At 37.9% G+C, this 72089-nt stretch overlaps 3 protein-coding genes across 5 annotated transcripts; 1 reads left to right on the top strand and 2 right to left on the bottom strand.

Moving 5' to 3' along the window:
- Window positions 1-19136: 19136 nt before the first annotated feature.
- On the top strand, window positions 19137-19991 carry LOC104907211 (uncharacterized). The gene has a single exon (XM_010696106.1). It carries the CDS (start codon window positions 19137-19139, stop codon window positions 19989-19991), a length of 855 nt encoding a protein of 284 aa, XP_010694408.1.
- A 5403-nt stretch (window positions 19992-25394) lies between these two features.
- LOC104907193 (hypothetical protein) lies at window positions 25395-49675 on the bottom strand. 3 transcript variants are annotated; one of them, XR_007273379.2, is made up of 9 exons: window positions 49353-49671; window positions 43377-43450; window positions 38488-38529; window positions 36514-36555; window positions 36135-36218; window positions 28893-28980; window positions 28493-28590; window positions 28230-28361; window positions 25395-27212 (listed from the first exon to the last, which is right to left on the bottom strand). XR_007273379.2 is itself a non-coding variant. In XM_010696086.4 (8 exons), the coding sequence occupies exons 1-8, from the start codon at window positions 49531-49533 to the stop codon at window positions 28335-28337; spliced, it is 636 nt and encodes a 211-aa protein (XP_010694388.1). In that variant the 5' UTR covers window positions 49534-49671; the 3' UTR covers window positions 28036-28334. The 3 variants fall into 3 exon arrangements, 2 of the variants coding, with proteins under 2 accessions (XP_010694388.1, XP_057250248.1); XM_010696086.4 differs by lacking the exon at window positions 25395-27212 and having other exon boundaries at window positions 28036-28361; XM_057394265.1 differs by lacking the exons at window positions 25395-27212; window positions 36135-36218 and having other exon boundaries at window positions 28036-28361; window positions 49353-49675.
- Window positions 49676-59312: 9637 nt separating this feature from the next.
- LOC104907195 (sec-independent protein translocase protein TATC, chloroplastic) lies at window positions 59313-70505 on the bottom strand. Its single transcript, XM_010696089.4, has 4 exons — window positions 70152-70505; window positions 66661-66944; window positions 61154-61444; window positions 59313-59762 (listed from the first exon to the last, which is right to left on the bottom strand). The coding sequence occupies exons 1-4, from the start codon at window positions 70387-70389 to the stop codon at window positions 59553-59555; spliced, it is 1023 nt and encodes a 340-aa protein (XP_010694391.1). The 5' UTR covers window positions 70390-70505; the 3' UTR covers window positions 59313-59552.
- Between the last annotated feature and the right edge of the window lie 1584 nt (window positions 70506-72089).

Genomic DNA, 72089 nt, shown 5'->3' with positions numbered 1-72089 from the left:
TAGCCTCCTTGGCCGCTTCAACTGTGGCCGTGACCTCGGCTCAGAGAGCTTGGTTTTTAACCTTAAGGATAAGGTTCTCTCGGTAAAACTCGGCGGCCATAGTCATGACCGAGTTTCTCTCGTCCGTAAGGAAGTGTTCCAAAGATGCTCTCTCGTCCAGCATTTCGGTCAGCCAAAGGAGATAAGTCTTATTTTGAGATTCAAGGTCGGCTGACCGTTTTTCCCAAGCTAGCTTGGATTGCTGGTGCAGCACCTCCTGCTCGGCCATTGAGAACTGAGCATGGTCGGCAGCCGCGGTCACGTCCTGGACGAGCTTCTTATTTTCTTTTCGAAGCGCTCTCGCCCAGTCCTCGGTTAACATGCTGCGAGCAAAGAGCTGAAAATAAAAAAGATGAAGGTATGTCAGGATGTCAGGACGGTTGTAAAAAAAAAATCAAGTAAAAAATACAAGCGTCTAAAGAAAGAAAGGTGTACCTCGGCAGCAAGTTGAGACTAGCCCACATGTCCTGAGGAAGCTCCCCTCAACCCCTTAATGTAGGGTTCAGGGAAGCACTTGAAAAGCTCCTGCTTGAGCTTCTCACGTTCAGCCGATGACATCCTCCCAAAAGCAGCGGAAGGCTCATCGTCTGAAAGGATGGGAGAGCCGTCAGTTGCTGGACCCTTCCCTTTATCTGAAAGATGAGACTCGTCAGTATTTCTGATCGGAATAACCACAACCTGTTTGTTGGACGGATTCATTGGACGCCCGCCAACCCGTAGTGTTCTAACTACGTTTGAATAATAAGACTCACCAGAGGAGCGGGAGGCCGTCCTATATGCCGGAGGCATCTGGCCTACCAGCTTAGCCACTGGTCCAGAGAAAGCGGACCCGTCCACAGCCGCGTCCGGCTGCGAAGTCTGACCTGCCTCGTCCAAATCCACAACCTCGTCATGTTGGGTTGTTGCGATTTCTTTTTCTTGGCCGTGAAGCCGTTTGCTTTTTTAGGGGGAGGAGCTTCACTAGTTCCAGCTGGCCGCTTCTTGGCTGCCGCTTTCTCAGCCAAGGCCCTGGACGTTGGGGCATTTTTCTAGAAAAATGGAAAAGATGTTAGAAAAAAAAAAAAAAAAAGAGAAAAGGCAAAAACCAGTAAGAAGTCCTATCCTTTGAAGGAGGAGGGCGTCTTGAGCCAGGCGAACTGCTCTTTAAAGAAGCAGCCCGTCCAGCTAAATCCGGACGTACTGTTCTTCCAAGAAGCAAGTCGTCCAGGAGGGACTCAAGACGGTTTCCTCTTTGAAGAGGCAAGGCGTCCAGGATCCAGTCAGGACGGTTTGCTCTTCGAAGAAACAAAACGTACAGGATGGATTCAGGACGATTTGCTCTTCGAAGAGGCAAAACATCCAGGATGGATTCAGGATGATTTGCACTTCGAAGAAGCAAGACGTCCAGGACCCAGTCAGGACGGTTTGCTCTTCGAAGAGGCAAAGCGTCCAGAATTGGTTAAGGACGGTTTCCGCTTCGTAGAAGCAAGACGTCCAGAAGAATCTAATGATGCTTTGCTCCAAAAGGAGTGAACTCGTGAAAAAAAAAGGGGTTTAAGTATACCAGGGTATCCGTTCTTTTTTCAGCACCAGACTTGCTCAATTCTTTCCAGAGAGTATCGGCGAATCTGGACGAGCTCATGTCTCCTATCCAAGATCTTCTCAGTTTACTTCTGGCCGAGTCTAGAAAATAAGAAAGAAAAGGAAACAAATATTAGACGAATAATGTTTAGGACGGAAGTTCTATTTAGATGGAACTTTTGCAACAAGTATACCTCTATCCTCGCCCTGCCGCAACCCGGCAGCGACTAGGAAATTGTCATGATAAAACATTTCCTTAAAAGGGATCCAATTGGACGGGCCCTTAAAAGAGACGTCGTCCATGGAATAATCTGAGATCCTGAAGTACTCCACCATCTCTTCAGCAGAGTTACTCTCTAACTCTAAGTAAGAGGCCATCCGTCTAGTATTGGTGTTACTTCGGCTAAAATAGCGAAGCCGTCTAGCCACTGCTTCATTGGTTGCCTGGACGAATAGGAACTCAGCTTTCCAAGAGTGCATCTTGGACGTCTTATCCCAAGCCGTCAAAAAACCCTGACGATTGCATACGCTTAGCCAACTCCCTTCAACAGTTCAGGGAGCTTTGGAAACGTAATGAATTTGCGAGAAAGCGGCCAAGGAGGGGTCTACGCCCTTTAAATTGCAAACGGCCAGGAAAGTAAGGATGTTTTGCCAGGAGTTTGGGGCAAGTTGATTGTGCCCAATGTTATAGTAATGAAGAAGTTGACTAATGAAGGGGTGAAGAGGAAAGCGCAAACCGGCATCTAAGGCTAGCCGGTAGACAGCAAAGTGGCCTAAGGGGGCACTAAGTATGGTATCCTCTCGGCCAGGGAGGACGAATCGGTAACCCGACATGGGCATGACAGAAAAGGGTCTAAGATCAGAGCCTACTCGTCCTAGTCAAGAATTATCGGCCAGAATGAATCTAGGGTCAGAAAGAGGACCTAGCCGCCGTCTTACTTCAAAAGAGGTCGTTGACGGTTCCTCCGAATCACTGGCCAGATTGGAAGAACTAGCAGCCTCTGAATCATCAGAAACCGTCCTGCGCTTGGACGGGCTGGCATTTGGAAAGCTTCGAACTTCTGATTCCCCTTGGACGAGTTCAGGGGAAGGGCTCGGATTTGCTGGACGAGCACTTTGGACTTCGCGCTCTCCTTCAGCGGGAATCCGTCCAATAGATGCCTCCATTTCCGACCTGGAGGCCGGCAGGTTAACTCCTCGTCTGATACGAGCTGTTTGCTTGACGCGCGCCAGATTACCTTGCACAGGTAAAGACTGGGTCGTCTGACTTTGCCAGCCATGAGAAAAGAAAAAGAATGCATGTCCGGCCAAGATGGGTCCAACTCAAGAAGATGCCGAGGAAGACAGGCCCTCCGTTCTAGGGCTAGTATCAACCCTTGAGCGGCCGGGTTTGTTCGATGAAGAAGATGAACTCATTTTCTTAAAATATGCGTGAAAAAGCAAGAAAAAGAGTTAAGAAAATACCTGTAGAGGAAAGCTCGGATGAATGTCAAAGACGATTGAAATCTCGGACAAGTGGAGTAACAGTTCGCAAGAGCTTGGACGGGAGTAATTTCTCTCTCTAAAACTCAGTAAAAATCGCAGAGCTTCTCTCTCTAGAAAATTTCTCAACAATGTGAAAATGATTCCAGGAGCGACAAAGTCACATATTTATAGAGGGGTGAAAATGACCCCTTCATCCGGTAAAAGTAACCGTTGCCCTTAGGGATTGACCTGCGGAGACCGGCAAAATGGCGCTTCTTTTTTGAAAAAGAAGTTGGTAGTTTCTAGTCGGTTAAAAGAGGAAGAGCAACCGTCTTGGCGCCTAAAAGGTAACTCCCTCTTTTAAGGGGCAAATGTTGTAGCCTAAAAAACAAAGGCTACCCTGGTGACACGTGGCGCTACCTCAGCCCTACATGTGGCATCTGTTTAGGCCAAGGAAAGTACAAAGGCCTGCAAGTTCTGTGGGCTAAAGTACACCTTCCTGAGGAAATGGTGTACTGAAAAGCTCCCTAATGGCCCTAAAATTGTACTTAGGCCCACTGAAGTAAAGCCTGTTATTCCTAAAAGGTAAAATGTACTAACCAATCAGCGCTTGCCACGTGTCCTGATATTATTGCTTAGCCAATCAGATGCTCCCAAATGAGGGTGACATCAAGGTACAACAGTCATTTCAAACAGTATAAATAGTCCTTGATTTCAGGGTGAAAGGTACGTTTTTCAGAGCATAGTACTGTTACTCTATCATAAATTCTTCTCTCTCTCTACTTTCTCTCTCTAAAAGTTCCTTTACATCCCTGATATCTAACTTAAGCATCGGAGGGGGAAATGCCACCCAAACCTCCAGGGTGGGTCCCTTTTTTGCAGGTTGCTGGTCAGAAGTTTGCACCGGGATTCGAGCCAATCATTGTTGCACAAGTCTCCAGTTTTAGAACCTATCTTTGGGAGTTGTGATATTTAATTACTAGTTTCGTACTACGTAACAGGTGTCATGTTAGCATTTGTGAAAAGGATTTTCTACAAATGGCTCAAGAAGAAATGTTGATTCAGTTTAGAAAGTGGTTTAATTGCCATGCCTTTGGTGATTTTGTTGAACTAACAGATTTGGTCGTAAGGTATGAAAGAAGCCTACAAGCTAAAAGTGCAGCAAGGCACTAGAGTTTCTTTGCTTAGAATGAGGAGTCTATCCACTCTGAAACTACACAAGAAGTGGACGTAGCAGAAATCATTCATAGAGTACCCTATAAATGTTCTCCTCTAAAGAAAAAAGAGTTTTTAGCTCCAAAGGATATGAAATCTGGAAAAAAGAGGACATAAAATTTTGATTCCAAAAAAGTTAACGCTATTTTGGACTGGTTGTTATCTAACAAAAATATAAAATTAGTAGGGAGACATAGAGTAAGAACTGTTGAAGAAGTTAAAGACAAAAAATACTTTAAATGGCATGATGCAGTAACTCATGATACTTCTGAGTGCATTATTTTTAGAAATAAACTCGAGGATAAGAAAATATCATGTTTCCTGATGATGAAGTTGTGAATGTAGTTAGAATGGATGAACCATTTGAACTTTTCTATGGTGTAGTAGAAGCTAATAGTGCCTTTATAGCACCTTCCAGGCATCTTAAGCTACTGAAATAGGTAACCAAATCTTCACCAGATTGCTCGATGAAGGAGTCTTAGTTAGGCTAAAAATAGCAAATGAAGAAGGGTTGGAAGATATGTGCAAATGGCACATGAATGCATGGTGAAAAATCGGACTGAATTTACCTTCGAAAATGGTACAACCCTAAAGCGGGAAATCAATTAAACCTGTTCACAATCTGAATAAAATAAAATATTCTCAATTTCAACATCCAAACGCTTTGGCGGAGCAATACCAAGAGACAATGAAGCCCATTAACGCCTCTTAAATATAAAAATTGAAAACACTAATTATTGAGTAACCATTACATGGTTGAGCTATCTCATCACTTCGAAATACAAGCTAATACCACTATCTATACTTCTAGTAATCCAAAACCTTCAACTTTAGAGGGTTCCAACTTTTGAACCTTCAACAAATAGGACACTGCCACCCACCAAGGATAGGCCTCGGAAATGACAAAATAAAACGTACACACATCAGCGAAGATGAGTACTAGCCCATCAAATAGATTTAAAACATGCTTTGGTGCTCCTTTACTTGAAAACCATTCGAATAAAATTATAACATCAAAGCAAAAATAATAACAATAACAATAACAACTGCTACACATACTTTAAACTTGTCATCCAATACCCTTGATGACTTAACCGTTCCTTACAGAGCAATCTTTACAACAAACATGCTTTATACTTGTCATCCAATACCCTTTGAGAATTCACAATTCCTAATAATACAATTACAATAGCATCACATGCTTTAAACTTTTCATCCAATACCCTTGGAGACTTCACGGCTCCATATGGAACAATCTTTATTCCTTTCAATCAATTATTTTATAGACATTCATATACTTTATGTTATTTTAACACAGTAATTTGGCAATAGGTAAGGGAACGACGCGAAGGTAGCAACACCAGATTGTAGACAGATTGCTTATCGGGGAACATCTTCCCAAGGTCTATCGTAGTCGTTAATGTATACACCCCTTGAAGACACCCACCATAGGTAATACTTCCAAGGTGACTCTCATAATATCCTACCAGAGGGTTTTTCATTAAGACACTCCACCACAGAGTAATCTTTAAGGTCATTAGGATCGACCACCAGAAAAGCCCTAAGCCTTTTGTGATGTGGTCATAACCTATGAGGGGCCCACCAGAATCCTCATCAGCTCCTTCTAACCTTTGCCATTCTTTCAATTTACATGATTAGTTCTTTAATCACTCAATTCAATTCCATGTCGACTTAATCAATGAAACCATGAACCAGAAGACAAGCACACAATCCATATTCAATAAAATAAAGTTCATGCTATAACATAACTTGACTTCCAAATTAATAACATCAATAACAAACTATTAACCTCACATACTCATAATTACGTGGAGTGACTCTTGTTGTAGCCTGAAGATCAATGACTATAAAAAAAGGACACGTGGATTCATCCTGCCCCTACACATGTCCCTTCACTGCTGTAGAAAGTACAAGGTCTAAAAAGGTGTATGGCCTAAAGTACACTCTTATAAATAAAGCAGTTGTACTAGCCCACCTTTTTGGCCCAATTTGTACTTAGGCCCAGCATCCATAAAAAGCATTAGTGTAAAGTGGATGATGTGTACTCTCCAATCAATGCTTGCCACGTGTCATAAAACTATTGCTCAACCAATCAGGTGCTCCCAAATTAGGGCGACCTCAGGGTACATCAATTACTGTAGACACTATAAATAGTCCTTAAAATCAGGGGAAAGGTACGTTTTTTCAGAGTAGTATGCTGTTATTATGCCATAGATTCTCTCTCTCTGCTTGCCCTCTCTAAAAGTTTCCTTTTCTTCTCCTGATACCTGACTTAAGTTTCGAAGGGGGAAATACCACCCAAACCTCCAGGGTGGGTCCCTTTTTGCAGGTCCGGAAGCGGAGCTCAGGTTCGGGTTTGGGTCCAGGTGTTGTTGCACAAGTCTCCTATGAAAGAACTTATTGTTGGGGATAATAGTACTGTTTTACGAGTTTAGCACTATGTAACATTTGGCACCGTCTATGGGGAGACGCAACAATAACTGATTGTAACTCATCCAATGTAGCTAGAAACAAGAGTTTTCAAATTTGAGGGGAAGATATGGCGGACGATGAAAGGCCACCAAGAGGAAGAGATAGGTCCCCTGTTGTTGTCAACCTCTCTGGACAAAGCAGGGAGCCTGTCATTCAGGAAAATCTTAAGCGTCTGATGACAACAACCCATCTGGAAAACGTCTTGAATGATTTTCAGACTAGGATGATTGCTGTCGTTGAAGAGCAAATTAAGAGTAACATGTTGTTTTTCCAGGTCAATCCAGACTCAGCTGCTGTAATTCCACCTAAGGGACAATCCCATGAGGGGCAGCTAGGGGCAAGCAGGCTTCCTTGGGAGGAAGTGTCTAGACGGGTATCAAAGGGAAAGCAGCCAGCGGTTAATGAGCAGCGGAGGAAAATGGATTGGAAGTTTGTAGTTCGTTCAGGGGACAATTTACCTCCTAGTGGTCATAAAATGGAGATGGACGCTAGGGAGTATCTAGAGGCAAAGAAGGCAGTAGCTCTACATCGCTCAGCATCAGGGTCCACACCCTACATGAGAGATCCTCCATTAAGGCTGCCATCCAGAACTGCAGGAAGAAGTGAAAGACCCTATACTGTCCAGCCAAGGCAAGAATAAACTGTATTGCAACCTATGGTGTATAGGCGTCCAGGCCTAGCTAACACCTCTTCCAATCCTGTGCTATGGGAATATCGTCGTGAGCACATACCCATCAAGGGACCTTTTGGGGGAACTCAAGATTAACTGGCCGACTCCATTTTCCGCTAGAATCATGGAGTCTTCTCCGTTCCCAAAGGTTAAGCTACCCACGATAGAACCCTTTGACGGAACTACTGATCCAGACGATCACCTATCGGCATACAAGCATCAAATGTATGTTCAGGCAGTCGATGATGCTACTTCGTGTAAGAATTTTCTAGCTACTTTGAACGGGATAACGCAAAAGTGGTTCAATAATCTTCCTCCACTAGGGGAAAAAAAAGGAAGGGCTTCGCAGGAAGGGCTGCGCTTTTGATAAAAGCGCAGCCCTATTAGTGAAGGGCTATGCTTTTCTAAAAAAAGCACAGCCCTACATAAAAAGCGCAGCCCTTCAGTTAGTAGGGCTGCGCTTTTTTAAAAGCGCAGCCCTTCTCATGAAAAAGCGCAGCCCTTCTCACATTAGAAGGGCTGCGCTTTTAAAAAAGCGCAACCCTTCACTTTGAGAAGGGCTGCGCTTTTTGAAAAAGCGCAACCCTACTTTGTGAAGGGTTGCGCTTTAGAGTCAAGGGCTGCGCTTTTTTAAAAAGGCGAAGCCCTTCGTTCAATTTTTTTTTGATTATTGAAGCGCGCATGTACAGTAACCCATATACTCCAACTCTATTTTTCCCACTTTCCTCTTAGAGAATTACGAGCGAAAAAATCGAGTGCACCACTACCACCTTGCGAGCCCTAATTCGAGTGCACCACTACCACCCACATTGCTCCACCACTTTGCGCGAACACCACTGCTGCCGACGCTAGTGCTGCCCACGCCATTGCTGCCCACGCCACTGCTGCGCGCCACCCACATTGCTCCACACTTTGCGCGACCTAACTCTGCTGCTCCACCACCTTGCGCGCCACCCACCACTACCCTTCTCTTCTCTTCTCTTCTCTTCTCCACCATTTGAGTGGTTAATTAGGTATGAATTAATTTGTTTTTTAAGTTACTTTTTTTTTTATTAATTGAATTAATAATGTGCAATGTGGGTTTTGTCAATTGTAGGAAGAAGAGGCTAAGGAAGTTTTCTCTTCATTGCTCGTCATTGGTGTTAAGAGGTAACTACTTTAACATGTAACAAAGTTGATAATTTATTGATGTATATATGTATTTTTATAATGATATATATATTTGTTGATATGAGATTGTATGAAAACGCAATGTGATTTAGCTATATATGAAATTACAAGTTGTTTGAATCATCATCATATATGCCTAGATACCCGTTCAAGACTTACTCATTAGGAGTAAGTCTTGAATAGTCCCCGGTTTGGGACTGTTCTTGGACGTTTGATCTCACTTAGGTGGTGAATGTGTGTCTTCTTTTCAATTCTAAGGAAAATCTTGGCTTATCGTTTCTCTACATTGTTCTCTGGGTACATATGTAGATAAGCAATTATCTACATTGTGTACTTGGAGAACTGTAGGGAAATGCTGCCGGATTTTCCTTAGAATTGAAAAGTTGGCATATATTCACTAGTGAGATTAGACGTCCAAGGATGGGTTAGGTTGGAGTGATAAGGACCTTTGACTGCATGCATACAATTGAACATGTACTATCTTAGCTTGTGTATACGTGTGTGATTTGAATATGTGAGTGTGTGTACTTTAATAATGATTGATGCATTATAATGAATGTTGTGTTTAATTATTAGAGGTGGTCTTCTTGAATGAGATGGATCGTACTTGGATGTATGGTAGTCGTGAATCGATTGAGTTTGTGAATGGGGTCTCGGAATTCTGTAGAAGTGCATTAGAATATCAAACATCCTCTGGAGCAGTCGACTTTTATTGTCCTTGTTTGGATTGTAGAAATGTGAGCAAGGTTAGTAGTATACATGTGGTTAGGGAGCATGTCTTTTCGCCGTGGGTTTAGGCCTCAATACCACGTATGGGTTTGGCATGGTGAGCAGGGGAGGTATATGGGAAGCTCTGGAGTAAAGAATGATGTATGTGAAGAAAAAAAGAAGGATGATGATGAGTTAGGGGATGAGAATTTGGATGATGAATTTGGAGATGGATAGGGATCGGGTAGACGAGATGATACACGAGGTTGAAGATCAGTCGTGTAGACGACCTCGTATTTTTGAGTCTATGTCTCAGGCTGCTGAAAAGCCGTTGTATCCAGGTTGTACAAAGTACACCAAACTTTCCGCGGTGGTAACACTGTTCAACATTAAGTCGAACGCTGGTTGGACGGACTCTAGTTTCACATCGTTGTTGGAAGTTTTAGCTGAGATGCTCCCTGATGGAAATGAACTGCCAAAGTCGTACTATTATGCGAAGAAGCTGATGTGTCCTTTGGGTTTAGAGTACGAGCGGATACATGCTTGTCCTAACGATTGTGTGCTTTATCGTAATGAGTATGAGCATTTACATGAGTGTCCACGTTGTGGATTGTCGAGGTACAAGCGTGAAGGAGCTGGAGGTAGTGAAGGACCACCAGCCAAGGTGTTGTGGTATCTACCCATAATACCTAGATTTAAGCGCATGTTCTCAATTAAAGGAGATGCGAAGAATTTGAGGTGGCATGCAGATCGTAGGAAGAAAGACGGTCTGCTCAAGCATCCGGCTGATTCGCCTGAGTGGAAAACTATCACAGGGTGCATAAGTCATTTGGTAATGAGGATAGGAATCTGAGGCTTGGATTATGTACGGATGGCATGAACCCTTTTGGCAATCTCAGCTCGCAGCATAGTACATGGCCAGTAGTTTTAGTGGTTTACAACTTGCCTCCTTGGTTGTGCATGAAACGCAAGTACATGATGTGTCGCTTCTTATATCGGGGCCCAAACAACCTGGAAATGACATAGATGTATACCTTCAGCCGCTTGTTGAAGATTTACAGAAGATGTGGAACGAAGGAGTGTTAGTATTTGATGCGTATGCTAATGAGATGTTCACTCTCGTTGCGTGGCATGCTTTTTTGTACTATGAACGATTATCCAGCTTATGGGAACTTATCTGGGTATAAGACTAAAGGAAAACAACCTTGCCCGATTTGTTTAGATGACATGAAATCTACACACCTTAAGGGCTGCAAACATGTGTATATGCGCACACGAAGGCTCCTCAGCCGCGACCATCCCTATCGGTTTAAGAAGAAGGCATTCGATGGGACGGTTGAAGAAGAAGTTGCTCATAGACCATTAACTGGTACTGAAGTTTATAATCAGGTGAAGGGCATTGAAACAGTCTTTGGTAAACCTGCTAGTGAGGTTGATGGACCTACAGGATTATGGAAAAAACAGTCCATTTTTTGGAAACTCCCATATTGGAAAGATCTAAAGGTCAGACATTGTTTGGATGTCATGCACATAGAGAAGAATGTTTGTGAAGCTATTATCGCGACACTTATGAATATTCCGGGCAAGACAAAAGATGTTAAGGCGTCACGACTTTACTTGGAAAAAGAGGGGATTCGACCAGAGTTGTGGGCTCAGAAAAGGGACGGAAGGAAGAAGAAAAGAGGGAGGAAAGGGTTGATGATGAAACTCAGAAAAGTAAAAAGGTGGAGGATTCGAGAAGAATTATTTGCCACCAGCTTGCTACACGATGTCGCGTGCAGAGAAACGGATTTTTTGCGAGTCATTGTATGGCATTAAGGTCCCTACTGGCTACTCATCGAATATGAAGCGCTTTGTTACCTTAAATGGTGAGTTGAAGTTATCGAGTATGAAATCGCACGATTGTCATGTCATGATGCAAGTATTCTTACCGATTGCAATTCGTGGGATACTTCCAAAGCATGTGAGGCACACCATTACAGAACTGTGTTCATTTTTTCATTCAATCTGCAGCAAAGTCCTAGACCCGTCGACCCTCGATTCCTTGCAGCCAGAGTAGTTGAAACTCTATGCAAATTTGAGATGTATTTCCCCCCCCGCATTCTTTGACATTATGGTCCATCTCATTGTCCATCTAGTTCGAGAAATTAAGGCTGTGTGGTCCAGTGTTTTTGAGGTGGTGCTATCCTTTTGAGAGATATATGGGAACTTTGAAGGATAAAGTTCGAATCCTGCACAACCAGAAGGTAGTATAATTCAAGGGATTGTGGGTGAAGAGATCAGTAATTTTGTGGCTGAGTATTTTGCTAGTGTTGATCCTGTTGGACTTCCGACATCCCGACACGAGGGCAGACTTGAGGGCAAGGGTACAATTGGTTCAAAATTGATCACACCTTCCGTAGAAAAGCGTAAACAAGCTCACTTATTTGTATTGCATCACGTACCAGATGTCCATCCTTATTTAAGTGAACATATGGAGGAATTACGTGTTAGCAATCCTGGAAAAGGAGTGAGGGCATTGACGCAAATGCATAACAAGACTTTCATTGATTGGTTTCATAAACGAGTACTCAATGATTTGGATGAAAGTGTTCCTGAAACAGTCAAGTGGTTAGCATTTGGTCCTCGTGAAACTGTACGCTCTTATGAGGGTTATGATATTAATGGGTATATGTTTTGGACTGAACGTCAAGATCGCAACAAAATGGTGGTGTTTCACTTGTCGCGTTGTCTACACAATATGCAAGCTCGAAAGATAAGTCGCCTGTTAATGCTGAAAGCAACTATTATGGCGAATACAAAAATATGGGAGCTGGACTACTGTACTTTTAATATTTGCCTCTTGTGTTGCAGTGGGTTGACATAATCGACGTTGTGTAAGAAACGATGATCCTTGCGGTTTCACTCTTTTGACCTTAGTCGTCTACGTGAAACTGAGGAGCCATTTGTAATTGCATCACAAGTAAGCAAGTATTTTTTGTAACTGATCCTGCTGATCATAAGTGGTCAATTGTTGTACCTGGTAAAAGGAGTATCCTCGGTATTGGTGATGTTGATAATGAGGAAGAATATGATGCATTTGAGGACCTCCCCCCTTTTACCTATCCTCAAATTAGTGTGGAAGATGATGTGAATATGTCGGAGAACTATATGCGTGTAGATCACACGGAAGGGATACATGTACTTGAGGATCCTAAGAAACAGCGGAAGCTCAATAAATCATGACATAAAACTCAGGTCTGTGTAATTTCTCCAATTTGTAAATTTTGGCCTTTTTACTCCCAATCGCTATCGAGTCATTTAACCACAAATTGTCTTTGAACATGATTATATAATATAACTAGTGTGTAGATTCTTAGGCTTTAATTTGTTGTTGGTTGCATTTCGGGAACGAAAGCCATTTTATTTTGGCCTTTTCGCTCCCAAAATGTACTTATCGAGTGATTTAACCCAAATTTTCTTTGAACATGATTATATGAGGTATAATATAACTAGTATGAGTTGTTAGCTAATTTGTTGTTGGTTGCATTTCGGGAACGAAAAGGCCATTTCCGGCCTATTTTGGCCTTTTCGCCCCTAAATGGTACTTATCGAGTGATTTAACCCCAAATTTTCTTTGAACATGATTATATGAGGCATAATATAACTAGTGTTTACCCCTCAAAAAAAAAAAAAAAAAAAAATAACTAGTGTTTAGATTCTTAGGCTTTAATTTGTTGTTGGTTGCATTTCGGGAACGAAAAGGCCATTTCCGGCCTATTCGCGCCTTTTCGCTCCAAAATGTACTTATCAAGTGATTTGACCCCAAATTTCTTTTGAACATGATTATATGAGGTATATAGAACTAGTAGTAGTTGTTAGGCTTTAATTTGTGTTGTTTATCGGGAACGCAAAGGCCATTTCCGGCCTTATTTGGCCTTTTCGCTCCAAATCGTACTTATCGAGTGATTAACCCCAAATTTTTTTGAACATGATTATATGAGGGTTAATATAAACTAGTATGTAGATTGTTAGGCTTTAATTTGTTGTTGTTGGATTATTCGGGAACGAAAAGGCCATTTCCGGCTATTTTGGCCTATTCGCTCCCAAAATGTACTTATCAAGTGATTTAACCCCAAATTTTCTTTGAACATGATTATATGAGGTATAATATAACTAGTATGTAGATTTTTAGGCTTTAATTTGTTGTTGGTTGCATTTCAGGAACGAAAAGGCCATTTCCGGACTATTTTGGCCTTTTCGCTCCCAAATCGTACTTATCGAGTGATTTAACCCCAAATTTTCTTTGAACATGATTATATGAGGTATAATATAACTAGTATGTAGATTGTTAGGCTTTAATTTTTTGTTGGTTGCATTTCGGGAACGAAAAGGCCATTTCCGGCCTATTTTGGCCTTATCGCTTCCATTGCACCCCTCCCCGCCCTCCCACTTCCCCCTCCCCCTCCCCATGCTGGCCCCATCCCCCTGTTGCACCCCTCCTCCTGCTGTCCCCTCCCCCTGCTGCACTGCACCCCTCACCCTCCCCCTGCTGCGCTGCACCCCTCACCCTTCCCCTGCTGGCTGCTGCCCCCCTCCCCCTGCTGCACCCCCTCCCCCTCCCCTGCTGCCCCCTCCCTTGCACCCCCTCCCACTGCTAGCCTCTTCTCATGCAGCATATGTATACGAGTGTGGAACAAACTACCGAGGATGAGTGTTTCGATTACGAAAAGTAACGGCGGCAATTGGTTAAGGCTCGCCGTGAAGAAAAAGGTTTACAAAGGCCAAGTAAGAACTTGGAGACGAAAAAGAGGAAAGGAAGGGGACCTACAAAGTCACTAGGGAAACCCACCCTAATGACTTTGGAGTACGATCATTTGGGGCAACCTTGTGGAAAATGGCGTCAAAAGTATGCCATGCAAGTTGGGATTTGCATGCATAAGCTCTCCATTCTCCACTCATGGAAAGAGGTGCCCGAGTCTTTGAAAAGATGATTTGGGAAGATACTATGGTAAGTTCGCGTACAATAACGTTTAGAATCTTAACACTTTAGTTAAATATACTATGTAATATTTACTAATTTGTGAAATGCGTTTTTGTAGAATCAATTCCATATTCCAAATGATGAAGCAAGAAGAATGTGTTTCTATCCGCGGTTGCCCAGAGGTTCCGAGACTTCAAGGCCAAGCTAGTGTCGGGGTGGATCACGAAGCGGAGAAAAGTCGGGGGACAAAGAAGAAGAAATCTACGGGGGAGCAACCATTCTTCTTCTGAGGCTTCACCAGACACATCATTTGAGGCGCCCTCCAAGTTTCCATATCAGATATGGAGGCATATCACACCTGAGGAGTGGCATGCATTTGTTGCACAAAAAACAACCCCGGAAGCTGTTGTAAGAATATTTTTACTAGCTAAGATTTAATACTTTTAGATCCAATATTATTGTATAACACCATATCTAACCTTTGTTTATATTTGTGTGTTTCAGGCATCTCGTGAGAAAAATAGCGCGAATGCAAAAGCTAGGAAGTACTATCACCATCTGGGTTTTCAGTCGTATGGTCAGGCGAGAGAATCGTGGATGTATGCCATTACCCCACGATTGCGTCGACCACGACATCGGGCACTAGCTCTACGACGACAGTTGCACAGCGCGCGCAACCAGATAGAGTGCTCGATTGGTGGTGTTCCATGCATGGGGTTGATGCAAAGGGACAGAGAGTCATACCTGATCCCGGAACAAAACAGATAGTCTAATGCCATTGTAAGTACATATTATAAGTTTTTGATAAGGTATACATAATAATATAACTTGTGCGCTCACGAGTATTTCTCTCTATCCTTATGCAGATTGGCTTGAAGGAAAAGGAGGCAACTGGTGAGTTCACTCCTAGAGGACAAGTTGATGCCTTACACGAGACTCTAGGACGGGACCAATATGGACGTGTGAGGGGCGTAGGAGGTGTCCGCCTCGGGGTGAGAAAGGTGTATGGTGATCAATACACCTCTACGTCAAAATCCAGTGCCTCAGTGTCAATTCAGCAGCTTCCATAGATGTGGAGGCTATGAAAGCCCAGATTCGGGAGGAGCTCAGAGCGGAGATGACTCAGAATTTCAACGCCATTTTGGCGCAGATGGGCTTACCGACTTTTGGTGCTTTCTCGCAGGGCAGTGTTCCTACGCAGCCTCATCCAGATCCGGAGTTCACGGTAATCATTTAATATCACAACTATTGTTCTTAAATATGTTGTTTCATAGACTAACTATGAATAGAGTTTTTTTTAAAGGAAGAGACACCATGTGAGCTATTAGTCAAGGAGATGGTCATGGAGTTTCATTCGTTGCTTATGGCTGCACAGCCCCCTAGGGACCGGGTACGATTGCACAACCAGCCAGTCGCTGATATTCACTATGTGGTCAGCGTTTCAGACATTGTGCCCGGTTTCGAAGTTTCCTCTTCCGCTGCCGAATGCAGAAGTTGGTGTACACTAAGTGACTGATGCCCTTGGCAGTTATGTTTGATGGCCGCGTGCATTGGTGCGGTTATTACATCAGGTACAATGATTAACATAAGTTATATACATAATTTTCTTTTATAGTTCCTATATATGATTGTCAGTATATCTTTTAATTTAACTAATTACTAGGGTTCGGGGAAGGCCGACAGGAAGGGAAAGAAGGTAGCTTCACCTCAGGAGGCCGACGTGCCCAAGTGGAGAAAGTAAATGTTTCTACGGCAAAGTCTCCACTCATTACGGATATGAGGTGGTGCAAGGCCTTACTCAACCGTGCTTTGGCTACATGAGTGCGTAGCGATGTAGACGATGAAGCAATGATTGAGATTAAGTTGTCGCACCAATTCCACTACTTTGAGGATCATCGACCTTCATTTCTAAGGTTGATATTAAAGAATTCTTACTTGAGGAAGAGTTGAATGTTTCCATGATACAAACATTCATGAGGTAATACTTTATTAGTATATAAATTAATAAATATACATATATGCCTTAATTAATTAGTATTCAATCCAACTAATAACTTCTATAATAAGTAAGTTTTATTTTAATCAATATGATTTCTCAGGCTATTATACAATGATTTGAGGCATCTAGTGAGCCAATGTTTGGTTGGTTATGTCCAAGCTTGTACGAGATACAGTTGCGTACAAAACAAAAGGAGGTGAAAGCATATCTCAAGGATTCTTTGAAGCATGTTCTCGTCTTGGATATAAGATCATTCTCTTCCTTACATTGAATCGTATGCTTCTTAAACTCACTTTTACTTTAATTAAATTGACCTATTAGTTGTTCTACGATAATAATAACATTTTTATTGTTGTAGGAACCATTGGACACTGATTGCAATATGTTTGTCACGTAACGAAGTCTACCACTTTGATTCTTTGCGTAAAGAAACAATACGGTCCTTACTAGTCAGATCATTGTTAAATAGGTAGCCTAATTGAAACTCAATATATGCACACTTATTAAATATTAAATGTACATCTAATCTTATAATAATGTATTTGATGTAGTGTGATGAAAGGGGTTATGCATCTGGACTTCGACAACAAAACCTCCTGTTTGGCATTTAGTCGAGGTAACATGAGTAATTTTTTGCATCCTTTTATAGAAACACATAATACACATCTAACATGTCATTTATTGCATCTTTGGTGAATTTTAGTGTCCGGTACAAGTAGGTGGACGTGCGTGTGGGTATTACGTCATGAGGTTCATGCTCGATATCGTCAACCATTGCAAAGATGTTGGTGATCTTCGAAAGGTATGTAACTTTTAGGTTTCCAATTGTTGTTTGTTGCATTTTCCGGCCTATTTTGGCCTTTTCGCTCCCAAAATGTAGTTATGAAGTGATTTAACCCAAATTCTCTTTGAACATGTATATGAGGCATAATTAACTAGTATGTAGATTCTTAGGCTTGCATATGTTGTTGGTTGCATTTCGGGAACGAAAAGGCCATTTCCGGCCTATTTTGGCCTATTTTGGCCTTTTCGCTCCCAAAATGTACTTATGAAGTGATTTAACCCCAAATTTCTTTGAACATGATTATATGAGGCATAATATAACTAGTATGTAGATTCTTAGGCTTGCATTTGTTGTTGGTTGCATTTCGGGAACGAAAAGGCCATTTCCGGCCTATTTTGGCCTTTTCGCTCCCAAAATGTACTTATCTAGTCATTTAACCCCAAATTTTCTTTGAACATGATTATATGAGATATATTATAACTAGTGTGTAGACTTTTAGGCTTGCATTTGATTTTTATTGAATTTCGGGAAGGTATATGTCATTTTTAGAAGTACTAACTACGGTAAAATGATTGAATTCTTATATATGTGTTTATTCCTTGGTTGTTTTGCAAGGTTTATGCGAATTCCACACCACGTTTGAGGAATTTCACCAAAGAAGAAATAGATGAAGTTCGAGATAAGTTGGCGTCCCACATTACCGATGATTGCATAGGATGACATTTAGCTCGAATGTACTAGTTTCTATCAATCCTATGTACACTTTTTACGTTATTAAATATATTTGAAGTTAATTATTACCTTTCTCCACTTGTCATATATTATTGTATTGCAATTTAAAATTTTTTTTTTGTCCAAGGGAGGTTTTGGGTGGGGTGGGGTGGTGGGGCTGCTGGGGTGTGGCATGGGTGTGACTGGGTGCAGTGGGGGTGGGTGCAGTGGGGCAGTGGGGGTGGGTGCTGGGAAGGGGGGCAGTGGGGGTGGGCTGGGAGGGTATGAGGGTGGGCAGTGGAGGGTGTGAGGGTGGCAGGGGTGGGCAGTGGGGGTGTGAGGGTGGGCAGGGGTGGGTGTGAGGGTGGGAGGGGTGGGCAGTGGAGGGTGGGCTGCTGTGTGCAGGAGCAGGGTCAAAACAAAAAAAAAATTTAGTGAAGGGTTGCGTTAGTTTCAACTAGCACAACACTTCTTCTTAGAAGGGTTGCGCTAGTTTCAACTAGCGCAACCCTTCTTGCTTAGAAGGACTGCGTTAGTTTCAACTAGCGCAACCCTTCTTGCTTAGAAGGGTTGCGCCAGTTCAAACTAGCGCAACCCTTCATAGTAGCATGGCTCCTGGAGCTAGCAGCCCTTCAAGCTTAGAAGGGCTGCGCTAGTTTGAACTGGCGCAGTCTTTCAAGCTTAGAAGGGCTGCGCTAGTTAAGAAGGCGCAACCCTTCTAAGCTTGAAGGGCTGCGCTTTACTAGCGCAGCTCTACTTGAAAAGTGAAGGGCTGCTATTGAAAGGGCTGTTGTCAAAAAGCGCAGCTCTATAGGTCATTTTCAGCGCAGCCCTTCTTCATTTTTCCACTAGTGCTCCTAACTCAAGTGAATAATTTCACGGAGCTTAGTATTCTGTTCACTAGCCATTTTATAGCAAATCGGCAGGAGCAGTATACTAGCATGCATTTGGTGAAGGTTATCCAAGGACCAAAGGAGGCCTTAAGAAGTTTTGTCAAGATATTTAATCTAGAGGCATTGCAGATTTAGGATTTGAATGCAGGAGTGGCCTTCGACGCCTTTATGAGGGGTTTGAGGCCAGTAAGTTTCAAGTTTGATCTAGTAAAGAAAAAGATCATCACTCTAGCTGAAACCCTCCGGGAGGCTGAAGCGTTCATTCACGCAACAGAGGTATGTGCAAAGGCAAAACACCCAGAAGCAAAAAAGACTGAAGAGGCAGTTCAACCAAAGAAGAATAATCCCAAGAAAGCTGAAACTTGGACATTAACTTCTGTGACGACTTCATCCAATAGAAGTAAAAGAAGTGAACTCGCAACATCGGCGGAACCTTATAATTCAGTAAAGATCAATACTTCATTCTTATGGAGATAAAAGATCAACATGAATTAAAGGCGCCAGCTCTGAAAACTCCCTATAGGAATAGGGTTAAGAGCAAATATTGTCATTTCCATAAAGATTGTGGCGATGAAACAAATGAATGCAAACATCTGAAGAGAGCTCAGGAAGATTTAGCTCGCAAAGGGAAGATGAATTCATACCTGCCCCGAGAGGGAAGAAAGTTTCAGAAAAGATATGACCGTCAGAACAAGAGAAAAGAAAGTGAAAGTACTGACGAAGATGTGGTGCTTGTCATATCTGGAGGTTTTGCAGCTGGAGGTCCAACCAGCCGAAGACCTAAAAATTACCTAAGGGAACTCGGCCAGATCGTGCTCACCAATCAAGCAGAGTCTGACCCCTTTCCAAAGGTAGTCGTCAGTGAGCTGTATCGTGGGAAATTCAGAACCCCTCATGACGATCCCTTGGTTGTGGAGATGAAGATTATCAATTTGAGAGTAAGAAGGATTTTGATTGATACCGAGAGTTCGACGGATATCATAAGCCCAGATTGTTTGTCAAGGTTGAAGTTCAATGAGAATGATTTGGTCCCAGTTCATCACCCCATAATTAGGTTTGGAGGAGTAATCCACCCTATGGGAACTGTTACCTTACCCGTCATGGTAGGAGAAAAGGAAGCATCCAGAACGTTGTTTGTTAAGTTCTTGGTGGTACGAGATTTGACGGCCTACAATGTCATTCGTGGACGACCCACCTTGAACCACATCAAAACAGTGATTGTTACTCATCTGATGCTAATGAAATTCGAGCGTGATGGGGGGAGAATCGGATCTCTATATGGAGATCAGCAAGCAGCAAGAAATGCTATCTCACTACTTTAAAACCTTCATCATGGAAGGGAGAAAAATCAGAACAGCCAAAGGCAGTAGATAACAAGGTGGCCGAGATTGTGAAACGCCAGGTAGATGATCTGAAGACTATGGTGGATAGATCTCAGGCGAAGGTCCCTCAAGTGATCAAACCGTCCATTCTCTTGCCGAGAAAGAAGAGGAAGTGCATGGCCATCAAAGAAGAAAAAGCTTCGTCATAAGAAGTGATAGCCATCATGGGAATTAAACTAGAGTGGCCAAAGCCGGTAGACGTGCCAATGGAGATTTTCTTGGATGAAAGACGTCCGAAGAGGACGCTGAAAGTTGGGTCTGTTCTAGATCCAAAGATAAAGGACGAGTTGGTCAAGCAATTGAAAGAATTTGAAGATGTTTTTTGCATATACTGTAGAGAAAATGTCGGGAATTGATCCCGAAGTTGCTGTTCACAAATTGAACATAGATCCTATTCAAAAGCCAATTCGGCAGAAGAAAAGACACTTGGGTCCGGCGAGAAATCAAGCCATCGACCAAGAGGTGCAGAAGTTGTTGAAATCCAAATTCATCCGGGAGACTTATTATCCGGAGTGGATAGCAAATGTGGTTATGGTCCCTAAGCCGAATGGTACTTGGAGGATGTGTGTAGACTATACTGATCTAAATAAGGCTTGTCCCAAGGACAACTTCTCCTTGCCAAAAATAGATTGGTTAGTCGATTCTACGGTTGGGCATGCGCTACTAAGCTTTATGGATGCTTACTCTGGTTTTCATCAAATTTCGATGTGGCTGGAAGATCAAGATAAGACATCATTCATCACTGAAAAGGGGCTCTATGGTTAGCTGAGGATGCCATTCGGCCTTCGCATGCATCGGCTACCTTCCAATGGCTAATAAACGCTATTTTTCAGCCTCAGCTGAGCGTAATATGGATTCTTATATTGATGACATGATCGTCAAGAGCCGGGAGGAGCCGAGTCATATTGATGATCTTCGAGAAACCTTTGTAACTCTAAGAAAATACAAGCTGAAGTTAAATCCTCAGAAGTGCGTGTTCGGAATGGTGGTAGGAAAGTTCTTGGGATTCCTGGTCGACCAGAGAGGGATTGAAGCAAACCCTGATAAGATTCAAGCAATTCTAAGTATGACATCGACGTCCAGAGTCAAGGAAGTTCAACGTCTAACAGGGTGTTTGACAGCCCTAGGACGATTTCTTTCTAAATCTGGGGACAAATGTCACCATTTCTTCTCAACTATCAAGAAGAAGGCAAAATTTTAGTGGACGGAAGAGGCGGAGCAAGCTCTCGGACAAGTAAAGGAGTATCTCCGACAGTTGCCTCGCTTGGTCAGTCCGGCCGAGGAGGAGAAACTATTTGTATACTTGGTTGTCACACCTCAGGCAGTATGCGCAGTTCTCCTAGCTGAAAGAGAATCAGTGCAAGTCCCCTTCTACTTTTTAAGTCATGTGTTGAAAGATGCGGAATGCAGATACTCATTGGTGGAGAAGTTCGGCCTAGCACTCCTCATGGCCAACAGAAAATTGAGACCATATTTTCTGGCCCACATCATACTTGTTTATACTGACCAGCATGTAAATCAAGTTTTGCAAAAGATAGACGCTTCTGGACGAATGCTCAAACGGACAGTAGAGCTGAAATGTTTGATTTAGCATTTGAACCCCGAAAAGCGATCAAAGGGCAACCCTTGGCTGATTTCATCGTAGAACTTACTCGGCCTACGATTGAGCTCGTCCAAGATCCAACTGGGGGCAGAAGGCATTGGACGCTTATGGTAGACTGATCTTCCATGGTTAATGGCTGTGGGTCTGGTCGTTAGTCGAGTAAATGGAGATTTCGAGTGCAAGGAAGCCTCCATGAGTAAATATATGCAGTCAATTCAAGAAGAAGTCAAAACTTTGAAGCGGTTTGTGCTCGACCAGGTTCCAAGATCTGAGAACCATCAGGCCGATGCTCTTTCAAATTGCCCAGCTCGACCAAGAGAGAATGTGCCACGAATTGTGTTTTGGGAAGTAAAACCAACAAAAAGCATTGATCAAGAACAAGTCTTGTTTCTCAACCGGGGGAATGTCTGAATGGATCCTCTCATTGAATTAAAGAAGACATGTCGACTGCCATCAAACCCGTTGGAAGCCAAGTATGTAAAGGCAAGGGACAAGTGGTTTGAGCTCTGGGATGAAACCCTGTACAAAAAAGTGTTTAACCGTCCACTTCTTAAGTGTATCACCAGGGAGGACGGGTTGGATGTTTTAAAAGAATTGCACGAAGGAGCCTGTGCCTCTCACATTGGGGGAAGAGCATTGGGCGAGAAGGAATTAAGGACTGGGTAGTATTGGCCCACCTTAAAGGAATACACCCTAGTCTATGCCAAGAAATGCAACAGCTGTCAGCGGTATGGTAACATGCATCAGAAGCCATCCAACTATCTGACCCCAATTCTGTTCCTACTTCTCTTCGCCAAATGGGGGATGAACATTTTGGGGCCATTTCCTGTGGCGGCCGGCCAAAAGAAGTTTGTGTTAGTAGCAGTGGACTACTTCACTAAATGGGTTGAAGTTGAGGCAATGTGAGGGATCACCACTAATGATGTAAAAGACTTTATCTGGAAGAACATCATAACAAGATTTGGCATGCCCCAGTCTATTGTCTTTGGCAACAGACCACAATTTGAGACGCTTAAGCTCAAGGATTGGCTAGCCGAGCAAGATATCAAAGCCCATTTGCGGCCGTTGCTCATCCTCAGGAAAACGGGCAAGTGGAGGCATTAAACAAGATTCTCTCAAGTGACATAAAAAAGAAACTAGATAATGTGAAAGGCTTGTGGGTAGAGGAACTGCAGTTGGTTCTCTGGTCTATCAGAACTACAGCCAATACTCAACTAGGGAGACCCAATTCATGCTTGTTTATGGTTCTGAAGCCGTCCTGCCCATTGAGATAGAGGAACCCACTCTGAGATTCATGTTATATTTAGAGGAAGCCAACTGGGTTGCCCTACGCACGGACTTGGACCAGGTTCTAGAAGTCAGGGGTAATGCTGTTAAGGATGCAGTTGTATAAGCTCCGAATGGCTCGGGAGTTTAACAAAAGAGTGGTCAGACGACCATTAAAGGTTGGGGATCTTGTCCTAAGGAAAATGGAAGCGGTCGACCGGGCAAAAGAAACGAGCAAGCACACGCCAAACTGGGAAGGACCTTACAAGATCGTCCAGGAAGTTCAAAGTGACACTTTTCGTCTTGAAGCCATGGATGGTCGTCCAATCCCTCGGACTTGGAACTCAGATACTTTGAAAAAATATAATGTCTGATATAATTAAAGTGGAAGCTTGTTGCTCTCTACCAAAAGTGGTACAACACATAAATGAAAAAGTAGATATGTATACATGTATCTTAGCTCTGGCCAAGCAAAATTCGTATAATACAATTCTACTTTCGCTCTATGACTGTCTCTTTACTTGTTATGTCTTACCATTTAAGTAGGGGCATCTTACGACCGGCCAAAACGGTGGTATGAAACAAAATAATAAGTAACAAAGTAAAGAAATATGGACGTCCACAAACAAAGAATAGCATAAGGACAACTTCCTTAGCAAAAAGTGCTCCTATGAGGAGATCGGCCAAACATGTTCCAAATCTATAAGTTTCGAAACATGACAAAGGCTATCAATTGATAAAACTCCAAAGGGTAGACATCAATCTCCTAAAAGAAGACGGCCAAAATTAAGAAACCTTCGTAAAGGGGTATTACTTTCCGTCAAAAGGCCACTCAAGTAATAACCACCTTAGTAAAGGAATAAGTTATTACAAAGGAAAGTAGGACGGATTACTAATATCCTCAAATGCTTTACATTGCAAAACGTGTCACTATTAAGTATGGTCGTTCTCCTTCTCCAAACAAAGAGAATTTGCCAAATTCAGTTCATCTAAGAGGAGGGGGGGGGGAGCCAATACATAGTGATTGTATAAATGAAAAGCAAGTCGTCCAAGATAAGCGTCAGTAAATGACCATAGACCACAGACGAACAACACTAACACTTGTGCAAGTTTCGCAAAATAGGACGAATAACTTTAGCACTTAGTGTTCAAATACTATTTGGATTTAATTCGTCCAGGTTTGGAAACGTCCAGATTTTTATAAATTAACCTTGCAGGAATAGGACGATTAACTTTGGCACTTGGATGTTTAAATGAATTTTGGATCTAATTCAGCCATAATCATTCTAAATAGGATGAGGCACTGTGGTACTTTATAAGAAAAAATTTGCAAGCAGAGACAATAATTAGTAGATGGTGGTATGAGGTGTAGGATGAGTATCCTACACCAGCTCCAAAACGCAAGGCAAGAAGAATGAAACGCACCATTCAACGTGCAAAAAGTAATTGATTTGATAGCCAATGTACATTTTCATTATATCCAGTGTACATGTCGAAAATTCAAAAAGTAACTGATTTAACAGTTACTGTTCACCACTTCTCTCTTTTCCACACTCAACCTCCTTGTACATTCTTGGCTTCGTGGTTGTTCATTAACAAAATCAAAATGTACAATGATAGCCCACCAGCTGAAAGTAACCCAATTCCTGAAGCTGATGTCAAGTGAGTAATTTACAATCTTTGTACACTGGTGTGTTGATGTTTGTTCACTAATGAAATTCAATATGTACGATTACAGTCCCATACCGAAATTCAATAAATCACAATGTACATTGATGGTCATTACTATTATACACCAAACCATATGCATTTGTATAATAAAAATTGTTTTAGCAAATAATGAGAGAGAAAGATAGTGAATGAGTGAGTGATGAGAGAGAAAGAGCTGGCCCACTTTAAAAAATACTGCCAAAAGCCAGCCAAATGGTAGCATCCTACACCTCGGTGTAGGATCTAATTTATTATAAAAATTCAAAAAGGATTACAACCTAGATTACAAAAAGGAGAAAAAGATACCTATATGCTATGTCATATAAAAAGTAAAAAGAAACGAATAAATAAATATACAATCCAAGCATGATTTATGTGAAAAAAATCAATAAATAAATATATACTCCAAGTATGATTTATGTAAAAACAAACATATTGGTCAATTAACCTAATATCATCACAAAGACGTGAGCTTATTTCTAAAGTTGGAAAACATATTAGCCTTGTAGAAACATGCAAAATACAAAATACTATTCATAGTTTTGTCATTAAAAACAATCTTATCACATTCTCAATGTAAAGGTTCTAGTCTACTCATATCCTCTAAAATGGACAACATATCTACATAAATTTTGACAACATTTCTCCTAAAAACGGACCCCAAAATATATATAGTAGCACTTGTCTATTTCTAGACAAAACACAAACAATACTCCAGCATTTAAAACATCACCAAAATCATCAATATCACCACACAACATTAATACCAAAACAATCACCAATAACTTCCAATACACCATTTGCAAGATTGTCAAAATTTCCATTGAATTCATCCCAATCTATGATTATAAGAAAACAAGTTCATATACATACACAAACAAGGATCCCTTGACTTACACATTGTCCAATTCACCTTAGGAAACCTATATGGAATCTTTGATCGAACTTCCACTAAGCGTGACGATATATCTTCAAATCAAGCAATTAAGTTGGATATTTCATCAACTCCATCTTGCTGGGGGCTTCATCAGTAATCCACAGTCTAGGCCTATTGTGATAAGGATTTCATTACGAGTCCATACATGGAATCTTGAGTTTAAACTCGCATTGATACAAGATCAAACTTCTTTATGGGTTCACTTAGGCCCTTGGCATACAAAAATTGAAGCATTTACAACTCAAGCATTATGAAGACTCGTTTTACAACATATTTTGAATCCAACATAATCTATTAACTAAATGGATCATCCTTGGGGATTCCTATTCCTCCTCTTTCATAGGCTTTATGTGTATTTTGATAAGGAATTCATCAAGAGTCCATACAAAAGATTGTGGGCTCCAGACCCATACGAGAAAATAACATGACATCCTAAATATTTTATGGGCACACTTTGGCCCATAACAAACTAAAATCGAAGATTCGTTCTATGACACATTTTGAATCAAATATAACCTACATGGACCATCCTTGGGGGTTCTCATTTCTTCTCTTTTGAAAACTATTTACTGAAAGAAAAATTGAGCTTCTAAAAGAACGATAAAGCATACATCCTATCAATGCATTAGCATCATATCCTATCATCTGCATTAACAATATATCTTTACATTAGTGTCATATCTTTGCATTTGCACTACATATCTGCATTACCCAAACAATGTGTCCAGCATTGCATCCTTTGTCCTTAAAGAATAATTCCAGCACATGGAGTCGCATACATATGCACACACACATATGACCACCGATAGAAAATAGAAAAACCTTGATCACCGATGTCGAAAGCAAGGCAATTGACCACCAGATGGTGGCGACACCAACGGGAAAGCGATGACGAAAGGTCGGACTAGTAGTGATGGGAAGGCAGCGAAAACACATATCTGACATAGAGAAGGGAGGCGATAGCGGCGCAAAGGGAAGAGGCAGTGGAGAGACCAAAATTTAGGTGGTGGAAAGGCTGGATTCTAGGAGGCTTGAGAATTCTAAACAGACTGAAAATCTCGTCTCTCTAAAATTTTAGGGGGCTAATGAAAGTGGCTTTACATGTGCTTACATTAGAGGGTTTTTTTTTTGACGAGAAAAGAACTCTTAATCATTCATTAAAGCCACATCCGAGAATACAAAAGAGATGGCCTCAGGTGGCACTTCTTCAATCCAAACACGCATACAACCATACTCCTTACTACTCTGAGCTAGAGTGTGTGCAACTCTATTTCCCTCTCTTCGCACATGATTGAAGGAGATGCTGGAATAAAAGCTACCTAGCCACAAGATGTCATCTACGATATTTCCGAAGCTTGTGTCATCTCGGGTCTTATGTTTCAGTTGGGAAATCAGCTTGAGGCAGTCACTTTCCAAAACAACATTTCAGAGGCCCGACTCCATATCAATCTTCAAAGCGTGTCAAGCTGCACACGCTTCAGTTTCATCCACCTCCATTAGCATACACATTGCCCCCATAATCTCTCCAGCAGTGTCCCGCATGACGCCTCCTAGCCCCACAGTTCTATCTTTGAAAATGCTGCATCCGAATTGATTTTGTAGACCCCTTGTTTTTTCCCCTTTATTTACATGCGAGACTCACAAACTTTTACAAAATTGCAATTAGTATCCTAAAATATTCAAACTTATTCATGCAATTCTCTATTTTCCTTTAATATATGCAATTACTATTTTCTTTTAGGATTTTTTTACGTTATACTCTTGTGTTTTTACATTTTCTATGTTGTACCTCAACTTTTTCAAAATTGTATACGGTTTCCTTAAACTTACATTTATTACTAGACAAATCCCCTATCGGTTATCGCTATTTATACGTTGCTAATTTTGTTTACTTTTTTAATCTAGTGAAACTATTTTAACTTAATAGCTTAACCCTTGCAGGTACAAATTAAATTAGTTCCACCAGATTATAAAATATATACGAAATTAATAACCTATGACTAGCGTTAGGGGTATTATGCATTAAAAAAAGGTAAGTTTGAGGCTACCGTGTAAAATATGAAAACCATCCCTTCAAAAAAAAAAAACATAGAAGAATCTTTTCTTTTATATAAACTGATTTTACTAATCAAAACAATTATTTCTATTTTCTGCTCGACATGTTATACTCTTCCTCAATAGCCATAATTGCCTTCATGTGCAAATTATCATTTAAGACAGCGGTGTACGAGAATGTTGGTCAGCCTCCGGGACCAAAGTGCTGAGTGCATAATATAGAATGTAAAAGATCCTTTTCTATATCTCTATTATATGAGTGGAAGGGGAGCCATGGTATCCCCTATTAAATGACTATATTACCCTTACTTTTTTAATAACAACAATTTTTATTTAAAATTTTTAAATAATAATGAGTAATCAATCAATCAAATTATTTGTATTTTTAAAAAAAGTTTTATAACAAACAAAGATAACAAATTCATTTTAGAATATCAAAATCTTCCATCAAAAGGAAAAATTGTTAAAGTAAAACAAAATCAACAATATACTTCCACACATTATAGTCATGTAAGGAAATGATCATCTTAATGGGTTTATACATTTTCAAGTTGTGTAAGTCCATTATATATAAGATAATAAGGTCAAGTCAAGAACTTATCTTAACTTATTTTTGCCGATGGCTTATAAACTAGCCAAGATGGCTTCTTGCACCCACCAAGAGAGAGGACGAGAAAATAAGAATATGTCGCCGATCAACGAACCATATTGCCTACTTAGGATCCGATTGTTTTGCAGACTGCAAAAGCATAACATATACGCACACATGCACAAACACACAGAAAACCACAATGAGAAATGCAACAAAAAAAAAAAAAAACGGAAGAGGAAAATATGTTTCGAAAGAGTCCTACACATAGTAAGGCTTACCAGCATCTCATGATCTCCCATAATTTCTTCTGTCAGCTCCAATAATGATTTATCAGAGCTGTTGGGAACATGGGCCGCGAATACAGCAGGCTCTAGACCTGCAAGGTAATGCAACTTCTTATTATTTGCTCTCATGACAAGACCAGATATTGTAGGGCAAGTACACAACTAGGAAGAGTCCTTTTACATGTACGAACTAAATCATATGTTTTACATTAGCTTCTCAGTCACTCTCTATGCGAAACCAGTTTCAAGTTATTGCAGATATTGGTCCATGCTATAATCTTTAAGATTGAAAACCTTTTCTCGCTACATCTTTGAACTGAAAGAAGACTGATTACATGAACTGCACATCTTGCTGCAGACTAGATAATCTGTTAAAGCTTTGCGTGTACAATACCAGTTTCTTCGAAGGAATCTATGAACATCATCATCTCTTCCCCACTAAGCCCAGAAAGAAAGCATATCCGAGGTACTGATTTTGCAATCTGTAGAAAAATAACCTTCATAAGTACTGGTTTTGCAATTGTTGAGAAGTAAAGTTCATGATCCATTGATGCAACAGAAAGTTTATTTGAGGGCAGAGGGGAGAATAGGATATGCCAATGAAATGACTGAGGGCCCGATGTGACTGAGGGCCCGATGTTAAAGCTATTCTTCCTGCACAAACGAAATTATGTTCTTACTCTAGAAGTTGCATTGGCATGGAAGATTGATCCATTGAACTAGTAATGCCTTGCATTTGTTATAACATTGTCACTTGAATCTTGTTTCAAGATGATTGTCAAACAATAAAATTTATCTCCTTATACAAACAAAAAATGTTCCAACCGCTTATTTGTTGCATAAGTGATGGTTGAGCTTTGATGGGTGATCTTCATATATTAGTTACAATAGTGATGTCTGATGAATGAGCTTTTGTGCTCATTCAAGGCCCGTCTTTTAGGCTCCTTTTAAGCTTAGGTCGAGTCATTTTCGTTAGTTTTAGTTCTTTTTTCCGTAATTTTGTAACCTTAGTCTTTTTGGTGTCCTAGAGTAGTTTGTCGTTGTGTTTTGGTGTTGTTTGTGTTGCTTCGCAGGTTCCCGAGGTGGCTCATGGCTTTGGTTGGGGTGCTCTCACCATGCTGGAGCTGATTTTGTTGCTTCAAGCACGGAGCTATCGCTCCTCATTGGAGCTCCAGCTCAACTTGGGCAGAAACTTTGGATGGGATGCAGGTCATCAGGGGAAGAATGTAATATTTAATATTTTATTTTGAGTGTCGTTTAAAAGCAAAAGGGGGGAGAATGTAAAGGGGGGCTGATTCTACTTCTCTAGTTTTTGGTTTTCATCTTTAAAAACGAGGGAGAAACAAGAGAGAGAAGGGGTGACAACTTCAACTTTCATGTTGGTAATTTGTGTTTCTATGTATGCTATGTTGTTTATCATGAGTAGTGAGTAGTCCCATTTTAGGGCTTGGGGATAAAAACCTCTCTTTGTAACTATGAATAGTTGATTGGAACATGTTAATGGGATTGTGAATGTTAAAATTGAGTTTTAGTGTAATTTGATTGTGGGTCTCTTTGCTTGATCACCATTGAAACTCTTCTAAGCTATCCTAATTGTAATAGAGAGGTGAATTTCGGATGTGTAGCTCACTAGACTCATTTGTCTTGAATTCACTAAGAGATTAGGTCTTTGAGTCAAGATTTTGTGAACTTGATGTACTTAAGCATGTTGAATTGAGTAATTACCATGAGAGTAGGGGTTGCTTAGTCTACATAGTACTAATTTGCTTGAGAAGGTGACTAGTTATATCAGATAGTTCACTTCATCACATTCATACCTCAATTAACTAGTTCTCCATTGGCTATCTCATATGAGCTTAGATTGGAGCCTCATCTCCAAGACCTATTTTCATCATATTGTATTCTCATTATAACTTAATTGCATGACCTAGTTTAATACAACCCTCAATCCTAGTTGTAACGGAGACTCATCCTCTAATAGTCCGAAATTTGTGTTCACTACCGGTTCTCCCTTGGGTTCGATCCCTTGCTTGCCTTTGCTACTTGGAAGTTGTGATGAAAAAGATTGACAAGATCAACTTGGCATCATCTTCATCATCAAGTCCGGTAAATGTCGTACAACCTTGTGAAACATGTGGAGGTTGTGATCATATGGCGACTAAATGCATGGCCATGGAGAAAGTAGCCGCGGTAGGAGCCCGAAATGACCCCTACGCACCTACTTTTAATCCCGGATGGAAAAATCACCCAAATTTTGGGTGGAAGCAAGGAAACCAACAATCTCACCAACCACAACCCTACTACCAAACACAGCAAACACTCTTCCAAAACCACCACCAATTCACTCAACCACCAAACAACCAATTTCAAGCCACTTCGAGACCACCTCCCGGTTTCAATCAAGGGGGCGGTTCCCAAGCACAAAGACCCCCGTATAATCCTCCCCGTCACAAAAGACTTCACTTGAAGCTGCACTTGAAGCCTTCATGATTAATTTTTTTTGAATATTAAAAAAAAAAAAACCCTTATTCACATTGATATGTAAAAAAAATATATGGAAATAAATTGCGTCCAATAGGATTGGAACCTATACCAAAGGTTTAGAAGACCTATGTCCTATCCATTAGACTATGGACGCTTTTCATTCCGATTTTTTAGCATTTTGTACTTCTTTTTTGTTTCGAAAAAAGAATCCGATTGTATGAAATGTGAGATGAGAGAATTTTTTTGAATTGCGTATTCAACTCAATGATGCAGTAATTAGTACAGAATAGAGCGGGTAGCGGGAATCGAACCCGCATCGTTAGCTTGGAAGGCTAGGGGTTATAGTCAACGTTCATTTTTTCTTTTTTTAACGTCTCTAATTCAAAACCGAACATGAATCCAATGCACAAGTGTCCACCATCCAACAAATGCAAGCTCATAATAAGATGATGGAGACAGAACTTGCCGAATTAGCCCAACAAATTAGACAACAACAATCTCAACAATCACTTCCGAGCCAACCTAGTAGCAACCCCACTAATCATGATAGAGTGAATGCTGTTATCATGAGATCGGGTAAGAGATATGAGGGTCCGCTTATGAAAGAAGTTGAGAAGGGAAAAAGTGAAGTAGTTGTGGAGAAAAAGAGTGAAGAACAGAAAAAGAAACAAGGAGAGAATTAAAAACAAAAGAGTGACAAAAATAAAGAGGAAGAAGAAAAAAAAAAAAACGGGAAAGGAGCACTAACTCGGCAATATCTCATGCCAATTCCTTTTTCGCAAAAATTTGCAGCGAAAAAATTGAATGATAAACTTGCTCAATTTCTTGGACTCATGAAGGGCATCCAAATCAACATTCCATTATTGTAAGCTATAAAGGAGATGCCGGCCTATGCAAAGTTTCTAAAAGATCTCTTGACTCATAGAGATAAAGTTGATGATGCAACGGTTTCTCACCTTCCGCACATTGTTAGTGCGATCATTCAAGAAATTATGCCGGAAAAGTAGTCTGATCTAGGTGCTTTTCTAATTCCTGGTAAAAATGGAAGGTGTTAAAAAAAGAGTGCTTTGGTCGATCTTGGATCCGGAGTGAGTATATTGCCCTTAGCTATAGCTAACAAGCTTAATCATGCTTTGGAGTCATCAAGGAGAACTATTCAATTAGCCGACCGTCCCATTAACACCTTTGATACTAAAGAGGCCGTTCTTGGAGACGGCTAGAATGCTATTTGATTGCGATAACAACACTCTCACCTTGAGAGTTGGAGATGAGAAAATGGTGTTCGGGTTCCCAAGGTCCATGAAAAAGCCAATTATGGAAGAAGTTATGAGAGTTTATGTGCTAGATAAAGAGATCATGAAAATGGAGAGAGCCATAGAGCTTGAAAACCCTCTCCAAAAGACTTTGTGGGGTGAAATAGGTAGTGGTACACTAAAAGAAGAGGAATATGAGAACCTCCTAGATGAGTCCGAGGTCTACCACTCACCACATGGAAGGTTTGAAGTACTTAACATCGATTTGGAGAAAAGTTCTACGTCTCCTCCTAAGGTAGAGTTAAAACCCCTTCCACAAGGTCGGTTACATGTTGGAGGATGTGTATAGATTATAGAAAGTTGAACAAAAGAGAGAAAGGGTGACAACTTGAACTCTTGAGGATCTCAATTACGGATTTTAAGGTTTAAACTCGATAGTTATTTCTTGTAATCAGTAAGTTTGTACTTTTTGTACTTGATTTCAATCCAAGTAGTTGCATGTTTTGAGTTTCTTTAGTTTATCCAATTTCTCTACTCGATTTCTACTTGCATGTTGGTAATTTGTGTTTCTATGTATGCTATGTTGTTTATCATGAGTAGTGAGTAGTCCCATTTTAGGGCTTGGGGATAAAAACCTCTCTTTGTAACTATGAATAGTTGATTGGAGCATGTTAATGGGATTGTGAATGTTAAAATTGAGTTTTAGTGTAATTTGATTGTGGGTCTCTTTGCTTGATCACCATTGAAACTCTTCTAAGCTATCCTAATTGTAATAGAGAGGTGAATTTCGGATGTGTAGCTCACTAGACTCATTTGTCTTGAATTCACTAAGAGATTAGGTCTTTGAGTCAAGATTTTGTGAACTTGATGTACTTAAGCATGTTGAATTGAGTAATTACCATGAGTAGGGGTTGCTTAGTCTACATAGTACTAATTTGCTTGAGAAGGTGACTAGTTATAGCATATAGTTCACTTCATCACATTCATACCTCAATTAACTAGTTCTCCATTGGCTATCTCATATGAGCTTAGATTGGAGCCTCATCCTCGAGACCTATTTTCATCATATTGTATTCTCATTATAATTTAATTGCATGACCTAGTTTAATACAACCCTCAATCCTAGTTGTAACGGAGACTCATCCTCTAATAGTCCGAAATTTGTGTTCACTACCGGTTCTCCCTCGGGTTCGATCCCTTGCTTGCCCTTGCTACTTGTTAGTGGGTTGTGCCTCCGGAAATGAGTCATCAATCTTTGGCTCAACTCCTACTATGCATTCTAACGGAAGCCTAGACAAGTGATCGGCCACAAAGTTCTCCGCACCCTTTTTATCCTTAATGTCGAACTCTTGTAACAATAGGATCCAACGGATGAGCCTTGGCGTAGCTTCATTCTTTGACATTAAATACTTCAATGCTGAGTGGTCGGTGAATATAGTGATTTTCGACCCAACAAGTAAGGACGAAACTTTTGAGTTGCATAAACCGCCAATAGATCTTTCTCGGTTGTGGAGTAGTTCTTTTGTGCATCATCTAAAGTCTTGCTTACGTATTAGATTGCATGAAGCTTGTTCTCCTTCCTTTGGCCTAGAACGGCCCCCACCGCAACATCCGAAGCATCAGACATGAGCTCAAAAGGGAGCTCCTAATTAGGTGGTTGCATTATTAGGGCCGAAACAAGCGCATCTTTCAACCTATCAAAAGCTTGTACACAATCATTAGTAAACACAAAGGGGGCATCTTTTGCTAAAAGTTGAATCAAAGGCTTAGCCATTTGTGAAAAACCTTTAATGAAACGCCAATAAAAACCGACATTGCCAAAAAAACTCCTTAAACCCCTAACATTTGTTGGAGGTGGAAGACGTTTGATTGTCTCAACTTTAGCGGGATGAACCTCAATGCCCCAACTATAGATCACATGACCAAGAACAATTCCCTCTTCTACCATGAAATAACATTTTTCCCAATTCAATACTAAGTTCATCTTTCGACATCTTTGAAACACTTTAGACAAACTATTAATACATATGTCAAAAGAAGAACCACACACCGAGAAATCATCCATAAATAACCTCTATTTCCAACTCAAGCATGTCGGAGAAGATGGATGTCGTACATCTTTGGAACGTTGAAGGAGCATTACACAATCCAAATGGTATGCTTCGATAAGCAAAGGTGCCATAAGGACACGTAAAAGTTGTTTCCTCTTGATTTTGTGGGTGAATCGGGAGTTGTAAAAATCCCGATTACCCATCAAGGAAACAAAAGTGTGTATGAGTCACCAACCTCTTTAACATTTGGTCAATGAAAAGGATTGGGAAATGGTCTTTACGGGTTGACTTGTTTAACTTTCTATAATCTATACACATCCTCCTACCCGTAACCGACCTTGTGGGAGGGGTTTTAACTCTACCTTAGGAGGAAGCGTAGAACTCTCCTCCAAATCGACATTAATACTTCAAACCTTCCATGTGGTGAGTGGTAGACCTCGAACTCATCTAGGAGGTTCTCATATTCCTCTTCTTCTAGTGTACCGCTACCTATCTCACCCCCACAAAGTCTTTTGGAGAGGGTCTTCAAGACCCATGGCTCTCTCCATCTTCCTGATCTCTTTATTTAGCACATAAACTCTCATAACTTCTTCCATAAGTGGCTTTTTCATGGACCTTGGGAACCCGAACACCATTTTCTCATCTCCAACTCTCAAGGTGAGAGTGTTGGTATCACAATCAAAGAACATTCTAGCCGTCTCTAAGAACGGCCTCCCTAGTATCAAAGGTGTGCAAAGATCCTCGTCCATGTCCATCACCACAAAGTTACAAGGAACGGTGAACCTACCAACTTGAACCGGAACATCTATCAATTCTCCAATGGGTCTTCAAATGGTGCGATCAGCCAATAGAATAGTTCTCCTTCATGACTCCAAATCATGATTAAGCTTGCGAGCTATAGTTAAGGGCATTAAACTCACTCCGGCTCCAAGATCGGCCAAAGCACTCTTTTATTCAACACCTTCCATTTTTATTGGAATTAGAAAAGCACCCAGATCGGACTTCTTTTCCGGCATAATTCCTTGAATGACCGCACTAACATTGTGCGCAAGGTGAGAAACCACTGCATCATCCATAGGCGTAGCCATCCTAGCTAAAATAGAGTTTATAAATAAGAGAAAGGGATATAAGTAAAATAAAAATCTTCCTTTTATTAAATCAGCTAGCTAATAGCTATAGAATAAGGGTATAGTAAGTCAGCCATAGGTGTAGCCATCCTAACGCCAACAAAACTTATAAAATGGAAGCGAGGCTCTAATGGACAGTGTCTAGCATCACTGATGCGACTTAAGAGTCGGAGCTTGTGCAGGAGAAGAGAAATTGCATTCTGAAACATAATACTATTCCACAATCACATAATGGATTGGCAATATGTATGGTGAGAATAATCCAAAACACTGATTGTATATTCCAGATTTTTGAGAAGCACTTAAGAAAACTCAAATGGAGTGTGAAGTGTGAACGCTCAGAAGTAAGCCTATAGTTCTTACTTGAGAGTTTCAGAGAAATATTGAGAGACTCAAACTTGGGGGAAGTTCAGGGTTGTGTGGCTCAAGGACAAATAAACATTTAGCATCTACTGTAGTTGAAATTGGTTTCGGCCTTTCTAGTGGAGTTTAGAAAGTCAGTGAAGCCTAAACCTACAAACACAAGTACTTGGCAAATTGGGCATGTTATGCAAAAACAGGAAAAGCTGAATAGTAAAGGAGTCCAGTTCTGCAAGGGTTTCAACAAATTTTAGAAACCAGTTGTCTTATGCTATGTAGATACTAAACAAAAGAGCATGTTTCTAGCAGTAGAATGGAAGATAGGATGAAAAAGAAATAAGTTTTCAAGCTAAAGTCTAACCCTCAACTTCCCCAAGTCCTGCTGTCCACTATTCACCGCATCCCAAAGTGAGCGAGTAATCATGTCTTCGGTGCAGTAGATAACCTGCAAAAGCAGTATTATAAATTTATAATACTTTAATCTACAGAAAAACCCTAAGAAAACCATTACAACGACTTAAGGCCTATGACTTGACTGACAGCTTCTACAAAAACAAGAACTTAGATAGCAGAACAAGTTGCAAGCTGAAGCTACACAGATATTATAAAAAATAAAAATAAAAAAAGAACTTGCTAAAATTGTTATATTTATTCCAAGATTATACCATTTCATCTAAATAAAGTTTTTTTTTTCATGATGGAGGATTAAGAGAGGAAAACAAGCCAGAAGTTTAACTTGCCTGTAAAAACTCCCCATCCAAGTCCTTCAGAAGTTGCTGAATCTGCAGTAAGGCATTCAGGATAATTAGGCGTACATCTCCCTTTAGGCTTCAGTACAGGAAAAACGTGCTTGTAAATGAATTATGAGAACATAATTCATCTTTTGGTATTAGGCAGAAAAATTCTTTTTCTACAGATAATGCATACAACTAGGCATTCCTTTACGCATGCTTTTAAAATTTGCCAATACTGCATTTATGGATATAATATTCCTTTAGAGCTTTCAGGACAATAAGGTGTACCTTATTTTTATAGAGAAAACTGAAGGTTTTTACTATAAGGTAGAACCAAAGTCCAGCATATATCCTGAGGCTACTGATCAGATCAGGTCTAAAAGTTTTTGGTCAATATCTGGCACTTTAGGGCAGAACCAGCGTTCATCGCTTAGAGTCAGAGACATTAATAGTGCCGATATACGTCTGAAATGGGAATGCGGATACCTCTACAAATACTCTGTGGTTGGCAGCAAGACATATCATCTTTGACTGCAGTTTTGCAGCAGTAATTTGGCGAAGAATATGAGCTGGGTCAAAATCTCTGTGTCTGATCTCTATGAGGGAAATGCGGTTAACAGACTTATGCGTGATGCATCACATGAAGGGAAAATCCTGCGGGGAATTTACAGCTAAAGCTACCTTAACAGCTATTCCCTCCGATCTATTATAGTGTAATAGGAGGAAATTTATAGTCTTGTAAAGGTAGTTAGAATTAGTTAAGTACCCTGAAACTAAGGAAAAGTTGTTAAAATTCTGTTAGTTGTAAAATTCTGTGAAGTTTTAGTGGGAAAATCTGTTAGAACCTTAGCTTAGCTAGTTTCTCTTAATTCTTCTATAAATAGAGAGATAGCTCCTGAGTTGTATTTTCATTCGTGAATATGATACATTTCTTTCTCAATTCCACAGTTTGCTTAAGAGATTAGTTTGAGGTTGCCTCTACTACTATCTCTCATTTCTGGAGGTTGCCTCCATTTTTAACTTTCAATCATCAATAACAGAAGCTAACTTAGGCTTACTGTTACATATAGTTGCCAATCTTTCCTTTTATGCATGTCCTAGAATATATCTCAAGTTTCTATAACAATAGACTAGTGCTTCAAATTTGTCATACTTATAAGAGGACATTGTTAAAGGTAAAAGAAATGTGAGATAATAGTAAATGATGTTCCCTGCTTTTAACTCAATTTACTTTCATAACCTGAACAACTATTAGGGGATAGAGAGAGTATTGTTCAAGCTGGGAGCCACTATACTCACTCCTTAGACATATACTAATAGCATAATTCAGAAATTGATTTTAACCACTTTATAAAGTCAACTTTTTTCTAAACCCCCACCTTTAAACACCTTTTTTAAAATAACCACCTGATATGACTCTTTTCGTTTTAGAGTACCACCAATTGACGGATTTTGCGTGAAAAAGATGAAATATTCCCGTGTGAAAATTACGATTTGTTTAATGGAATTTGTCAAATGGTGGCAATTTAAATTAAAAACAATCATCTGGGGTCGTTATTTAAAATAAAGTGTTTATACGGTGGTTATTTAGAAAATAGTCGACTTTATGAGGTGATTAAAGTCAAAAAATTCCTTGAGAATTTTAAGTAGTCAATAATTAAAATGATTTTAGACTTAAATGTCTTCCAGGAGCCAAGGACAGATTCTACCTTTTATTGCTAGTACTGTACTAGTGGGTACTGCAGTGATATATTCTGAGGCCTGAGGGATTATGGGAGCTTTAGCAATAATGGTATGGTATTGTCAACCTCCCTGAAAACTGCTAGAGAGTTCTGACTTTATCTTGGAGTACCCAATTTATATGGAACTATGTAAGTCATAAACTCATATATTTCTTGCTTCACTTGCCACCCAGAAGAAATAAAGAAGCAGACGTTACAGTAAAGCTCACTGTAATCATAGAATAGTTAAGGGGATTACCTTATCTGCCTCTTCCACTTGAAACCCCAGAAGCAGTATGGCCTGTAAATAGAGAAAGTAAGTGCTACTGAAGAATAGACAGACACGTTTGCAACCGAACCTTTTTGTAAGAAGAGGTGGCCAGGCAGGTTCAACAATGAAACAGAAACCAAAACACAACTACTTTAAAGTCAAAACAGATTGGCTTTAGTTCTTAAGATTATCAAGCATTGACAGCAAATGCATGTATAAACGAGAAACATTGGAGCACATAGATTTTCTTTGGTTCATAATAGCCCATATTCTAGTGATCTTCCATTCAGCAAATTTGTACTTCATGGAAAAGGTGGGAACAAATCACTTATGTAGCAAGTAAACACAGTTTATTGAAGATAAATGAGCTAAGCTTAGTCACGTGTTCAGTTTGTTGATTGTACAGTGCCTTGCTGGCATCCTATCTCCTAGTTTGTATATATATATATAGCTCTCTCTCTCTCCTATTGTAGTTAATACAATTCATTCTATTACATTCTTATAATGATAGAAGTTTTCTCTCAGATTATAAACTTCATTTGCTCTCAATAAGATACTTTGTTCTTCTCTTTTGTCATTGACAATTGTTCATATATTTGATCACATTTGATCAATTAACATGGTATCAGACTTAATTGTGCGATTATGTGCGTAAAATTCCGCGAAATTTTTTTCTGGTAATATCTTCTAATTTCTTCTAATTCATTGCAATTTCTTAAAGTTGAAATTGAGTTATTCTCTGAGTTTTCTGAATTCATTATTGAATTCTTGTTTAACTTCATCTGGCAGTTAATTTTCTTGAAGAATTTGCTGAAATTCTTGTTCTGCTTCATCTGGAAGTAAGATCAATTGAGATTTTATTCGGAAATTGATCGAGTTTTCTTGAGGTTTCATCTGAAATCTATTATTGATTGAATTTGTATGTCTTGAGTCTAAATTTCAAAATGACTACTCCTGCTGTCGATCCTACTGCTGTTTTTGGTAGTTTATACTACATTCATCTGCTGATAATAGCAACACAAAACTTGTTTATGAATTGTTTGATGGAAACGGCTACAATGACTGGAAAAGATTGATTATGCTAGCTTTATCTTCACGAAATAAGATAGGTTTTATTGATGGATCGTTGAAATGTCCTGAAAGTACTGCTGAGACATACAAAGCCTGGCTGAGATGTAATGATTTACTGTTAGGCTGGTTGTTGTTTTCTCTTGACAAGAATATTGCAAAGAGTGTGTGGTTTTGTAAAATTGCAAAAGATCTTTGGAAAGATCTTGAAGAGAGGTATGGTCATACTTCTGCTTCGCAACAGTTCTCTTTGGAGGAGTCCTTATATGAGTTGCGTCAAGAGAAGAATAAACCTCTCTCTGTGTTTTTCACCAAGATCAAAGTTATATGGGATGAAATGGGATAGCATTGATTCTATACTTGTTTGTAGTTGCACAAACTGTTCTTGTGATATAACTCAAAAGTTATTGAAGTCCCAGCAAAGCAAAAGATTGATGAAGTTTCTGATGAAATTGAATGATGATTTTTGTATGGTGAGAACTAATGTTCTTATGATGGAGCCTTTGCCTACTATCACTACAACATACATAATTTGTATGCAAGAAGAAAAACAGAAGGAAAACACCAGTTCTATGTCACAAGAGTCTCTTGCTCTTGCTTTTGATAGAGAAAGGTTCCAAAGTAGGTTCAAGTCATCTAGCTCTTCTAGTTCTCAGTCTTACAAAGCTCCACCTGGTGCTTATTCTGGAAGTAATAAGAAGTCATTCTTTGGAAACAAGAAGTCTACTACATGGTTTTGTGAATATTGCAACACTTCTAGTCATGGAGTAGACAGATGTTATAAATTGCACGGTTTTCCATCCACATGGAATAAAGAGAAAAACGCTACAAATATGATTCAAACTTGTGATGATGATGATGATTTTTCTCCTGACTATACTGATAAATACAAGTCTGTCAATGATGACAATAACTCTCTTACGGCTGATCAATACAAGCAATTGATGCATCTTTTAAGCAAACACAACACTGCATCATCATTTAGTATAGAACAATCAGACAATGTTCCAAAGCATGCTGCTAAAAATTAGCACGTAAACTATGTCTTTTCTCCAGTTTTAATACACACTGGATACTTGATAGTGGTGCTACGGATCATATATGCCATGATCTGTCTTATTTTATATCCTATGCACCTTTTGATGATGTTGCTGCCACCATTACCATTCCAGATGGGAGCAAAGTTCCTATTGCTCATATAGGAAATGTTCCATTGAATGAACATATCATTTTGAAAGATGTTCTCCATGTTTTAATCTGGTATCTCTTCACAAACTATGCTTAGATATGAATTGTGAAGTAAAAATCAGTGTTGATTCTTGTTTGATTCAGGGGCCTACCCATCCACATGTTCTTGGTAGACTGAAGCAAGGACTTTACAAATGCATCTGCTGTCACCTCTCATGCTGCTAATGATACTACCTATGTTGCTAATGCTAGTTTGATTTCTTCATGTAATAATCTAGCCAAGTTATGACACTTGAGGCTAGGACACATACCCTTCAAACAACTTCGTTTGATAAAACCTGAACTTGATCTTAGTCACATTTCTTAGTGTATATGTCAACTTTGTCCAGTAGCCAAACAAACTAGGTTGCCATTTCCACATACTTCAATAAAAAGTCTTAAACCTTTTGATTTGATTCATGTAGACACATGGGGTCCTTACAAAACTCCCACTCACTCTGGTTGTAAGATGTTCCTTACTATTATCGATGACTTTACAAGATGTACTTGGATTCATTTTCTTAAGTACAAATCTGATGCAGTAAAAGTGTTACAAGATTTTGTTACTTATGCTGCTACTCAATTCAATACTCATGTTCTTGCTATCAGATCTCATAATGCAAAAGAACTCACTTAAGGAGCTATATTGGATTTCTATTCTTCCAAAGGAATTGTTTGTCACAAGAGTTGTGCTGACACTCCACAACAAAATGGTGTTGTATAGAGAAAGCATAGACATGTTCTTGAAATTGCTAGATCCTTGTTCTTTCAAGCTAAACTTCCTCCTTCTTATTGGGGAGAATCGGTCTTGGTTACAGTCCTTTATCTAAATTGTTTGGCTTTCCACCTGATCTAGAGCACTTAAGAGCATTTGGCTGCTTATGCTATGCTTCTACACTTAAACAAATCCGTTCTAAATTTGATCCTAGAGCACAACCTTGTGTTTTTCTAGGTTATCCACCACATCAAAAAGCCTACAAACATTAAAATCTTCATACCATGAAAATAAAAAATCAGTAGAGATGTTGTATTTCATGAGAAGCATTTCCCATTTCATCTCTCTAATCCATCTTCATCTTCTCCCATTCCATTCTTCATTCCTGCCTATTGAAGATGGATTAGAGAAAGGAGTAGTATTTTGCAATGACTGCAATAGCAGTCCATTAATGATGTGAGCAGCAGCCAAGACTGATTCTCCCCAATAAGAAGGAGGAAGTTTAGCTTGAAAGAACAAGGATCTAGCAATTTCAAGAAGATTTTTGTGCCGACACTCCACAACATAGTGATTGGGGGTCCTGTCCCAACACTTGAAGGTCTATTTCAGAATATGTCCTTCTCCTTGGTTCTTCACCTATTAGCTGGAAGGTAAAAAACAAACCACAGTATCAAAATCATCTTCAGAAGCTGAATATAGGGCTATGTCTAATGCTGCCTCAGAAATTCAATTGCTTGTTTGGCTCCTTGAAGAAATTGGTGTCACTCAACTTATTACCTGTTACACTCTATTGTGATAATCAGAGTGTTTTGCATATAGCACATAATCCGGTCTTTCATGAAAGGACCCAACATATCGAAATTGATTGTCATTTCACTCGTGACAAAATCATTGAAGGTTTGCTAGATGTTAAATACATGCCTACTGATAAGCAAATAGCTGATGTTTTCACCAAGGTGCTACCTTTTGCACAATTTCAACATCTTCTTTCCAAGCTAGGCATGCTCTCCTCTGATGTTTCTCTCCTCTCTAGCTTGAGGGGGGTATTGAAGATGAATGAGCTAAGCTTAGTCACATGTTCAGTTTGTTGATTGTACAGTGCCTTGCTGGCATCCTATCTCCTAGTTTGTATACATATAGCTCTCTCTCTCCTATTGTAGTTGATACAATTCATTCTATTACATTCTTGTTATGATAGAAGTTTTCTCTCAGACAATAAACTTCATTTCCTCTCAATAAGAACTTTTTTCTTCTCTTTTGTCATTGACAATTGTTCATATAATTGATCACATTTGATCAATTAACACAGTTATCTCTATTATATAAGCCAAGGGAGGAGGTGTGGTGTCCTCTTTTGAAGTGACTAAAATACCCTTAATGATCTAATTAATGGAATGAAAAAAATTACAAAAGCAAATCATTTAAAAATTCTCATCCAACTTGCCATTTAAAACAAGTTTAAAATGGTATATGCATCAAATACTTCAATCAAAAATTAAATGGCCAAAATATTTATACCTTATTAAAAAAGATGGCATACATAACGTGCACATGAAAAGTTTGAACGTTCATACCTTTGATACTCTTTAATTCAGTAAAACCAACTCATTATTTTTGTTCTTTCTGTTCAATATTCATTCACAAAAAATTAATGTTAACAATCACTCACAACCTTTTTATTTTTTTACAGTAGCGAATTAATGTATCTAAATTCATCTAACTGTTGAATTTTTCACACTTAAGTTTAATCATAAATAAAGTACGAATGGAGTATCTAATAAAATAACAAATTTTAAAATTAACGCACGCATCGCGTGCATATGAAGGCTAGTTAGGAATAAAGTCAAGATCATGAGTCATGACTTACCGGGGGGCCATAACTGGGATCTTCAGCTTCCAGAGGAACAAACTTTGAATCTTCAACCAACTCACTCGAAAGTTCTACAAGATCAAACTGAAATGTTCACCTGAAAAGTATCTAACATATTTCTCAACATACATCATCACACTTAATGGAACATAACAAGCATCTGCTCAAGACAGCAGTTATTGTAATTCCTTCTAATCAATGAACAAGGTCATATTTTCAGACATTTTGCACTTTGCGCTTCTAGTATTACAAACCTGTACCTAAAATCTGCAGTTTACTTTGATGGAAAAGTGCCTTACTTGTAGTCTAAGTAGCACCGAGACGTATACGGATATGAATATGGATACGAAAGCAGAGACAGGGATAGAAGAAGTCAAAATCAAAATTTTCAAAAACAGATATGGCAAAAGAAATACAGAAAATTAAAATCCATACATAACTCACTGTTATTATATAAAAGACAACTTAATATCATAACTTCAACAATAACTAGTAAAAGTTGAAAAACACAACATTTAATATCTGCTTTGGGGACATAGTTTCCCCCGTACCCGTCCCATCCCTGACTCGTACTCGTCCTCAGTACGGGAAGGGTGAGAAGGAAGAGTACCCATGCTTCTTAGCTTGTAGTCCTTTACCACTTAGGCTCTGAAGATAGAAAGTATAGAGTAGGGAAGTCTCACTTTTTACGGTTTTACCCTGAATACCATGTCATTCAATGGAGGCATACCAGACAATCCTTGTGGTCCCTGAATTGAGTCCTACAAGAGGCACATAAACTTGCCATGTTTGCATAAAAAAAGACACTGCCTCATAGAGGCTTCCAGTCGTCACTAGTCACTAGGAGAAGGGAATCTGAAGGGCAAAATCAGTAGTCACTGGTGCGTTAGACCCAACTACTTAGTTAATAGTATTGCAATAGAGAGTAGGGTTCTCCTACATACCAAGTGGCCTCTGCAAGTCATTTCACCTATAGTTCTTTCTTCATCAATACTGAGCTTTTTCTCATCATTAAGAGCGATAAGAAAAGAAAACAAGCCAACAAAAAGAAACGATCATTTTTTAACCAGAATTCTACCAGAAACCTCACTCATTCATCACTTACTAGCCCGCGATAGCAAATTCCTCCATAACATAATAGTCATAATCAAGCATGAAGAAAAGCAAGAGGTATGATAAGCTGAAGTACAGGTTAAGCAATAGGACATGAAGCTATGAGAGGAAAAGGAAGTTCCCATTTGGCCAAAAACAAAATGGATATGTTCTTTAATTCCGTCAGCTTCTTTCAAAAATTTAAGATGAATAGATCTACAGAAGATAACAGGTTCTACGTACATCATTCGGACACCTTTATCAGAAAAGCTAGCTTACATCCTCCAAATCCCCACCTTTAATTTAAAGGACAACATACATTAGAAAGTTCCAAGAAAGATACAACAATTTTCTTGCTTTTTGGTTTTCTAGGCTGGCCTTTAACTAAGTAGCTACTATAAGGTGCACAAGGAAGCATGCAAACTTAATTAATGTGGTAAAAATTGAGAGGCCAGAATCCCTAGCATTGGGGTAATCCTCCTTGAATCATTGACATTTGCCACATTAGCTGAATGCTCATGCTCCCAAGTATACCTAATAATCTACTAAGAAAAGTAATAGAGAACCATCATGTGGTTACCATATTAGTGACCACCCTCTCAAATAACTGTGTGGATCCTGTTTTCCTAAAGCCTGTGAAACTATGACTCAGGATATGGAACCACTTGTGTACTATGTTCTTTTCCATAAAATCTCTCCACATTTGTTCATATGGTTCTAGGAAGATAATGTTGAACTCTCATTCAAAATAAAAACATATAAACAAATTTCTAATGATAGTCTACAAAATGTCGAACCACCCTCTTCTAGTTACTAGTTACACTTCTCACTGATCATTTAACTACTAGAAACTGTCAATAGTTATATGACTTATATCACTGTCCCTCGGAAAATGAATCTCGGTCATCCAGCCTATTGTCTACTATTACCGGACCTCATTTCCACATCTTACCAACCACAAGAAAATGCTCCAGCACTATCATCCTTCGCATGTCAATCAGATCTTTCGGAGAATTTTCAAATGATTATGAAGGAAAGGAAAATTCAGTAAACAGCTGCCAAGCATGGATTCGATGTATAAGTTGAAAAGAAATCAAGCGACATGATATAGACCATTATCAGCAAAAATAGTGTAGCTGACTTAACATGAGCTACTGGTTTTTTTACTAATCTCAGCACCTATTATGTTCAATGACATAAGAGGAATAATCTACCCATTGGGTATGTTTTTTCAAAATATCTGAAGTTCAAGAATGCTAGGTAACAGGGAACTTTAGCACTTTGGATCTAATACCCCTCCATCGATCCCACTCTTCCCTTGAATAGATGTCCCAAATTGTTGTTTCACCTATATCCTTTCAGTTTAAAACAAACCTTCTCTCTATCATATCGACCCCTTTTATTTTTCCATCCCTCTACATTCTTTTACTTCTTCTCCCTCTGCTCTCTAGTCTCAACCCACTAAGGTTGTGTTAACTTCACCTTATTTTTATTGATTTGAATTATTTAAAACTAAATATAACTTATTGATTTTTGCTGATGAAAACTAATTGAAACTGATTTTTGCAGATTAAAGTTAGTTGAAGCTGATTGTTTCTGATATTACTGTATTAATCTTATGCAGTTTACTCATTATTCTCATTAGAACTGATTTTTAATGATTGAAACTCATTTTTAGTGCTCAAAACTGAAATTTTCTGATTAAAACTTATTTTTACTTGAAACTTATGTTATTCTTTTTACACTTTGTTTAGAGGAAATAGAGAGAAAAGGGAGCAAAGGGAAAGGGGGTTGGCTGAAGGAAGGGCAGGTTGAGAGGGATCCATTTTTCTTTCTCTTTAATAAACATCATTACTTCAGATATGGAGAGGTCGGGAGGAAACATGGAGCTCTAACTTTCCCCTTCCATTTCTTCCTCCCCCCAATCATCTTTCCCCTCCCTTCCCTTTCCTTTCCTGTTGTATATCGCTATCCAAACAAAGTATGATGTTGGAGTGAAAATTGCTATTCAAATTCCAAACTAGGTATGAAGTTGAAGTGAATGACACAACTCATACTTTTAATACTTCCTCCCTTCGAAAATAAATGAATGACTTTCCATTTTGTTGTTTCGACTAAATTATCTTTCATTTCTACATAAAACTTTTCAAAATAGCCCTATCTTTCTTGTAAAATATAATTCCCCTATTTATTGTTTTACACCATTTCAAGGAAAATTTATTGCTCTTTCATATTATTTTAAAGAAAAAAAAAAAGCTAGTTCCAAGACAAAAGTACCCAACAAATATTTATTTAAATATATGTTTTTGTGAAATCCTATAACTCTTTCCATGTTCCTTAATTCTAGTGAAAAATGAAAAGTGAACACTATATTATGCGACGAATGGAGTATAATTTTGATTGGTGTTTAAATTCTCTATTTCTCGTCCTTCTTTTTATTTTATTTACAGTGTGTTTGGTTCATTTTTAGTAAAGGAAAGAAAGGGAAGAGAAAGGAAGGGAAGAGAAAAGAAAAGAATGGAAGAGAAAGGAAAAAAACCTTAAATTTTCATGTTTGGTATAAATTTTCTCTTTCCTTCCGAATTCCCCCGCTTTTGGGAGGAAAAGAAAGTGAAATTTTATTAAAGAGTATTTCCTTCCAATTCCTCCCATTTCCTTTCACTTAATTTTTTTTTTTAATAAACCAAACATTGGAAAGTAATAAATTTCCTTCCACTTCCTTTCTTTTCCTTCCAAATCCTTTCTACCAAACAAACTGTATCTCTGTCCTCTCATGCATTTTATTTCTTTTAGGAACAGAGAAGAAGAAGTATAACACCTTCGACTTTGAGTACCATAAGCTCGATCTCTATATTAAACTTAACATTTTGGTACCAAGGATGTATTGGCCTAGTAGGGGTGTAAGCGGACTACAAAAAGTCCAGAGTCCAATCCAGTCCAGTCCAAACTTGTCGGACTGGACTGGACTGAAAAATTTTCGGATTGGACTCGGACTCAAATTTTCGAGTCCAAATATTTTTGGACTGGATTTGGACTCATTCCTTTGGAGTCCAATAAGTCCAATCCAGTCCAAAAATATTTTTATATATAATATATATTTAATACATATATAATGTATATATTAAAAAAAATTGATGCTATTTTTAAAATTTTGGAGTTTTCAACCTTCCCTCTCTAAATATTTCAACTAGTGATGGCCACTGGTGCGGGCTGGGCGGGCCGGACCGTGGGCCGGAGTGGGCTGGGCTGAGATTTCACAGCCCAGGACCGGACCGTGAAATTCATGGGTTGGGTGGGCTGGTCCCGCGGGCTGAAAAGTCTTGGCCCACACCGGTCTGTTACCGGTTTTCACGGTTCGAGAAGCGGTTATGGCGGTTTGTGGGCCTGGTGGGCTAGACCGAGCTGACGGGCCGGCATGAGATATTTTTTTTCAAAATTATTTAATCATTGAAATTATTCATTATTGTTATACAAAATCTTTAAAATGAATAAAAATATATACAATTATTAAAATTAATGAATAATTTCATTATTTTAAATTTGACTGAATTATAATATATGCAATTTGATTAAAATATATACAATTTGATTAAAATATACACAATTTGGTTCAATAATAACTTGGACTTGGCTGGTCTGGTTCATGGGTTGGGCTGGACCGATTTCGTGGTCCGGGCTGGGCGGTTTTAGCAGCGGGCTTTAGTGGGCTAGGCTCAAGAAATCTGGCCCACGGCCCACCCACCAATTTCACGGTTCGAGCTGGGCTGGACCGGGCTTTTTACGAGCCCGACCCACACAACCCACGAGGTGGGCTGGGTTGGATGGGCTGGATTGGCCCGCACTGTTAGCCATCTCTAATTTCAACTGGCGCCAGACAATTTTACTTGGTGCAAGACTATTGCACTTAGCTCCATTTGTTAAATAAGTAAATTATACTAGCAGTACTACAGTAGTAGGCTAGTAGCCGATTAATTCTATCTCACTTCATTCCTCAGTCCTTACTACTCACTTCCTCTTACTCTTCATTTCTCATTTTCTTTCTACCTCGCTGTCTCGACTCTCGCATTCTCTATTTCTCCCTCAGATTAATTCTCAGTCTCTTTGCTTCCTCTCAACTTAGATCAAGGCAAGCATCTAATTCAACTTTTTATTCATAGTATTTTACTTTAATTTAAGCTTTCAATCTAATTTGTGGATATTGATAATTGAATCAAATGTCAAATGCTCAAGCATCTCAAAAACGTTGTGAATCATTGAATCTAAATCGGGAAAAAAGATATAATAATCGAATTGGACTGGACTGGATTCGGACTCAAGAAAAAATTATCGGACTAGATTGGACTGGACTCAAAAAATATTTGGATTGGACTTGGACTCAATTTCTCGAGTCCAAAAAACTTTGGACTGGATTTGGATTTGGCAAAGTCCAATCCAGTCCAATCCACTTACACCCCTATGGCCTAGTGGCTAAGATTGAGGGTTGTAGTCAGATGTTCGAATCCCCTTGCCTTCTTTGTACTTTGAGGAATTAAAAAAAATAATAATAAGATTTTGGCACAAACGGAGTGACTTAATACACCACTCACTAAACCAATCTTATCTTCTTATATTATATTGCTCAATGCCTCAATCAACGTCCTGATGAAACTAATTCTTCGATAAAGCACTCTAGGCGGCAGGATTGGGGATTGGTGATTGGTGAATGATGACGAAGTAGTACTAAAACTCAGACGGATTTGTTCTTCTTCAATTCGTTTTTACAATGTTTATTTATCCTCCCAATATCATAGAAAACAGAAAGATTGGTTTCAAAAAAGTAACAGACAATTATATAATTAAGGCCTGAATGATAAATCCCAAAAGGTTAAAAGAAGAGTGTACCTTCAGAGGAAGCTCTCAAAAGATGATGAACTTTGTACATCCCAGGACCAGAAGAAGAAGAATAAAAACAAGATGAGGAAAAAGTTGAAATTCGAGGAAATGCGTGAAAATTAGGAAGATAGCAAACTAGAGATGATGCAAACCCGTTCATGGAAACTCCATTTAGAGTAGCAGAAGCCATATTATCCCAGGAACTTACTCCTTCCCTCTGTCACACAAACTACTATCTATGCTGCTGTTTGGTTAGGGAGCTTGGAAATACATGCTCCTAGGAAATACAATATGAGTACTTGCTGTATTGTTTGGAATTTTCAATGTTATTTCTTTATGATTCTTTAACTTTTCAGTTGTACCATAAGTTTTCAAAATTTCACCCGATATACTCTTACTTTTTTTTTGGATTTTTTTCAGCAAATTCCTCTGATAAATTAAAAAATTCACCAAATACCCTCAATATTTCAAAAATACACCATATGTCCTTGAGTTTTCAAAAACTTTCACCAAATGTCCTTTTTCTAACTTCTGTTAATTCCCTGTTACCTTTATTTACCATTTTGCCATCACCAAATGCCCTTTATTTACCTATTCCTAAAATCTAAACCTTAATCCTAAACAATAAACCTAACCCTAATCCACCCTTAACCCTAACCCTAACCCTCTGCCAACCCCACCCCCTCCCCCTCCACCTCAGCCCCACCCGACCGCCTCCACCCCAGCCGCGGCCCCCTCCACCACCCCTCTTCCTCCACCGCAGATTTCCCCAACCCCTCCCCCATCCACTGTCGGTTCCCCCAGTCCCCACCCCCTCCCCTCCTCTGTTTTAGTCTGCCCAAATCGAGCCGCTACCACCCAATCCCCACCCCCTCCCCTCCTCTGTTTTCGTCTGCCAAAATCGAACCATCGCCACCCCCTCCCCTCCTCTCCTCTGTTTTCGTCTGCCAAAACTCGAACCACCGCCACCCCCTCCCCTCCTCTGTGTTTTCGTCTGCCAAAACTCGAACCACCGCCTGCCACCCCCTCCCCTCCTCTGTGTTTTTGTTTGCCAAAACTCGAACCAGCGCCACCCAACCTCCGACCACCTTGCACTCCCCAAACGTACTCCCTTCTCTGTCTTCGTCCCGGAAATTCAAGGGGGGGAATTATTCGAATTTCTGGGCTACGAGGGAGGGGAGGGGTGGTGATTTTCGCAGATTTTCGCGGGGCTGCAGGAGGGAAGGGGAGGGGGTGCGGCGATGGAGGGGGAGGGGGGATGCGACGGCGGAGGGGAGGGCGTGGAGGTGGGCCTACGGGTGGAAGGGATGGGGATGGGTGGTCGACTAGGTGGGGTTAGGGTTTGGGGGAGAGGAGGGTGGGTCAGGGTTTGGGGTAAGGTTTGAATTAGGGATTAGGGGTTAATGATGGCAAAATGGTAAATAAAGCTAACGGGGAGTTAAAGGAAGTTAGAAAAAGGGTATTTGGTGAACGTTTTTGAAAACTCAAGGGTATATGGTGCATTTTTGAAACATTGAGGGTATTTGGTGAATGTTCTAATTTTGTCGAGGGTATTTGGTGAAAAAATCCTTTAATCAATACACAATACCCTTACAATTAATCATACGTCATGAATTTCGTTTACTTTTTATAATCCCGTGAACTTATCTAATTTGTAAATATGTCCTCCAAAGATAAACTATATATAAGTTAGATTAGTTTCACAAAATAAAAAATAAAAACGAAATTAACAACGTATGACTAGCAACAGGGGTATTGTGCATTAAAAAACATAAGTTGAAGGATATTGTACAAAATTTAAAAAAAGTTAGGGCATAATGTTAAAAAGAATCTTTTTTTTTCACTAGGGACCCTATAGTAAGATGAGGCCCTGCCAAATCGGAACCTCTTACATATTAACCCGGTCTGAATTTGCGGGCAGACACTTTGAGAGTGGAGGGACGGTAAGAAAAACCCTCTCCAAAAGTGCCCCTAGTGGGGATCGAATCCCCAACCTTGAGGTTGGCAGGTTCTTCCTTACCACTAGGTCAAGCTTAGCTTGGTGGTACTTGTTGTATTTGGCTTTTTGGAGTTTCATGTATCAAGAAAAAAAAAGACATTTCCTAAACTTATTTATTGGGTTACTAAATGCACCCATTTACTAAACGCAACCCTCATAACTATTATTATCATATTTTATATAAAAATAAACCTTCTCTCTAAAAAAATTATCTTCTCCTCCTTGCTATAGTTAGAGAAACATAAATTACAGTAGACATAATTGACAAATTTGAATTTGATACTCAATGAATGGTTATTTTGACGCAAATGAACTTCAATTTGATGTAAGTAATTCTTTTTTATTTTCCTTCTGTAACCAATCAATTTCATGCAAAATTCAGGAAGTACTTAGCACTATTTCATGCAATACTCAAGAAATAGATTACTATGTTCATGCAAATTGAACGAAACAGATTAAATTGTTTCTTGGTGATTCTATGAAACAGATATAGTTGTTTCGTGCAAATGGTATGAAACAATGTAATATGTTTCATAGGGTTTGCACGAAATAGGTTAAATTGTTGTGTTTATTGCATGAAGTACTTTACTCGATGTCATGTGATTTTTCCAAAGTGGTGCCCTAATTTCGTTTGATTTATGTAAAATAGGTTAAGTTGTGATTTATGTGAAATATGTTCTTGGGATTTGTACCAAAAAACATATTTTGTGTGTTTGTGAAATCAATTTTGGTATAATTGATGATGTTAATCTAAATTTATGATTAGGCTTAAAAGATTTTTATTTTGTTGTTTTTATAAATTTTCAGGATGATATTCATGTTGTAGAGGTCAAGGAGAATACACCTGATTATAGTGAGTTTTTCACCACGACAACTATATTTTCCACTCGAAAAGTATTTTGTGATTGGATTATTGAAGTGGGTAGGGTGCAAAATTTGTGATAATCATTGTCTGATCACAATATGGTGAAGGGCAAGGCTTGAGAAATGCAAAACTTATCCTCACTTGTGAGAGAAGCGGACTATATAGACTATATAAGTCTGCAGAACCTGTAGATGTGGAAAGTTTACCGGTACGAAAAAAAAAAGATTGTGTCCTTTTCGACTTCAAGCAAAGGAACGTGTTGCTGGTGGTTGGAGCTTGTATGTCACTAATGGCAAGCAAATTAAAAGCATGATCTCCCAAATTACAATGAGGATAGTGCGATTATTTGCAGGTTAAGTAAACATGAACTCAATTTGGTAAAAGAATTAACTAAATCTCATGTATCGCCTAGTCAAATCATGAAAATTATTAGTATGGTGGATGAAGAGACTTTAACTATAGTGAAGAATATTTATAATGTCTGTCACAAGTTAAAAATTAAGGCAATGTGTGACGGGTCTGTGATGCAACAACTGATGAAGTGATTGTTGGATGTTACCATATTACTATGACTTAATTCTTCACATACCATCTACCTCAGCTCATGAGAATATCAAGACTCCTGAAACCTAGTACTAATGGAGACAGACAAGAGAACCATAATCCTAGTCATGAAAACAAATTCAAATATCTTAAACATATACTTTTTTGCTTCTAGATTAACACAATAATTTATCCACCTCTAACAAAAGCTATGATGCCCAAACTCAAACATGAGTGTTGATGTAATCCCTCATAATTTTATGAATTTTATAAATATATATTTATATATTTTCATATTTAAATAATCTATTTTTTAGAATGTTGACTATTTGAAAGTCAAAATAATTATTTAATAATTTTAAACAATCAACTATTTTATTTAGTCATATTCGAAAATTATTTAAATAGTTTAAACATCTTTGAATTGTAGTGCAATGGATTTTAAAATGGGTTAGAGGAACCCAACTATGCTCAAGTACCAAATTATTAAATGATTATTAAAAGTCCAAACACATTTCACTAAGCCCATAAGAATTAACTATATAAATCCCAAAAAATTCCAAATTCAAAATTCCCACACTTTAAACACTCACCCTAAATTTTCTCTCCTATCTTTTCTTTCTCTCTCTCCTCTCCCACGACTCTCTCTCTCTCTCTCTCTCTTCCTTCGGCTCTCCTCTTCTCTCGGTGCTACGACCACCACCACACTGTCGGCCGCTGCCGCCACCAGCAGCTAGTGTAACACCCCGATAATTCTCTCTTTTCATAAATAACTTTCTAATATAAAACTTAGAGAATTACCCAGGCATTATCGCCCGTGTGATAACGTATCGGCTTATTCAGAATTTTGCAGCGGAAAACAATTTACTAAAAACCAACTTTATTAAAACTCGCTAAATAAAAGACAAGGGTTTGAAACTTAAATACACCAGCTTAAATAATCCACAATCTGAAATAAATATGTTCCTATGAAAGCATAAGTTAAACTACGCTATATATATATATATATATATATATTATAATATATATAATATATATATATATATATATATATATATATATATATATATAGCCTCTCCACTCCAGATTCCCAATGTGATGCACATCTGCGAACCTGTAATGTCAATGCAATATCGACTCTGCTCACTAGAAGGATCATCACAGGATCAATAAGGCAATGCCATGATCACACACACAAACAGCACGTAATCAGCAAAGCTGAGTACTACATATCAAATATAAATATTCCTAAACATGATACTAAACAATAACGTATAGGAATAAATAATAAATAATCATATAATAAACTGCAGGCAACTTTTACTGAACTAAACTTAAAACATCATTTTAATTACTTTAATGGAATAATTATTGGACGAGTTGACTTAACTACTAATGTGAAATGCGGGCGCGACTCCGCATTTCAGAGTGACCTGCGATATCGAGGAACCTTTGAAATAAAAGAGGGATGGTGATCAATCCATTCATAGAAAAGCCATGGGCTACCACCATGTACTCCAACCCTTAGTGTCCAACTCTAGACGTGCACCAGTCTAAAGCCTATAACTTATTCTCGTTACACTTTATGTTACTTGTGTTGACACTTACAGACAAGTAACACATAATTTATAATCAAACATTCATAACATAACTTCTTTTATCTTTGGATTAACAAGTGATCACAACTTACAATCCAAGACTACTCCATTCCTTTTATTCTTTACTCACTTACTTGTTGAACCTAGCCAACAATAAACTTTACCTTTATATAGATATAAATTGTAACTTACCAAATAAGGTCCACGGCCCTCATAAGATAATAAAATGATACTTCTCATGAATACATGCATTACCTGATTCACTTAATATATACTAATTCTTATATGAATTAATAAATAAACTAACTTAACATGCTTGCATCAATGATTCCATACAAACATTTTAATCTGATAATCATAATCAATACTAGATCACATGTTGCACACAGGCATATAATATGTAAAATAATTCCAGAAATCACATATATGAACAATTAGGTTCCTATACATGATACTAAAAATTTAAACCTTCCTTAAACATGCTTCTAAACCACATAGCACGTAATAATGTACGTACCTTGTATATACTAGCATGTAGGCCACTTTTAAATCGTTAAAAGTCTCCTACAACGTAATCTCCACCTAGAAAATAAAGTAACTACAATTAATAACTTGAACCAAAAATTACAGCAGCTTTAAAACGATCAAAACCCCTTAAAACACGTTTTAAAAATCGTTTTTAAGTTCCAAACTTAAGTTATTTTTAATTCCTAGTATAGTACCACTATTCTAGCAATTAAAAATCCTTAAAAACTCCATATATACTTCTTTTCTGAAATTACAGCACTTTTGAAATTTAATAACTCTTCTGAAAATATGTACAACATATTTAAAATTACGTACTAAACAAATCTCATAGTTTATAATATATTTCTGTAGTTTCTAGCAAATAAAAACCCTAAAAACTCTTATTTTTATGATTAAAACTAAAAATAAACTCAATATAATAAATCTGAAATTTATTATAATATAAACTATAAAAACCGAAATTATATATATATATATATATATAATAATAATAATAATAATAATAATAATAATAATAATAATAATAATAAAAACAGTAATTTAATTGGTAAACATGCTAAATAATAATAAAATAACATAAAAACTAGTCTTTTAACGGAATCTTAGGAAGGAAGAAATAAAACAACCGACGACAAGGAGGAAAGAACAGCGCCGGCGGCAACAGCAGCAGCAGACTTTCGGTTCTTGGGAAGGATTTGTGACGTTTCTTGTTGAACAAGAAACGTTACTTGAAGAAGAAGAAAAGAAATTTGAGAGAGAAAGGCCGAAGGAATGACGCACGAGGAAGAGAGAGAAAAGTCGAAGGAAGGGAGAGAGAAAGTGACGTGAGTTTTTGAGAAAAATAATGTGTAGGGTGAAAATTTTGGATTTTTAGGATATTTATATAAAGGCTTCCCTTTATGGGCTTAGGAAAATAGATTATAATTAATAAAACTTGATGACTAATAAGATGGACAATTTAAGACTTTAGTCATCAACATGACTCTTTCCTTTTATATCCTTTTAGGATTTTCGATTACATTAAACTTCTTTTTCAATATACTTTAATATGTAAAACCTTTATTAAAACATGCTTAATTAAAATATTTCTAATTTTATTAAGCTATGAAAAATAATTTCATTTGACTTGTAAAATAGTCAACCCTTTTTAAATAGTCAAATCATTTTCCAAACTCATTTGGATTTAAATATAACTATATAAATACTTAAATATATTTATAAAAATTCTTTAAAATTGTGGGGGATCACAGCTAGCGCTGCACCTCCTCGGCATTGTCTTCCTCCCTTCTCTCTTCTCTTTGGTTTATTTCTTACTTCTCTATTTTATGTAATATTAAGTTTGTGTTTTTAAGGATTGATTTAATGTTTTCATGATTAAAGATTATAGTTTGATGATTTAAACATAAATTTCAGATTATGTAAATTATATGATGAAGTAATTAAATTTCATATTTATTTATTATGTTTAAACTAAGGTTTTAAGTATCAAAGTATGGATTTTTAGGGTTTTATGAGTTGGAAATTGTAGTACTATATTATAGTTTATGAAAATTGAATACTCATATGCTTATGATTATGTTTAAGCATGTTTCAAAAATTTACGTTAGTAATGCGTATTTTCATATGACTTATAATAATATCAATCAAGGTAGATAATATGTATTATTTGTACCATTTGCTAATTTTTAATTAATGTCTACATGAATACAACTAAAATAGAATACCATCTCATAAAAGACATTATAATATATGCTAAATTTCATTTGGTCTAAAAATTAGCCCACGACGGAGGAGAGTTTGACCATATACAAGCTCGACAGTGTTCCATCCTGAAACCAATTGGTAAAAGATGGGTAATCCACCAATCTTATATGTTAGTCATATTGTCTCTATTTTTTAATGTGGGATAATATTTTCGACTTACATGTGGGTTATACTTTTTACAAGTCAATTTTTTTTGAAACAAAATGTAGATGCTCAAATGAATCTGAAAGCTCAAGGTTTGAAACATACAATTAAAGATAACACAAGCACTGTTGACCAAGGAAATGATGCTATTACATAAATAAAAGCTGCCTATGAAAAGGTAGTAAAAGTTGTAGCAATACTAAGACATCATTCGCATGAAAGTTTGACAACTAAAGGCCTATTAGTTAAGATCCTAAATAACTGTGGAATTGTCTAAATTGTAGGTATGAAGATTTCAACTTATATGTGGGTTATACGACTCTTAACAATATCTAAATTTATTACGACACAAATTTTCAGAATGGAAAGTAGATGCTCATATGAATATGAAAGCTCATGCTTTGAAATATACAATTAAAGATAACACAAGTACTTCTGACCAAGGTAATTATGCTACTAAAGATATAAAAGTTGTCACTAAAAAGGTAAAAGTTGTAGTACTACTAAGGTATCATTTGCTTGAAAGTTCAATAACTAAAGAATTGTGAGATAGTCTAAATGATAGATATGGACGTTATAGGTGTGTAAAAATAATGTTTTAGCCTACCCAATTTTTAAATGTATTTTGGTTCGAAATAAAATTGTCAATCAATTTTCAGTAAAAATTAAACCAAAACAAATAAGAGCTTAAAGTTTGGGGTGAATTTCCTTATTTTATTCAATGGAATATTAAATTGCATGCACATAGTTCTATTAATTGAAGAAATAGAAAATTTTGTTAAAGGTTGGTTTTTTTAACATATAAGATCTATTTTTGTATCGTCACTTAATTAAGTCGCAAGACTGATAGGTTCCTAGATCGGTTGTCCAAATTATGATATTAGGCGTGATTTAACTAAATTGCATGTCTGATGGAGCAAATAATAAAATAGTAGTGATCATGCAATTGTAATTAAAAAGGCATAAGAATATCCAAAGCATTCGAGACATTCAAATAATTATGAGAAGGAGATTAGGAAGAACATACAAATATTTAGTAAGATGCTTTTATAAATTCAATTCCTACATCATGAAAATGAAATGGTTAGTAAAAAGGAATTAAAATTGAAATTGACCGTCAAGAATTATACCTTTGTCATCTAGCTAGGTCTAACTCTAAGAACGTTGGAGGAATCAATCTTTAGCCTTGGAAAGGGGGAAGAATTTGAGTGAGGATTCGAAGAAAAAGGAAGAATGAAGATTCTTCATTGAAGAACATACAAATATTTAGTAAGATGCTTTTATAAATTCAATTCCTACATCATGAAAATGAAATGGTTAGTAAAAAGGAATTAAAATTGAAATTGACCGTCAAGAATTATACCTTTGTCATCTAGCTAGGTCTAACTCTAAGAACGTTGGAGGAATCAATCTTTAGCTTTGGAAAGGGGGAAGAATTTGAGTGAGGATTCGAAGAAAAAGGAAGAATGAAGATTCTTCATTGAAGAACATACAAATATTTAGTAAGATGCTTTTATAAATTCAATTCCTACATCATGAAAATGAAATGGTTAGTAAAAAGGAATTAAAATTGAAATTGACCGTCAAGAATTATACCTTTGTCATCTAGCTAGGTCTAACTCTAAGAACGTTGGAGGAATCAATCTTTAGCTTTGGAAAGGGGGAAGAATTTGAGTGAGGATTCGAAGAAAAAGGAAGAATGAAGATTCTTCATTGAAGAACATACAAATATTTAGTAAGATGCTTTTATAAATTCAATTCCTACATCATGAAAATGAAATGGTTAGTAAAAAGGAATTAAAATTGAAATTGACCGTCAAGAATTGTACCTTTGTCATCTAGGTCTAACTCTAAGAACGTTGGAGGAATCAATCTTTAACCTTGGAAAGGGGGAAGAATTTGAGTGAGGATTCAAAGAAAAAGGAAGAATGAAGATTCTTCATTGAATATCTTTGAATATTTGAACAAAGTTTGAATGTAATTTGAGAGGTTCTTTAAGTGTTTATATTTGTATTGTATAATATGTAAAGTCTATGGGAAAATATGAGGTAAAACAGTGTTATTTATAGGAGAAACAGGATTAGGGTTTTGAAAAAAACTGTCACGAAGAAAAGAGAAATGTGTGCCTGACACACTATTCCTGCACTTAACGTAGATAAGTTATGCATGGCATGGAAGAGGAGCATCTCCTTAATTGGTGTTGTCGTGATCTAGATGTGGTGGAGGCGGTCGTGAGCCATGTTGTATGGCAAGTGGCGTGTGATGGGAACGATGGTATTCAATGGCGATTGAGGACATTTGGCTATTAAAAGAGGATAGGGTTTGAGGGGGAGAGAAAGGATAGGTGTTAGGGTGGTGGTGGGCGTAGATATAGGAGATGCATTAAACCTATGTTAATGTATGTTAGGTCATTAACTAGATCAAGTTATAATGACAATTTTGTAATGAATGTAAGTATAACTTGTCATTTTGAGCTTGATTGCAATTATAACATATTCAAATAAGGTAAATGTTAGTCGGTGTTACGCTTATTGAAAAATGGAGGAAATATATATCATTTCTTCCTCTGGTACCTTAGGTTGAATAAGAAATCTTTTCCACTCTTTGGGAAAAGTAATTTAAAGTCTATAAAAACCCATGTAAATGTATAGCATCTAATATAACAGATATTCCTAATCCTACCAAATATCAATACAATAAAAGATGAATTAACTACTATATACTAGGCATCAGCAGAACCTCACACTCTATATGGCCTGGTTCAGCAACTAACCACCAGTGAGCTTTACCATCCACGCGCCTCCAAGATAAAGCCCCAGAAGTGGCCCTGCTAGAAGCATTTGTGTGAGAGGATCAGTAGATGGTGTAGCCACAGCAGCTACGACGACTGCGCCTACCACAACATATCTCCAAACGGATAGCATTTTATCTCCAGAAACCAAGCCGGTCTGTCCCAGCAGAAGTTGAATTACTGGAACCTGTAATTAACAATAGATGATTATAAATGGCTCCTTCCCACATAAATGTAACCGGAGAACACGTTTCTAGTTGCATCTACAATGCACCTGTATAACAACCAACCCTTTGGCTATAAACGGTTTCTTTGGTAGATTCTAATAAAAGGCAGTTATAGCAATGAGTTTATAAGTAACTTTGCAAGGAAAGTCCTGTAACAGTGTCCATTGTAACATTGGTCCACCTTAATTATAAGTATTTTTCATAAACTTCCATTACCACTTTAAAACTATCTCTACAGGTGAATGGAATTCATGACAAAACTCACATATTTTGGGGATACTTGGAGATGGGGTTGCATCACCAGGCTTCAGTTGCGAAAATTAAATATAAGTGCATTACCATCAAAGATAAAGTAGGGAAAAAGACCCAGATAGAGAAAACCAAAACCAAAACCAAAATTAGAAAAGAACACATGGACTAGAATGAGAAAGGAAGAATTCAAGAAAAGCTACAATAAGAACCCTGTGGCCGACATATGCAATGAAGATTTTAGAGCACCACAAAGGGTATGAAAGTCTACTGTTGGTGATCTTTAATTTGAAATTCATATTCACCACCATCTCTTATCACTTGATCATTTCAAAGATTTTCGCCCACGCTTGTGCTTTCTTCACTTGATCATGAATTGACATCTTTTCTAGACAGTAGGCATCAAGCTGCCTTCCCTATTCGTGCTTGAACCACCTAAGATATCATCTTCACTTATTTCTTTTCTAGTTCCTACTCGCTATTATGCAAAATAATGCATCCAACAGAGCAACTTATCTCAGTAAACAAGGCATGTTTTATTGTCCAATATCCATCAACTAAGAAAACAAGGTATATAGTAGTTGAACACTGACACATTCCTTCCAAGGTTAATCATCATGTCACACAAAACTCCAAGTACACAAAATGTGGCATTAAGGTATAAATGTAAATTATTTCCTTCCACTAAAGGTAAGTCTCAAAGTTGGACAGTCACGTACGTACTAGACAGCATGATAATGTTTGCTTAAAAATTGGAAAACAGTAATTTCGCTATTTCCCCGTCTTCTTGACCAAAACCCATTTCCAGTTTCTAATTTTATTTGGAACCAGAGTTTTGTAAGGTTTAGGGTTTTCTTTAGCTGCTTCCAACAAAGTATTGCTGGCAAACTCCATACTTGCGTATCACTGGATGTTTGTGTTTGTGTGCAACAAAAGCAATGAAATCAACAGCAGGTTTAAATAAAATTGTCATGGAAAGGGTCTAAAGTTTAATAGATATAATGTCCAATCTGAAAATCTTCCTAATATGCTAATACAGTACATAATGCATGCTGACAATTCTAAATACAACTCTATCTGAAGCATAAACCCAGAAGATTACCTGGAAAGAAATCCCAGTGCTGAACATGAGTACCAGCACAAATTCAAAATATTGATCAATAGACCAAATTGATTCAACAGCCCCTTCTGCATATGTCACAAAGAAGTTCAGTGCTGCTGGGGTGAGAACGAAATAGGAGAAGGTAAGACCAGCATAGAATAGCACAGAGGAGCCCAAGACAATAGGTCCTAGAAATCTTCTTTCCGCCCTAGTAAGACCAGGAAGAACAAATGCGATGATCTCATATAGAATCACTGGGCTCCCTAGAAGAAGACCACAATATCCAGCAACCTGAAGCACACAGAAAATATTGTCAATAGTCAAGCAAGTCTAAGCATGATTCAGATTTGGGTGCGTTCCTTTCACCTTAAAACGATAAAAGTTTCAGGTCTAATAAGTTCAGCTAAGTTCCAATAAATTTTTACTTCAATAAGCAAAAAGTTCCAAATTTTTTAATGAGTTCCAATTAGTTTCAATAACTTCTAATAAGTTTAGATTAGTCTACTTTAGATAAGTTCAGGAAAAATTAAGGTGGAGGAGAACGCACCCTTAATTATCAAACAGGTTAGGACTTAGTAGGCTTCATAACAAGCTGAATGTTATTAAATATTAACATTCAGCAGCATGTATCAGCAGAAGAACAAGGTAAACAAGGTTCAACAGAGATTCTAAGTCTCTAAGAAGGGCTCCACACATACAACAGTTAAATGGGATCTTTCATATAATTTCCTTACAGCTTCTTATTCTCCAAACAGTGAGGCATTCATAGCTGTAGCATTGTGGGCATGCATTTGGCGAACGGGGGGAGCAGGACTTTTTATTACTCAACAGGTCTTTCATGACCTAAAAGAAAGGGTTGAATTACACAGGGCAAGCAACTGTATAACTGAACAGAGATCCAGATCCAGTTCATAGAAGGAAACCTATGAGTGATAAACACTTATGCTCAAATATGAAGAAAGACTTGTCCAGAATCAGCAGTTGGTATGAAAAGCTTCTGTCCAAAGATACATGGGAACCCCGGAATGAAAAAGCAGAAGTATCTACTCGTTACGGAATCTTAGGTTAGGTGTCAGTCCAAGGACAGCAATCCAATTACTTCGTTTCAAAAGCCCTTTTCTAGTATAGAATTGGAAGCTCGTGAAAGTTTCGAAGCATGATTATAGGATAGGTCAAAAAATTGCCGACATAATGCATAGGGAAACACGTTCAGTTGAAAGAAAAATTTCCATAATTGCTTACAAAAAAATCAGAAACTCAGTAACTGGGGAAGCTCTTAAGGCAAGGTAGCCCTACCTCTTTCACACCGCTTTCACAGTCCAAGGGAGAGCTCAACTCATAATTGGCTTACTATTATTAAGAAGACAAGAAATTTTCTAAAATACTGTAATCAGCCGGAGGTAATCGTTTAGTATTAGTGTTTCCATATCCAGTTGCAAGTAACACGGTGTTCAAGTTCAACTCTAATACACTACCAGGCTGATTTCTTATCTACAAACCTGCAACAAATCTTATCAGAGTGCCTATTCTGTTGAAACTTGACCTTCTCAGGTAAAATCTTTCCAAGATAATCTGGTCTGCAAGACATTGTTGACAAAATATCATTGCAACTTTCTACGACTTCATCATCCATCTCTCCAGCCATGGAAGTTTGAGTTTCTATTACCCTTAACCCTGTCCATTTGCTTCTGCTAATCATTAAACTACCTTCAGAACCAAGTTCCTACCAAAGATTAATAGCATCACCAAACTCCCAGCATACTTCAACAACCAATAGAACACCCGATTATTATTATAATTAGACTTTTTTTTCAAAACTGTCAACTCTAATTGCCACGATTAGAAGCTTAAGGCCCCCCAAAATATCTTTCTAACCATATCAAAATGGCTAAATGAACTATCTAAGCTTCTACCTTTTAATAAAGTAGTGGACGGTCACTGCATTTTTAAAGTTAAAGGTGCACTGGAAAGAGCTTCGCTACTATTATATGGATAAGGCTACAAATATGCATCCCCCTCAGCCTACTATGGGTGAGCCATGTGATGCACGAGCATCACGTTCTAACAAGATGATGATCCAATTAAAATAAGATAATTGCAAATTTACGATTATTAATTGTGTTCAGGGGCTAGCACTCTCTTATGTGAGATCATATCTAAAGCTGTCATTTACCCATATTATTGAATGACCCAATAGTAAAATAGTCTACTTTCAAATAATCTCATATGCTAACCAAAAAATATTTGTCACTCACAAGATCTAAACAAAATCCAAACTCAACTAAATAAAAGCTAATTTTGTCACAAGAATCGGGAAAAAGAAATGTTAAAAAAATTCCTAAGCTGACAGTTGTTGAATTTAACTGAAGATGTCTTGAGCAATGTAAAACGTACACTCAAAAAGTTTGCCATTATCTTCTCTTCTTGCAACCGAATGAAGATAGTGAATTTTAATCTCTTCTGTTAGGATAGATTTAGGATATATCTATCGAGAAGTGTCTACCTAGACATATCTATCTAGAAGTATTTATTTAGAGATAACATTTGTTAGTATTATATTTAGTTTAAGATATGTTTTCATAGTTCTACTTCAGTTAGGTTTTATATGATGTACTATAAATACCCCTTTTGGGTTAATTATAATACGAACATTTCCCCCTTGAATCTATTTTGTCACAATTGTAAATGTAAAAAAAAAAATTATAAGATTTTTTTAAAAAAAATCAGACATCAGGTCATCAAAATAGCCCTTCTGCAAATCTATATATACATCTAAAACCCAAAGCAAACAAAGACCATGCTGCCACATGTTCTCCCCCTCTCAAGCAATTGGGACAAATTAAATTACTTCCTCCGTTTCAATTTAGTTGTGACACTTTTTATTTCAGGAAGTTTTAATTTAGTTGTGACACTTCTATTTTGGATAATAACTTCTATCTATCTCTCTCCTATCACATGAGACTCTTTTATTTTCTTTCTCTATCTCTCTCCTCTCCAAAAATTGCCTAGGAGTCCGTGATTTTAAAAGTGTCGCAACTAAATTGAAACGGAGGAAGTATAAAAATGTGTGTGTTAAGACTCGAACCCACAACCTCGCCTATGAGATATAAATAGGCTAACCAACTAATCTACAAGCTCATATTAATATTTTTATTGAATGTAAAAGTAATTATGCTTCTTAAGTTGACACACAAATTGGACTCCTAATTTAATTGACCTATCAAGTAAATGAGTAATATATTAATATATCCTCGTGTTACAAGTTATAGTACCTATTAAGTTTTCCGTTTACCATAATAGTGATAATAAAATATCAAATTAACTTTGCTGCATTATGAAATTTCTAATGGGCCCACCCTTTCACAAAATAAAAAACACAGTATTATCTATCTGAAGGAGAAATTTGAGAAAATATATTGTTGTTATTTTCACTCAATTATAGGTAGGAATGAAAATGGAAGTGCCTTTATGACTTGAAAAACGATATTACAAGCTCTGTCGTGTCGAATCAACTATTTGAAAGATTGATCCATTGTATGATACGAGTTTTTGCAGCAAATTACTATTTGTCTTAAATATATAGACACTTTATAAACTTATGTAGGAGCGATTTATTTCATACAAAAAGTTACCTTTCATACAAGTGATTCATTTAAGATAAACAATTATTCTTTGTTTAAAAATGACTCATTTTGACTCAAAAGAGTGACCCATTTTGCGAAAAGTGAATGGTATAGCAATTAATTTATTATGAACCCTATACTCAATACTAATAGAAAGTTATGAAGTATTGGAGGTCGTCACGTGTAATCTAAATGTATATGTTGATATGGGGGTATGTAATTCAATTGATTTCGTTAAAAATAATGAGCTAATTATACGCAATGACCCGAGGCTTCGTCCGGGGGCAACAACTAGTGACTCTCTAAATCTCCATCCTTTTCATCCTGATCAATTTGGTCACTATCTTCTTGCTCAAAACTGTGGGCAGCCTCAATGAAACTATTAAACAATTTTAACGAATTAACCAAGTCAAGAAAAGAGAGAGAGGGAGAGGGAGAGGGAGATCAGGGAGAAACAGAATTGCAATAGAAGATTTTGAGTCTCATGAGTGAATAAAAGCCCCTTAGAGTTTCAGTTAAAGGCTTTGTTTGGTTGGATATAAAACATTTTCAATGTGAAACACCATTTGCCAATGGAAAACACATCTACGAATTAGTTTTCCTTTGTTTGGTTCTTTACAAGGAAAGTCGAGTGAAAAGGTAAATTGAAAATGGTGCCCAGAGAACGGAGGGGAGAAAAGAAAGAGGAAGATAAGGAGGAGAGGAAGATGGGACAGTCTATTCTTTAGAAAGGAAACTGTTTTCCATCCTTGAGACACTTAGTTCTCATCCTTGGGAAAACTATTTCCACCATGTATAGACCAAACAAAGGATTTCCATTTTCATGTCTCTCCTTTTCTTTCTTTTCCTTTGCATTTGTAGACAAAGACTCATATCTAAGCTCCTCTCTCTTCAATTAGCATGTCCACCATCATTTTTGCCTCACTTTAAGTTTGCCAAGCTCTAATGATTGTCACTTAGCTTTCAGTCAATTGACTGATATTTAGACCCATGACTATTTTAATGTAAACAATAGATCAAAAGTAATTAGGTCATGAAATCAAAGTAAAATAACCAAATATATGGCATGCAAAAACACGTCGCTTTCCCTCTCTCATAATCACACATTTGGCTTTGAGTAGGATACAAATTTTCATACTAGAGTCCATGACGTCTTGTGTCAACTACGATGCTTGTCATTCGGGTAACATAAAAAGAGTGGAGTAGGATACAAATTTGCATGAAATCGAAGGAGTTCGAGTCCTCACCATAAGACATAAGGAGTTCGATACAAGAGGGATCACCATAATGATTTCCTTGCCAAGGAGATGTTTATATGTTCCTCCTTAGCGCTGCAGAGTAGCTCCTATCCTATCTAATGCCCCCTCTTCCCTTCTATCACACCTCGCATCATAAAATACGACCTCCTACTGAAAAGTAAGTCCTCTTCCACCCATCAACTTCTAGAGAACTCTCTCCGCCAGTAGATCCCTTAAAGAAATGCTTTTATAATTGCCCTACTAAAGACTCATATATATATGTCAACAGAAACTCTAAAAAGACACCCAGCGAGAGACGCAAACTCGTAAATTTTGTTGGCCAAACACTGAATTGTTGTTGTTTGGAACAATCAGAACAAAAATAATTATATCGTCTTATATAAACTTATAAACAACAGAACAAGCAATCAAGGAGCGCCATATGGTTCTTATAAAACACATCATCTAATAGATACTGGGTTTGGTTTTTCTCTATTTTCATACATGATATTTCCTCTAGAGGCATGCAAGCAATATGAAGTATGATCCTAAACCATCAAGTGGTGACACCGTGATAGATAAATCCATAATCTCAAAGGAGTTAAGGATTAAATGCTCCACTTTAAAGGCAACAGGTCATTCTAACCTTTAAAGTAGTGAAGAAAAACTCGCCAGGTGCTAGTTGGAGAAAACGAACACCTTGCTCTTTTACAGGAGCTTCAAGTAGTAATATCAATTCCTTTGAAAAAGCAAAGCATCCCAGCATAGTGGCTCCAAGTGCCAAAACAGAGACATAGATTCTCTGCCGTAACTCCTCTAGATGATCAAAAATAGTCATCTCTTTGTCATCAGGGAGAAGATCTTTGCTAGGATAAAGCAAATTGTAGAGGAAACCTTGTCCACCTTCTTGACCAACTTCCTCAGGTTGACCTGAGCCATTAGCCAAAAATCAGATTTAGGAAGCATGAAACTTAATGAGCACAAAACTTATCAACTTCAATGGCATATGGACTAGCAATGACAGGGTAACAGGGAAAACTAGCAGAAAGGCCATCTCTGGAGAATCCTCTATGAAAGAGAAGGCAGGTTAAAATAAGATGAACTATAATTACATAAAGATAGTAGTGAAATATACGTACCCTAAAAGGCTTAAAAAGTAGTAATGCATTATGAGAAACTGACAATAGAGACAATACTGTCATTGTTGACTTTTTATCCAAGATGTATTTTTACCCAATGTTTTTCACTTGAATTATTTCAACATTTTGTAAATTATTTTTGGAAGTACAAATAAATGGTTCAACTACGTCATTATGAACTGTAAATTTTCTAATTGTAACTTACTATATTTGATGGACAACAATGGTAAAAAGTTTATAAGTTTGATCCATAAAGGCTACAAGTCAAACTATCAAAAATACTCTAGAATGAATTATGACCCAATTTAATGATTCAAATGAAAAGTGGCCATTTCTAGTAACAATATCTTCTACCCTTGGCACATACTTCCTTCGCTCTTTTTTAATTGCAACAATGGGATTTTTACACTATTCACTCACCACCCTTTAGCTGTTTATTGTCATTTTTACGTAAGGAAAAATACAGTCATGCGGGGTCTTGTTAGATTCGTCTCGATATATACTCTCAAAGTTTCAAATTTGTATATTTTTACTAAAAAAATTAAATATATTAATAGTTGAAATTGTTCATTGGCAAACGTGAAAACTCAATTGTTGCAATAGAAAAAAGGATAAGTGATATTCAATGAACCACACCTCACCATCACCTCTAAAATACTAAGGATAGTATATTGTCTTTCTGTAACATAGAATTAGAGAATGTGGTACATGGGAAATCGTGTTGAAGCTCTCATGCGCTCTCAAAGTTGGAAGACAATGTGTGATGGCTACAATTTAGACCATAATTTAATTAACTACTGAGTCATGATTTTTCTATTAAATTGTTAATTAAGATAGTATGTAGTTGAATAAATAGATAAATAAAAACTCACTAAGTAACTGCAAGATACCACCCAGGAGATATATTGATTACTGTAACAGAATCTAGGCCCCCAATTAAGTTCACCTACACCAGGCGCCATCTGAAAGGCAAGAGAGGAAATTCAGCAAGTCTCCACATGAGGACAGCAGCAATAATTTGGGAATGATTGGGAAATGACAGCTCATCGTGAGCAGTACCTGGTAGTGGGCTGAATATGGCAGAGCAGGTGGCAAAAGAATTAGGGACAGGAGGATATTTATAGAGAGAAATAGTACAAGCTAGAAGTATAATTAGGCGTGTGATAGAATAACAAAGGCATGAAAAGTATTGGAGAAACTTAGTTGTAGTGGGAGTTCTAAAGGATACTCGAAAGCTTTCTATCTTTTGTATTTGAGTTTTCCTTACAGTAAAATTCTCTTTTCTTTCTATATTTGCTTGCCTGAGTTCTTGTGTTGGTTCTTGTTAGCTACTGTCCATTACAATTACATATGCCAGAAAAGGGTAATGTGCTCACTCAGCGAGCTTGATGACAGCAGGAAATGATGAGGCAATGATAAATGATTGGGATAAGAATATTCTGTTATTTCTAGTACTATTCTTTAGGTGGCAGATTTAGCAGGGCAGAGAATAATACGTGGCTTGTAGTAAGAGGGGGTAGAGCAGTAGCTCAGTAGTATAAGTAGAAGGGTAGGTTGTAATGGAAAGGCATTGAGAGCATTATTCAGTAAGGTAGTATTCGGAGAGACTCACCTCTCAAATGTGAGATTAGTTTTACACTCATACCCTTAGTTGCTTGCTTAACCTTGTGTCCAATCTGAGTATCTAGCACTAACCTAGATTAATTTGAATTTTCTGAGTTTTGACTTGAAAAACCTATGTACAGGCTCAAGTAGGTGATTAATAATATATGATACCCATAATACGCCAACTGTGAGAGGCTTAGGGCACCATAGTATTCCCCTCAATAATTCTGTTAACTCCCATTGTTTATATAGTAAACCCACTAGAAAAAGCAAACTTCAAAATTACAACTTTCAGCTTTTGAAAGTTTGGATTAGGTGCTTAATACTTATGGAAACTTATCTAACTTATTTATCCACAATCTATGCCTAATAGAATAAGGTAAAGTTACCATAAAAAGTAAAGAACCAACTTGCAATCCCTTTCATATCACTCACCCACTAGAAGCAACTAAAGTGGAGTTTGCTTATGTTTTACAGTTTAAGCATCGAGACGCATGAACACATGAGTTAAATTCCCTAAGTTTTAGGGGAAACCTTCCTAAGAATATATACCCAAAAAGCAAATACCTGAAATATCGAATAAGTTGCTATGTAACCTAACAAAACCAGCTCTCACTCCAACCCCTAATATATTCAGTAGAAGCTGGCAACAGTGATCCTCAAGTGCTTTAGTTATTCGCCAGATTTAGGGGTATGGGCAAACTTAAATTTTAAGGAAAGTCAGCAACTCAGCATGATAGAAGTACATGATGTAAGCATCCCCGAAAACTAAGAAAGCCAAGGAATTAAACCCACAATTTCTCCTTTGTTCACAAGATAAAAATGGGCAGCAGCTAGCAAGATTCCCAAATTCACAAATGAGCAGCTGAATCATCTACAATTTACAATGTACTACAAATTTTCGAGATGCAAGTCATTTTTCAAGCTTTCAACAAACTACAGAAGAGGTATATGCTGAACAATAGGTCCTAATACATGGAATATCAGACCAATATGATTCAGTAGGGGGCCATTTACATTCAGTAGATTCAAATCTTCTATTTTCCATCAATTTATAGTCAATAACACTAATACTACTTGAACAACCACCAAGAGATTCTCAAAATCTCATACACATCAAATCACATCAAGCAAATTATCCCCCAACAACAAGAACAACAACAAGAACAACAACAACAACAACAACAACAACAACAACACCGATGAAGCCTTAGTCCCGAGATGATTTGGGATCGGCTAACATGAACCGTCATAAAGAACCGCCCGTCGAAAATGAGACCCCAGTTTAATAAAATTCAGGATTAATATATGCACCAAATATAACAATAAAGTGGGCTAATTTACAAAAACATTAACCAAACAAAGACCAAAAATGAAAAAAAAGAATCCATACTGGGTCTAGCTTCAACAGCTGAGCTGACATCAACTTTACTTGAAAGTTGCTCGTTTCCCTTTAAATTGTCAACAGCAAAGCAAAGAGTGTTGCTAAATTTTCTGGTTGAGAAACGAAAACTAGCAACTTGGCTCGTTGTTGATACAAATTTGGGGAGATTTCGATGCGTTGAATTTAGATTCAAGCAGCAGCTGGTGCTGCTGCTGAAATGTAATTGAGACATTAGAGCACTACTCATTTCGGTTGTACCAAAAATTAAAAGATATCACACTACAGATTTTTGGAACTATGAAGGAAGTGACAGGGTACCGACTACCCAATATTGACTTTTGTCCGTAAAGGGAACTCATAGTCATAGCGGCATAGAGTCGTGAACTCGTGATAAACGCATACCCGTACTCAACTACCTCATGTGAAATTGGGGTATTCGGATTGGATTTAGTTCGGGTCTTGTTGGATTGAGCTATATTTTTTTAGGTCACGCTGTATTTTGTAATGACTAATTAACTTGATTTTGATGATTTGAGATTCATTTATGATCGATTATGTTGGAGTTTATAGTAGAAGGTGGGAATTTATTAAATATATCCCAATCCCTTGTTTGGTATGTTAGTGGGATTAAGTAGGGAATATATTGCTAAATTACAAATTTACCCATTTTAATGAAGGATAGCAAAAGAAGAGCAAGCAATATTAGTGAAGTATATTTTAATGAAGGGTAAATTTGTCTTTTAACATAACCAAAAATAATCCCCTCCCTAATACTTGCTCCCCCCATGTCTTATTTTGGTGGGATAAGAGGGGTTTTAATCCCATTCCCCTTCACATGGGAATTTAGATATCCCCTCAAACAAACATGGGATATCTACCCATAGGGATATAATATCCCATTCCCACCCCCCTAATCCCCCTAAACAAACACCCGTTAAGTTTTGCTTCAAAAGAATATGAAAAGTTTTTTGCCTTTTGTACATTGGAAGAATAGAAGGGAAGAATAAGGTTTATAACTATTACTCTTCCTCTACCCTTTGAGTTAAGTAACGATGAGACTTCTAGTAGGTATGTGGTGATGTATAGTTACCACACGTGCGCGTCGCCCGCCTGGTCCGGGCCAGGGTCTTGGGAAATATACTTAACTATCTTTCTAGGTCAATTATTTGTCAACATTTAATGACTGTCTTTTAATCAGTCTTAAGTTACAGTTTTTCCCTAATTTTTCTCTTAAGTGACCAATTTCCTTAATTTCTCTCCTGGTATGCTGCCATTAACTTCCCCATTTACTGACCGTTTTATTCCATGTTTTCAGCCATGATCTGATCAAGTTTGTTTTTCCACTTCTATGATTATCAGTGTTCTGGTATTCAATGAGCGCACATCAACACAGAAATATATCTTCCTCTTCTCTTCCATTTTCATCCTTTCTGGGCAATATTCAAGAGCATTCTCAATCAACTTTTCTGTCAACACCGGAAAGGTAGAAGTCGTGTACCCCTGGAGGTTGATTGTTTTGATTCCCTGTGTTATTGCGAGGCAAAGTCAACTTTAGGGCAGTGATTATTTCACACCACGGTTTTCAGATAAGTTTATTCAATTTGTTATCAGTTTACGTTCCTACATTCTAAAGTTGAAATTTTTTTATTTGTTTTATTCGGAACAATGGCTGTGAAATTCCTGATGATGGTGTATGTATTTTTAATGTTGTCCCTATTACCAATCCCTTTGTCCCTGATATGTATATGTTAGAATTGTTTGATGGAAAAAATTATAAGATGTGGTCTAATAAGATGAAATTTTCCTTGGGTCAAATTCGGGTAGATTATTATTTATTTGTTGATGTTGCTCCTGAGAATTCTGTTACGGATTTTGTGAAAGACAATAAGACTTGTTGTGGGATGTTACTGCATTATATGACTTCTACCCTTTACATGAGTTACAATA

Source organism: Beta vulgaris, chromosome 4 (assembly GCF_026745355.1).
Source record: "Beta vulgaris subsp. vulgaris cultivar EL10 chromosome 4, EL10.2, whole genome shotgun sequence".
NCBI classification, from domain to species: Eukaryota; Viridiplantae; Streptophyta; class Magnoliopsida; order Caryophyllales; family Amaranthaceae; genus Beta; species Beta vulgaris.
This window is presented reverse-complemented; position numbering and strand designations above follow the sequence as displayed.

Excerpts from the sequence above, each read along its gene's own strand:
- LOC104907193 (XM_010696086.4), bottom strand. The coding sequence starts at position 49,533 with ATGGCTTCTGCTACTCTAAATGGAGTTTCCATGAACGGGTTTGCATCA. Across the intron at positions 28,591-28,892 it reads AGATTCCTTCGAAGAAACTG|GTCTAGAGCCTGCTGTATTC; the intron begins GTATTGTACACG and ends ATTACCTTGCAG. Across the intron at positions 28,362-28,492 it reads TGGGAGATCATGAGATGCTG|TCTGCAAAACAATCGGATCC; the intron begins GTAAGCCTTACT and ends ATGCTTTTGCAG.
- LOC104907195 (XM_010696089.4), bottom strand. The coding sequence starts at position 70,389 with ATGAGTAGTGCTCTAATGTCTCAATTACATTTCAGCAGCAGCACCAGC. Across the intron at positions 61,445-66,660 it reads TTTTCTTCACTACTTTAAAG|GTTGCTGGATATTGTGGTCT; the intron begins GTTAGAATGACC and ends TGTGTGCTTCAG. Across the intron at positions 59,763-61,153 it reads GCACTGGGATTTCTTTCCAG|GTTCCAGTAATTCAACTTCT; the intron begins GTAATCTTCTGG and ends TGTTAATTACAG.
- LOC104907211 (XM_010696106.1), top strand. The coding sequence starts at position 19,137 with ATGGAGATAAAAGATCAACATGAATTAAAGGCGCCAGCTCTGAAAACT.